The 60,948-nt window shown below is 40.0% G+C and overlaps 1 protein-coding gene across 1 annotated transcript; it reads right to left on the bottom strand.

The window, feature by feature from the left end:
- Positions 1 to 226: 226 nt before the first annotated feature.
- Positions 227 to 46,217, bottom strand: RIMKLB (ribosomal modification protein rimK like family member B). Its single transcript, XM_059935274.1, has 6 exons — positions 45,799 to 46,217; positions 33,698 to 33,931; positions 17,715 to 17,945; positions 15,610 to 15,696; positions 12,597 to 12,800; positions 227 to 4,209 (listed from the first exon to the last, which is right to left on the bottom strand). The coding sequence occupies exons 2-6, from the start codon at positions 33,870 to 33,872 to the stop codon at positions 3,746 to 3,748; spliced, it is 1,161 nt and encodes a 386-aa protein (XP_059791257.1). The 5' UTR covers positions 33,873 to 33,931; positions 45,799 to 46,217; the 3' UTR covers positions 227 to 3,745.
- Positions 46,218 to 60,948: the final 14,731 nt, after the last annotated feature.

Below are 60,948 nucleotides of genomic sequence, written 5' to 3'. Positions count from 1 at the left end.
CATGGCAAAAGGGCATTGGTATAAAGGAAACAAAATACCACACAAAAATCCAAAACAAAACTAAAAACATTTCAAATTAAACCTGGAAGACTAGAAGATTCCAACAGCAGATTTCTGTCCACTACTGAAACATTCCAAAATCCAAGCTTCAAAGGCGCCTAAATGTATCTTAAATGAAATTTTGTTTTGTTTTGTTTAAGAAAAAAAAAAGAAAGAAAGCAGTGAACCTGGTTATAAATCCTGCAATATATTACGTTTAAAAATATCCTAGTACAACAAAAACAAATTATAAAAGAAATTAAACAAACAAACAAACAAATAAAAACAGTAGCAGCAGAGGTTACCTGTCTGAGCACCTACATTTTCTTAGGAAGGGATCGTGTCTCACCAGCCATATAGCCCATAAACCTTCTCAAAAAGAGTGAGCCAGGAGAAAAATGTAACACAAGATTTGATTTCACAATGTCTCTAAGCACCCCAGACCCCAAACTGGGGACTCACTGAATGAAGAGAATTTCTTTTTCCTTTGTTTTCTTCTTGAGAAAAAGAAGAGATGATCTTGAAAGTCAATTACTTCTTTCAACGCCTTCGATACCTTTTCAAAAGTCTGATAAAGCACTTGATGAAAGCAAGTCTCTTGATGGATTTTTCTAATGTTCCAGGGTATTTTCTTATTTGATAGCATATACAGAAATATTTCAAAGTTCAGTGGAGTTAAAGCCAACAGAAATGACCAATCAAAAGAAAATAACTATTAAAAATTTTAAATGGAATAGTTCATATTTGTGTGTTTATGTATATACATAGTCCGCTTTTCATCATGGGTGACATAAAAACAGTATCAGAAAGAATTACTTTTAAATACAATTCAGAATTACAATTTTAACAATGTGCAATAGTTTTACAATAATTCAGATTTTTGCATGATAAAATAACAACTACACATATTTGATAAATACACATTTTTACCTCTCATAATAGCAATAAAGATTTTAAGAAAGTTACTCAACAATATGAAAATATATTTAACTTTCACTTAAATATCTGGGCTGTTTTATTTGGGTTCTTCCAGTATGGTTTGCTCATATTCTTTACCTTACTTTTTGAAGGAATTCAAGAGGATATTCATGTTTTTAAACTCTAAGATGTCCATTCCTGTCCATTCAGTGTACGATCCAGAAATAGATTGGTAAGGCTATGTTTTAACATAGTGTGAATGCACAAAAGATGGATAGTGAGTAAAACTACAGTGAAATAATCTCAAGATATTTCTTCTAATGTACTTGGTTAATTTGATAATTTTTTTAAAAGGCTACCTACATTTTTCCTGGTGCCTTATCCCACCCAACAGAAACCTTGAGTTTTTCATCAAATAGACAGGGTGTTCTATTCGTGTTTTAAAATTCACTAATCTATATACATGTGATATGTAACTATTCAAAGTATATGTATCATAATCTATGTGGCAACCAGATGGTCTCTACACACATATGAATGATGATTTAATTAAGCGATCCCTTTTCCCTTGTTTATTTCTCTGTCCCGAATAGTGTGCATCTTCCAAAGTATGGTCATTTAGTAAAAAAAGTACCAAGTGAGCCAGAGGTACTTATGTACTCCACAATATGTCGCACAATAACCCTGTACAAGTCAAATTCTTTTAGATGAGATGAGCATATCCTAAAATAAATTAGAAAGTCCTCTTATGTATCTTTTTCTAAGGTGAAATGAGACACTGCACAGATCAGAGGTACTATTCTATTTGTCAACAATCAACCTTTCACTCCATTTTAATATTATTTAATTCTATGGAAAAAACAAGTTTTATTACATTCCTTTTTTAAAATGGGGGAAAAACTGTACAAGTAAGCATGATCAAACCTCTGTTAGAGCTGGTTAATACTGATCTTATTGCCTCGAAGTCTCTCTAGTAGTGTCCAAGAAATTATGTTTAATGTCCATCTGAAGGAAAAAAGCACTGGAGAGGCAAGAAAGGACTCGGGTAAAAAGCTTCAGTGGATTGTAGGGAGATGGAACTTGCTGCTTAAAAAAATTACGTTGAGCTCTGGTGCATCTCCATTTCTTAACACACCTTCCAAACCATTCACTGGGATAGTTTTACCCATGTTTAAAGGCTCATATTATATGCAGTTTGGGGGCTTTTATAAATTCAGAAATAAAGTAATATAAAGAGTAGAATATTGAAGGCTTCAGAGTAGGGCTATAAGAGACTCAATACTGCTAAATAAGTCCCCAAACAAAAATGGTCAGTCCACCCCAACCCAAAACCTATGTGTAATAGGAGAAAATGCACAGCAAGAAGAAGCAGAGGAAAAGCATGTAGCCTGGAATAAATCATACACTGAACAGTCTAGAACCAAAGAAAAAAAGCAAACAACATACATATACACAAAAGCCTAAGAAGCAGCTATTCTCCTCATGTCTTTAGGTGAGTACCTCTACCAGTAGATTATAGTTATGAAAACGACTCAGTTGTTTGTTTTTTTTTAAAGTAAAAAACTGTTTCCCATCATGCTCCATTTTCTAGAATCTTTCCTTTTTGATTGGTTGGTGTAAACAAAAAGCAAAGCACATAAACATGCAAGCGTGCACACGCGTGCACACACGTGCACGTGCACACACACACCCTCCTAAAATGTGAAAAATGCAGATATATTAACGCTGGTATTAGAAATCACTTCAACTTTATACTTAGGAACTTACAGACCCTTGATTTGCCCCCCAAAAATGTTTTTCCTTGTCCTTATTCTTTAAATGCCCAACCACCAAAAGAAAAAAGGAAAAAAATAAAAGGCTTTAAATGCACATGTTTCAAGTCAGTGTCTTGTTAACAAAAAAGGTAGCATTTTCTTCACTTTGGCCATTGTTAAAGATGCAGGCATAGATCAGGGAATGTTAAGACTAGCATGTATTTAAAAAAAAAAAAATGCAACATTAACAGAGCATATATCTTTCAAAAAAGGCTAAAACACTAACAAATACAAGTCAATGCACATATTTTTAACTAGTGCAATTTTATCTACAATGGAGTAAATGTTATTTTGTGTGCCAGACATTGCAATACTGTTCATTTCCCTTTTATCATGCAAACATGCCAACTTTATCATTAAAAAAAATCTTTATTGGGTCACATTCAGGTTGCCCTCCCACCCAAATTAAGGGGGAAAAAGTCAATAAAAGAGCTCCTCAAGATTTCATAACTATGAACATAAAGCTCCTAGATAATAGTGTATAGGCTGAATTTTCAGATTTGTATAAAAAAAATTATAATTTAGGTAGATGTCTTCCTCACGGATTACAACACAATGTTAAGTTACACTATTCTGAAATTTGTACCAACTGTACAAAAACAAAAGCAAGAGACCATGAAAATATTATGTTCTTCACGGCCTGAGAGCCTACACATTTCTGAGTAATGTAAAATTATGAGAGCCTGACATTTTTCTGTATCTCACCTCTTCTGCCTCCCTATCGGTAGGATTTGTAAATCAAAGTCAGTAACATCTTAGTAGCAAAGGTCTCGTCTATCTCCCCCTTCTTCCCTCCTAACTAATCCTACCCAATTTTCTCTCATCTTTCTGAGCATTTTCCATGAACAGCATTGCAAGTTGGTTAAAAAAAAAAAAAAAAAAATGAAAAAGAAAAAGAAAAAAGAAAGAAAAAAAGGAAAGAAGAAAAAGAAAGTTTTACAAGGGTTTTGTTGGTTAATTATTTACTGGTGGAATCACTCCACCAGGAGTTTGATTTCATTGGCTAGCAGTTGGTTCATGTTGAATAGGCCCCCTGGGAGCTTGGTGAGCAGCTCTCGCTCCGTGGTTTCAGGGTCGCTGTCAACAGAGCTGGAACTTGCGCTCATGTTGTCGACAGCAGTGTTGGCTGGGGGACCCAGCTCCGGCTCACTAGTCTCACTGGCCGTGGACACCACGGAGAGCAGGGACATACGCCGGGTGAGCCGGCCAGAGGGCAGAAGGGAGGCGGCATAGTCCGCTATGATACCAGCTACATCTAGATTACAAGCCTTATCAAAGGCTATGAAACCTACATTTGCATTGGCCTCGCAGACACAGAAGGAGCCGTCGTCTTTCATCAACAGGTCAATGCCACACACATCCATTCCCAGGATATTAGACACCTGGATAGCTAGCTGTTTCCCTTGTTCACTCAATGAGCACATCATCCCGACACCACCTGGCAAAAGAGAAATAAGAAGTTACCAAAATGATAAAATTTTGGAGTACAACTAAAGCTGACCTTAAAGTTAGCCTCTAAGGCTAAACCTCTCTTCTAAATCAGTCGAACAGCAAAAGTGCTATTCTAGTGTAAAACTGGGACTCTGAAGTCTAAGATTCTTTCATTAGGGAATCCCCTTCCAACCCAGTCTCTCGACAAATTCATGACTTAGTACTTTTTCCATAAGCCATTTTTTTCTGAAGACATTAAACTTTCACTGAAGCCTATCTTACTTGCAATAACATGGAACTTTTGCATAAATACAGTTAAACCACTTAATGTTGTTATTGGTTTTTATCAGTTTCAGATTTTGATTTGTAAAAATAGAGATGCATCATTAGCGTATAGGAATGCAAGAGATTTCTGTGCATTAATTTTGTATCCTGCAACTTTACCATATTCATTAATTAGCTCTAGCAGTTTTCTGGTGGCAGTTTTACGATTCTCTATGTATAGTATCATGTCATCTGCAAACAGTGACAGTTTTACTTCTTCTTTTCCAATTTGTATTCCTTTTATTTCTTTTTCTTCTCTGATTGCCATGGCTAGGACTTCCAGAACTATGTTGAATAATAGTAGTGAGAGTGGACATCCTTGTCTCACTCCTGATCTTAGAGGAAACGCTTTCAGTTTTTCACCGTTGAGAATGATGTTTGCTGTGGGTTTGTCGAATATGGCCTTTATTATGTTGAGGTAGGTTCCCTCTATGCCCACTTTCTGGAGAGTTTTTATCATAAATGGGTGTTGAATTTTGTCAAAGGCTTTTTCTGCATCTATTGAGATGATCATATGGTTTTTATTCTTCAATTTGTTAATATGGTGTATCACATTGATTGATTTGCGTATATTGAAGAATCCTTGCATCCCTGGGATAAATCCCACTTGAATGTTATAAGTCATAATCCTAGTTATTACTTTAAAACTTACATCTCAGAAATAACTAATTTTCTTGTCAACTGCATTATTATGAACTTTCATCAAATCTTTAACCATGGACATTTTTAAGTCTTTTGTCATTTACAGACAGTTCTGGGCGTACTCTGATGCTTTTGCAAATATGTTCCTATAAAAGGGTTTCATCTTCAAGAAATTCATGGAAAAGACTCTGACAAGTACAGGTTTCTGGTAACTGACTGTACTGCTGAACTGAATGAATAAGCATTTTCAGAACTCTAATGAAAAACTGATGAACTCATAAAAGTGCTAACAAAAGACCAAGATGGAAAAAAAAATTAATTACATGGGACTGAGTGAACTGATGAGGATGAGTATAATTTTTGTGACTTTCTGTTTGAATTAAAAAAAAAAAAATCCCACAAGGACTCACTCAGAGGCAAAGAATATACAAATCAATTTTCACTGCAAAGTAAAGGAGCTGTTACAGTGGAGGATTACTGGACTGAATGTCAATATTATGACATAGTATGAGTGTGTTTCATGTTTGGTAATTGCAATCATTGTTGCTTTTGTTGTGGTCATCCATGTACAATGCTTGGTGTCAGGCTATTTATCTCTTGTAAAAATAAAATACAGTGTGTGTGTGTGAAAAAAAAAAAAACAGAGATGCATAACAGGGAGAGAGGACAGAATCTAGGAACATGCTTCTCTTCCTCCACAGTCCCAATTCTAACCTCTGCCATTCCTAAGCCAAAAGCATTCTGGGGTTTCAGGTAGCTGGAGGAGTGTACATGAAGTCTTTGCTGGTATCTGAGAGAAAAGAATTAGAACTAGTTGGAGACACGCTTCAAGACTAGAAAGGACTAGATAAGGACTAGAAAGCAAAAGAATTTTGACAAAACCTTGGATTAAGGAGCTCAACAGGAGGATAGCTGACATCAATACTATGTAAGTATGCCTGACCCAAAGAGACCAAAGGTAAATGCACATATGACCAGAGTCCCCCTTACCACTGTGGCTGGAAGAGTAGGGGAGGGGAGTGCAGGAAGGAGGGGACTGGCACACTAGCCAATGAATTAAATGACACTGCTTCTCAGCATCCATAGTACTGAGGCCATCTGGAATGCTCCAAATAACCAGAGCAGAGCTCTGATGTGATGTGACAATAACAAGAACAAATAACAAGCTCTCTATGACTTGAATGAAAGAAATAAGAGCACAAAACTCAAGTTTAGCACAAAAAGACTCTCTGAACTAAAACAAAAACATGATTACCCAACTTAAAAGTTACAACAGAGGAACTGAAGGAGACTTGCTTTTGTGAGTCTAACTTATAAGTTGGAAACTCTACTGTAAGAAATATTTTGAAGCACATACAAAAAACCTGAGGTGAAGTCACAAAAGAAGAATAAAAAATTTGGATAACTGAATCAGAAAAACCCTAACCCCCAGAAGGAGAGAAGAAATTTTCCTGAAGCTTAGAAAAACTGAATCTGATAGAAACAGCTTACTAAAATCCAGGTTGGACTGACTGAGAAGAGACACATATCTAAAAATATCCTGAAAAAACTGTTGAGCATTTCAAATAAAACAAAACAACCAAAAATAAGAGAACAAAACAAAACAAAAAACAAACTTACAAAGAATATAAATTACCTACCCCCCCTCCCAAAATCAGAGTAGATTTGGACATTCAATTGCAAAAGTGTAAACTGTAAAGCACTAGAACAGAAGCAAGACTCACACAATTTAAGAATCCTATCTCAAGAGCCTCCCATCAAGCCTCTTAGATAGCCTCAACCACCAGAGGGCAGACAGCAGAAGCAAGAAAAACTACAATCCTGCAGCCTGTGGACCAAAAACCACATTCACAGAAAGATAGACAAGATGAAAAGGCAGAGGGCTATGTACCAGATGAAGGAACAAGAAAAAACCCCAGAAAAACAACTAAATGAAGTGGAGATAGGCAACCTTCCAGAGAAAGAATTCAGAATAATGATAGTGAAGATGATCCAGGACCTCGGAATAAGAATGGAGACAAAGATTGAGAAGATGCAAGAAATGATTAACAAAGACCTAGAAGAATTAAAGAACAAACAAACAGAGATGAACAATACAATAACTGAAATGAAAACTACACTAGAAGGAATCAATAGCAGAATAACTGAGGCAGAAGAACGGATAAGTGACCTGGAAGACAGAATGGTGGAATTCACTGCTGCAGAACAGACTAAAGAAAAAAGAATGAAAAGAAATGAAGACAGCCTAAGAGACCTCTGGGACAACATTAAACGCAACAACATTCGCATTATAGGGGTCCAAGAAGGAGAAGAGAGAGAGAAAGGACCAGAGAAAATATTTGAAGAGATTATAGTCCAAAACTTCCCTAACATGGGAAAGGAAATAGCCACCCAAGTCCAGGAAGCGCAGAGAGTCCCATACAGGATAAACCCAAGGAGAAACACGCCGAGACACATAGTAATCAAAGTGGCAAAAATTAAAGACAAAGAAAAATTATTGAAAGCAGCAAGGGAAAAACGACAAATAACATACAAGGGAACTCCCATAAGGTTAACAGCTGATTTCTCAGCAGAAACTCTGCAAGCCAGAAGGGAGTGGCATGATATACTTAAAGTGATGAAAGGGAAGAACCTACAACCAAGATTACTCTACCTGGCAAGGATCTCATTTAGATTTGATGGAGAAATCAAAAGCTTTAGAGACAAGCAAAAGCTAAGAGAATTCAGCACCACCAAACCAGCTCTACAACAAATGCTAAAGGAACTTCTCTAAGTGGGAAACACAAGAGAAGAAAAGGACCTACAAAAACAAACCCAAAACAATTAAGAAAATGGTCATAGGAACATACATATCGATAATTACCTTAAACGTGAATGGATTAAATGCCCCAACCAAAAGACACAGGCTTGCTGAATGGATACAAAAACAAGACCCATATACATGCTGTCTACAAGAGACCCACTTTAGACCTCGGGACACATACAGACTGAAAGTGAGGGGATGGAAAAAGATATTCCATGCAAATGGAAATCAAAAGAAAGCTGGAGTAGCTATACTCATATCAGATAAAATAGACTTTAAAATAAAGAATGTTACAAGAGACAAGGAAGGACACTACATAATGATCAAGGGATCAATCCAAGAAGAAGATATAACAATTATAAATATATATGCACCCAACACAGGAGCACCTCAATACATAAGGCAACTGCTAACAGCTATAAAAGAGGAAATTGACAGTAACAAAATCATAGTGGGGGACTTTAACACCTCACTTACACCAATGGACAGATCATCCAAAATGAAAATAAATAAGGAAACAGAAGCTTTAAATGATACAATAGACCAGATAGATTTAATTGATATACATAGGACATTCCATCCAAAAACAGCAGATTACACGTTCTTCTCAAGTGCGCACGGAACATTCTCCAGGATAGATCACATCTTGGGTCACAAATCAAGCCTCAGTAAATTTAAGAAAATTGAAATCATATCAAGCATCTTTTCTGACCACAACGCTAGGAGATTAGAAATGAATTACAGGGGAAAAAACGTAAAAAAGACAAACACATGGAGGCTAAACAATACGTTACTAAATAACCAAGAGATCACTGAAGAAATCAAAGAGGAAATCAAAAAATACCTAGAGACAAATGACAATGAAAACACGACGACCCAAAACCTATGGGATGCAGTGAAAGCAGTTCTAAGAGGGAAGTTTATAGCTATACAAGCCTACCTAAAGAAACAAGAAAAATCTCAAGTAAACAATCTAACCTTACACCTAAAGAAACTAGAGAAAGAAGAACAAACAAAACCCAAAGTTAGCAGAAGGAAAGAAATCATAAAGATCAGAGCAGAAATAAATGAAATAGAAACAAAGAAAACAATAGCAAAGATCAATAAAACTAAAAGCTGGTTGTTTGAGAAGATAAACCTAATTGATAAGCCATTAGCCAGACTCATCAAGAAAAAGAGGGAGAGGACTCAAATCAATAAAATCAGAAATGAAAAAGGAGAAGTTACAACAGACACCGCAGAAATACAAAGCATCCTAAGAGACTACTACAAGCAACTTTATGCCAATAAAATGGACAACCTGGAAGAAATGGACAAATTCTTAGAAAGGTATAACCTTCCAAGACTGAACCAGGAAGAAACAGAAAATATGAACAGACCAATCACAAGTAATGAAATTGAAACTGTGATTAAAAATCTTCCAACAAACAAAAGTCCAGGACCAGATGGCTTCACAGGTGAATTCTATCAAACATTTAGAGAAGAGCTAACACCTATCCTCCTCAAACTCTTCCAAAAAATTGCAGAGGAAGGAACACTCCCAAACTCATTCTATGAGGCCACCATCACCCTGATACCAAAACCAGACAAAGACACTACAAAAAAAGAAAATGACAGACCAATATCACTGATGAATATAGATGCAAAAATCCTCAACAAAATACTAGCAAACAGAATCCAACAACACATTAAAAGGATCATACACCACGATCAAGTGGGATTTATCCCAGGGATGCAAGGATTCTTCAATATACACAAATCAATCAATGTGATACACCATATTAACAAATTAAAGAATAAAAACCATATGATCATCTCAATAGATGCAGAAAAAGCCTTTGACAAAATTCAACACCCATTTATGATAAAAACTCTCCAGAAAGTGGGCATAGAGGGAACCTACCTCAACATAATAAAGGCCATATATGACAAACCCACAGCAAACATCATTCTCAATGGTGAAAAACTGAAAGCATTTCCTCTAAGATCAGGAACGAGACAAGGATGTCCACTCTCACCACTATTATTCAACATAGTTCTGGAAGTCCTAGCCATGGCAATCAGAGAAGAAAAAGAAATAAAAGGAATACAAATTGGAAAAGAAGAAGTAAAACTGTCACTGTTTGCGGATGACATGATACTATACATAGAGAATCCTAAAAGTGCCACCAGAAAACTGCTAGAGCTAATTAATGAATATGGTAACGTTGCAGGATACAAAATGAATGCACAGATATCTCTTGCATTCCTATACACTAATGATGAAAAATCTGAAAGAGAAATTATGGAAACACTCCCATTTACCATTGCAACAAAAAGAATAAAATACCTAGGAATAAACCTACCTAGGGAGACAAAAGACCTGTATGCAGAAAACTATAAGACACTGATGAAAGAAATTAAAGATGATACCAACAGATGGAGAGATATACCATGTTCTTGGACTGGAAGAATCAACATTGTGAAAATGACTATACTACCCAAAGCAATCTACAGATTCAATGCAATCCCTATCAAATTACCAATGGCATTTTTTACGGAGCTAGAACAAATCATCTTAAAATTTGTATGGAGACACAAAAGACCCCGAATAGCCAAAGCAGTCTTGAGGGAAAAAAATGGAGCTGGAGGAATCAGACTCCCTGACTTCAGACTATACTACAAACCTACAGTAATCAAGACAATATGGTACTGGCACAAAAACAGAAACATAGATCAATGGAACAAGATAGAAAGCCCAGAGATTAACCCACGCACCTATGGTCAACTAATCTATGACAAAGGAGGCAAAGATATACAATGGAGAAAAGACAGTCTCTTCAATAAGTGGTGCTGGGAAAACTGGGCAGCTACATGTAAAAGAATGAAATTAGAATACTCTCTAACACCATACACAAAAATAAACTCAAAATGGATTAGAGACCTAAATATAAGAACGAAATTGAGTCATTTGTTGAGAAGTGGATGGATCTAGAGACTGTCATACAGAGTGAAGTAAGTCAGAAAGAGAAAAACAAATATCGTATATTAATGCATGTATGTGGAACCTAGAAAAATGGTACAGATGAGCCGGTTTGCAGGGCAGAAGTTGAGACACAGATGTAGAGAATGGACATATGGACACCAAGGGGGGAAAACTGCGGTGGTGTGGGGATGGTGGTGTGCTGAATTGGGGGATTGGGATTGACATGTATACACTGATGTGTATAAAAGTGATGCCTAATAAGAACCTGCAGTATCAAAAAACAAACAAACAAACAAACAAACAAAAAAAAGAATCCTATCTCAGCCAATATATCATTCTCCTTTGAGAAAGAAAGAAAGCTATGAGGTATCTATCACTCACATACACCATCCAGGGTAAATAATCAAGAAAAGATACTAACATAACAGCAAATGACTAAGAACAGAAAACACAAGATATGGGAAGATGCAGATGGAGAGTAAACAGTGATGAGTAGTGTGATTCTTGCAATACAGGAATAATTAACTCTAAACAGATAAAGACTGCCTGGGAATGGATAAAGTAAGTGCTACATAAGGATTCTTGAAACAGAAGAGACACACAATAAAAGAAATTCTGTTATAGACTTGAACTAAAACTATTAAATGGTTTCAGTAAAACACTAGAATACAAAGCCCAGGGAAGCAGAAATTTTTGTCTGTTTTGTTCACTGCTATATACAAAATACTGCTATAACAGTACTTGATACTTAGGAGGTACTCAAAAATATTTGTTCAGTGAATGAATGAATCAAGAGGGAGGAGTAGGAAGGGAAGTAAAACTGTTCTAATCCTCTCATGGGAAGAGAGAGGGAACAAGAGGTGATGCATTTTGAGAGTAGAGATTTCAAGGAGTTTGGATATGAGGTGTTAGACTAGAGAGGAGATCAAGAATGACTCCAAGGATTTTGGTCTAAACTAGAAAGATACAGTTGCCAAAAAACAATAAGGAGAAAACTGTGGATGGGACATATTGGGAGGAGGAGTTAGATGAGGAGTTCAGTTTTGGACATGTTAAGACTAAAATGTCTAACAGACATCTACATGGAGATATTGAGAGGCAGTGATTTACATGTGCCTGGAGTTCAGGAAGAAAGCCTAAACTGGAGAGATATATTTGAAAACAATAACATAGATAGCATCTAAAGCCATGAGCTAGATAACATTACTAAGAACATAAAATAAACAGAGAAGAAGAAAAAACCCAGACTATCCTCTGAGGCGCTTCAACAGTAAGAAATCTCAGAAGATACACACTTAAGCAAATCAAAATCAGCAACATTCTTTGGACCAATGGGTAAAATGGGTTAGGACACAGCTTAAATGAAATAATATGACCAAAGAGGGAATTTGTTAGACATCTCACACATGTGCAAATTGGGGTACAAACTGAGCCTTGGTGAAAGCAAATTTTTATGATTCAGAGAAATCCAACTTCATTACTAGAAAAACAATTCTATACATTTATTATATTCGTGGTAAATCTATTAACCATATTTACATGTGAAAGATATGGTTTTCAACATATTAAATAAAAAGATCTAAGTTATATGCAAATACTCACTGAACAAGCTTTAATAATATTACTTTATATCCTAGAAAGACACTTGCATTGCTTTTACCTAGTGAGCAGTTGCTTTGCATCCTCCCATCCGTTGAACAGCGTAACATGGTGCCAACCACACGGCCTCCCACGACAATGACACGTACATCCCTTCCATGAGACTCTTTAACATACTTCTGAAACAGGTATGGAGCTTCATGGCGAATAAGATGGCTTAGATCAGCCAAATGGTGCTTATCGCGAGCCAAGAAAACTGCTTTGCCTGTGATCGAAAAGAATAAAATGGTCGAAAAGAATAAAAAATGTAAGTCAACAAATTATGAGCAGTTGATATCATTACCTGCAATTTCTTGTGTCCCAATCTACTTTTTCGGAACCAACTGCTTTTTAACCAAAGTAACAGCGTTATGGTAAAATGTATATAAAGACAAAGTAAATATTTGGGTTCTTAAGATTTGTATTCCTCCAGGTTAGCCAATAATATTAGCCCCACTTATCAACAAAACATTTTTCTGAGTTAAAACATATGTTTTATATATTACACAATATTAAGATGCCATGTTTGCATATAGTAAAAGAGCAGTATGTTACTACTTCTATGCCAACAGAAGTGTCTGCTTTTAAAACATGGTTATAAATCCTTTGACATTCTTCCCATCAAGAGGAGACGGAATCTATATCTTATCCCTTGAATCCAGGAGGGAACGTAATTGCTTCAGAAAAATACAGAATAGGCAATTCTATCTGGCTTCTGAGGCTAGATTGTAAAAGGTCACACAGATTCTTTGTTCACTGGAGCATTCACTGCAGGAGCCTTGAGACTTCTTGGCTGCCATACTGGAGAAGCCAAGTAGAAACAGTGCAGTCAGAAGTCCCAGCTGAACCCTGACCTAGCTATCTCTGTCAAAGCACTAAACCTTGTGAAGTACTTGCATTTATGAATCATTTTATGCCTTAAGAAACAGTTACTTAATCTGAACTTATTAAGATATTTTATACACTGTCTTCAAGCTATATAAATTGGGATGGGGATGATGGAGTTGGTGATCTAGAATCCTTGCATTGTTGAAAAGGACGATAAAGATATTGAGACTCAGCCTACATTAAAGCATGCATCTTAAAATCTCTAGGATAGCTTTTCTGGGCGGCAGGGAGGGAGGCCTACTGGGTCCCCGCCCGTCCCAGCGCCTGCCACCGGCCGAGCCCCGCCCCCCGCGTCTCCATCATGGGTCACGGTGGTCAGATGTGCGCCCAGGTCCGCGGGACAGGCGGGCGCAGAGGTCCCTTGTGTTGGCGGGGGTGGATGCGGCAAGGTTCCGGCGCCTCCGCGGAGCATCGTGGGGCTGGGGCTGGGGGCGCCGAGGATTGCTATGCTCTCCGCACTTTCCCGGCTCTGAAGCCTCGAGAACACGGCTAGGCAGCAGTAGTTTAATGGGGAGCTTGCCTGCTGGGAACTAGGGGCCTGCTGGGGTCTCAGTTCTTGGCTGGCCCTGGAACACGAGGTTGCCAGGTGTGTGACGGTAGCAGGTAGGAGTGACCCGCTGGTGCAGTGATGAGCAGGAAAGGAAGGACAGCGGCTGTTGGCCTGTGAAGTTAGGCAAGAATGACCAGCCGACACAGTCCAGACCAAGGTCCGTGGGCCCAGCTCGGTCCTGTGCGTCTGGTCAGTGGAATAGACCTGCAGGTGTGGCTCTTGTCACTCTAGGACTGGCTTCAGGACAGATCCTGCTGATGAGTCCAGGGCACCGTCCTCAGTTCTCCAGGAGAGTGTGCCGGGGTGGAGCCAGGGGGGTGTGCCCGACTCAGCACGGTGGCCACGCACATCCAGTCTGCTGGCAAGGGCAGTGGGGAGCCGGGGGAAGTCATGGCCTTGGGAGTGTCCTGTGATGAAAAAGAACCTGCAGCCTTATCAAATAACTTTTGTGTGGAACGTTGGTGTGCTGAGAAGCAGTTCTGTGTGCTTTTCCCCCCTGGTGGGGATCAGCAGTGCTGAGGCAGCAGGCGGGATACAGAAGTGTGAGCAGAGACCGTCTGGAATCCCCAAACTCCAGGGGAACTAGAGGTGACAGCCAGCCTAGTGACGAGGACAGGAGTTAGGGGCGGGGGCGGCAGCCCAGCAGGTGCCCCTCGTCTCAGGGCCCTAATCCTGGCTCCAGCCGGCTGGTCAGGGGAGCTGCAAGGTCTTCTGGGCGAGCAGAGCCCACAGTCCTGAGCTGTTCTTCTCTGTGTTTGGGTCATCTCCCCCCATCCAAGGGGAGAAATCTAGATGAGATTTAAGAATTAGTGCTTTGGGCTTCCCTGGTGGCGCAGTGGTTGAGAATCTGCCTGCCAATGCAGGGGACACGGGTTCGAGCCCTGGTCTGGGAAGATCCCACATGCCGCGGAGCAACTAGGCCCGTGAGCCACAAATACTGAGCCTGCGCGTCTGGAGCCTGTGCTCCGCAACAAGAGAGGCCGCGACAGTGAGAGGTCCGCGCACCGCGATGAAGAGTGGCCCCCACTCGCCACAACTAGAGAAAGCCCTCGCACAGAAACAGACCCAACACACCCAAAAATAAATAAATTAATTAATTTAAAAAAAAAAAAAAAAAGAATTAGTGCTTTAAGAATGTGGATCTCATAGTTGAAACCTCGGAAGACGTGTTTTCAGCACAGGGTGTTAAAGTGAACAGAAGGATTCAACCCCTTTTCAAGGAGGGTGTCTCCATGTGGGCAGAACTAGAGAATAAATGGGTCTTGAATTAAAAAAAAAAAAAAAAAAAAAAAGTCTCTAGGATAACCACTAAACAAACAGAAATGTGAGTTGTTGTTCCAGCCTAGCGGAACAACTCACAAAAGCCTTCTGTAAGTCTGAGGTACCATGCACCTAGCAATTTCCCTACAGTAATTCTTCAGAAGCTCTGTTTCAAAACCTATAAACTTCAATTGACAAGACTACTGTCTAGTCAATAACCATGAGCAAATACAAGGTAGATCTAATTTAAGCTTTAAAAAATCTGTTTTGTACAACCACTTATTAATTTTCAAGAGTAATTTCAATATTATGTGTGGTAGCAACAACTCATACACACCTCTATGACCCCGTGTGTTCTTCACTACCATTGGGAACTCCAGTACTTCTGCTTCATCAATCATTTTAGCAAAATTTTCATGACCACCTGGTTTGAGAAAAAAAGAAATTTAAGAACAGCAACAGAGGTGTTTTGTGATAAATTTTATGTATACTAAAGTCAGCAAGACAAGGGAGGTATAAGGTAAGAACCTGATGGCTAAATTTTGTCTTCAGTTAAACAACCACTCCTTTTAAAATGGATAAAAACGATCTTAAACTATAAATATTCTAATATACAACTCAAAGAAATTAAAACAAAGTTTCCTGATTCTATAACATTTTTCATATTTTTAGCCCTTATTTCTCTACCATGCAAACAATAGAAGCCAAGATCTACTTTAGTATATAGAATTCTATTTGGATTAAGAAACAGAAGAGTGAGGCAGTTGGGTAGACTTATCCAAAGTTGAAAAGATGCTGCATGCGCAGGCATGGTTCTCTCTCTCGTCAAATACACAAAGTAGTATTTCTTATCTCTATTATAAATCAGAGTTCTTTCTACACTGAGCTATTCAGTACCCATGGGTTATGTCTTGTTCTTTCTGTTTATCTTCCTAGGAACAAATGATACAGAAGCAAAGCTACAGCAAAAATGGATTGTAGTTGTAAAAAATAAGCATGATGACAGAATAATCAGACCAAAAAAAGGTTCATTAAACAACTGTGATATCATAAATTTGCAGCTTAGAGAAATTAAGATGACCTAGTCTCCAAATTTTAAACCTTAAACATGAGAGCACAGGTAATATTCATTAATTTGGTTAATATACTTTTCTCCTTTCCATTCTCTTAAAATCAGAATTGTAGAATGATGAAATAATCTATATAATATCTCAAAAGCATCAGGAAGAGAGAACTCTCAAACTGTAACAGGACAGGAATTTCTTTTTAAAGCCTCGTTAACTCTCCAAGCATTCTGCTGGACATTTTAAGAAATATTTTTATGAAAAAGTATACTGATTTATAGCAAGTCTGATTCTTTCCAAACTAGAAAAACTGGAAAGGCAGGAAATATATTAACATAATACTGTTTATAGCAGCGCTACTCCAAGTGTGGTCCAGTAACCCCTGCCTGTTTGTGACTTCTTTGCTATTGATATGTGTCCAAATAAATACAAAAAGAGTAATAAGCACAAGAAAGCAATTTGGCATTGCTCTGCTATTTTTATGGTACTTTATGTGTACTTATCCACAGCAAATGGGTCTTAAAAAAAAAAAAAAATAGTCCTCTACCACAGATAATTTTAGAAGCACTGGTTTAAAGCACACCTAATGGGCTTCCCTGGTGGTGCAGTGGTTGAGAATCTGCCTGACAATGCAGGAGACACGGGTTTGAGCCCTGGTCTGGGAAGATCCCACATGCCGCGGAGCAAATGGGCCCGTGAGCCACAATTACTGAGCCTGTGCGTCTGGAGCCTGTGCTCTGCAACGTGAGAGGCCCCGATAGTGAGAGGCCCGCGCACCGCGATGAAGAGTGGCCCCCGCTTGCCACAACTAGAGAAAGCCCTTACACAGAAACGAAGATCCAACACAGCCATAAATAAATAAATAAAGCACACCTAGTATAGTGTAATTTTCTTTAAAAATATGAAAATATTTATGAACCATTATCATGAAAATGGTAATGAAGATAATCATAAATTATAGAGATGACAGATTCTTTTACCTCAGGGGTTGCCAAACTAAGGACTGATTTGGCATACAGCCCTTTTTTGTAATTAAGTTTTACTAGAAAACAGCCAGACTCATTGTTTAAGCTTTGTCTACAGCACGTTTCACAGTACAACAGCTTTACTGAGGGTCACAAAAGAGAACTTATAGACTGGAAAGCCCAAAATATTTACTATTTGGCCCATTACAGAAAGTTTGGTCAGTCCATTCTACCCATAACATACACAGATTCATAATTCTCCTGCCCAGTTTGTTAAAACCGAAAATCGCTTCTAAGAGTTCTTCCTTGTTCACAAATTTCCTTATATCACATAACCCTATTAGTTTAGTAGGGCTTTCAAAACTTATTGGTGCTCTGAAATTTAGGCTATAAATTCTTATTAGTTAACTCACCATAAGAGAAAGTATCTGGCAGAGGAACACCATGACCTGCCAACTCTTGAAACGTCCAGAACTTATTAACACAGTTCAGGATGGCTTGAGGTCGGTTCATCAACCTGCATCCCATCTTCTCTAGATGACGCAAAACAGTGATGTCACTATCACTTTGCACCCAAGGGGTTGGTACTCTCACTACCACCACCTGAGGGTAGGCAGTAATTAGTTCTCCATTGATACGAAGACCTGAAATATACAGGAATGAAACCATAACCATTAAAGGGGAACATACAATACAATAGAGAAATAGATATATACCAAAGCTTAGGTCTCAAAACTAAATGTACTATTTTGCTAACATTTCACTGGGACAGAGAGACATTCCTCCTTAAATCATTTTCTTTTGTAAGAACAAAGAAGATGTAATGAGAAGAATGTATGCCTGGGTAAATAAATTACAGTACATGTCAATGCAATGAAGTATTACATATCCATTAAAAAGAATGTCATAAATCTCTATGTTCAAAGATGGAAAGAATGTCCAGATGCATAAGGTTAAGTTTTTTAAAGAGTAAATAACTTTTGTGTTTACATATGTACAGAAAATATATAAAAATGGCTTTCTCTGAGTATGTGTGGGTGGCAAGGCAGGAAGAGAAAGGCAGAATGAGGAACTTTAAAACATTTTGCTCCATGCAATTCTCTATCTTTTTTAAGTGAGGATATATGCTTTTAGTACAAAAAGAGAATTTTTTTAAAATAAATTTATCTATTTATTTATTTATGGCTGCGTTGGGTCTTCGTTGCTGGGCGCGGGCTTTCTCTCGTTGTGGCGAGCGGGGGCCACTCTTCGTTGCGGTTCACGGGCCTCTCACTGCGGTGGCTTCTCTTGTTGCGGAGCACGGGCCCTCGGCTCGCGGGCTTCAGTAGCTGTGGCTCGAAGGCTCTAGAGCACAGGCTCAGTAGCTGTGGCGCATGGGCTTAGTTGCTCCGCGGCATGTGGGATCTTCCCAGACCAGGGCTTGAACCCGTGTCTCCTGCATTGGCAGGCGGATTCTTAACCACTGGGCCACCAGGGAAGCCCCAAAAAGAGAATTTTTAAAAGAGCAGTTTCTTGAGTTTTATCCAATACCATTCTATTTTTAAAGAGGTCCCAAATAATAAAGGAACAAGGTACTTGTTGCTCCTTACAACCTACTTCCATTAAAAAACCACATATAGGGGCTTCCCTGGTGGCGCAGTGGTTGAGAATCTGCCTGCCAATGCAGGGGACACAGGTTCGAGCCCTGGTCTGGGAAGATCCCACATGCCGCGGAGCGGCTGGGCCCGTGAGCCACAATTACTGAGCCCGCGCGTCTGCAGCCTGTGCTCCGCAACAGGAGAGCCTGCGATAGTGAGAGGCCCGCGCACCGTGATGAAGAGTGGCCCCCACTTGCCACAACTACAGAAAGCCCTCGCACAGAAACAAAGACCCAACACAGCCATAAATAAATAAATAAATAAATAAACAAACAAAAAAAAAACTACATATACTTATTTAAAACATTCAAATACAAAAATATAACCCATTTACCTCCCATCCAACATCCTACATACTTAGTGTTAACAGTATGTATTAACTAATAGTTAATAGTTAACTAATAGTATGTTAATAGTATTTTCCCATTATCTAATTATAGAAAAATATATAGATAATTTTTAGACAAATGCGATACTTTGTTTACATCATTTTGTCACTTTCTCTCATCACTTAAAATTATACCAGACATCTAAGTCAGTGCACATATAACTGTATTGGGCTCAACAGAATTATACTTAAAGATATACCATATGATCAATCGCTTACTCATGGACATTCATTCATTGAATAAACATTAAGTAATTACTATGTGTCAGATTCTTTTCTAAAAGTTGGGAATAGATTGGTAAATAAGGCAGATAAGGTCCTTGACTAGTCACTGTACTATATATACATTTACATACCCAGGACTTTTATAGTGAGTGAGTGAGTGTGTGTGTGTGTGTACACCGTATTCTTTATACATTCATCTGTCAATGGACACTTAGTTTGCTTCCACGTTGTAACTATTATAAATAAAGCTGCTATGAACATGGGGGTGCAGATAAATCCTCAAGATAGTGATTTCATTTCCTTGAGGTAATATACAGAAGCAGAATTGCTGGATCCACAATTCTGAGCCAAAAGAGATTTTATCTGTTCTGATTAAGGGAACTGAGGTTACGTGCTTGATATTACCTGTGAATACTTCACACCATCCCCATCTTTTACTCCCTCCCTGTATGGCAGGGCCTAGAAGCACTTCCTACTCTCCCTTGCCAGCAGGATTCCATTTTGAGAATCCACCAATGAGAGACAATTACACAAAATTTTAAAAGTCAAAGAGAAGTAGAAGTCATTATTCTTCAGGGGCAGCTACAGGTAGCACTGTGGTCATCAGCGGATGTGAGGTTTTTTGCCAAAGGCTTCAGGCATTCTCCTTGCAGTCATTCACTGACCATGCTGTTACAGGCATCTTGAGATCAGCAGCAGCAGATTTCTGCAATCCTACATTTTCCCATTTCCTGGGCTTTTGTGCTGACTTGCCTCAACAGGAAGATCTAAACAGCATTTCACTTGAAATCAGAAAAAAGCCTAGTGACCAAATTGGGAGTTAAAAGGGGACATGGAGAATGGGAAAGGTGAAAAGGGAACCCAGTTTACGGCAAAAGATGCTGCCTCTGGATGTAGATATGAAAGATTCTGGTGATAACATCAAAGTAGAACTATTCTGTTATAGTTGAAGTATGGATGGGAACTATACAGATGTGTATATACAATACACATGTGTATTACAGGTGTGTAAAATAATTCATATCTGGTAGTGTGGAGTGTGTGTGTGCTTACAGAAGGAATCAGCCCAAGACTTAATACCTAAAGAAATGGGGATGTATAGGCTGAAAAAAGAAAAAGAAAAAATGGAAATTCCTATGACTGGATTTGATGAATCTCAGTTAAGGGACACGAGAAGGAAGCAAAAACCTGAGGAAAAATGAGTCAAAAAAACAGGAAAATCTAGTTTTAAGTAGTAATATGAAAAATAAGAAAGTCAGTGTTACCTGGAGAGAACAATCAAATTCATTAAATGAAACAGAGGTAAAACAAAGATTGAGTTTGGGAAAACTTGAGTGATCAGGAAAAGAGACACTGTCAACTGTCAAGAGAAAATTCATCCATTATGACATTATCTTCTCATTTCCCTAAAATGGAGACACTTTTTGCTCCTTTTAAGAAAGGGGATAGAGAAGGCAATGTGTTCCACTCTCGGTCTGCTACCAACGGATATTGGGAATATGGGAGTACTTTATCCAAAGCACAGTCAGATCTGCATAGTATACTATATGGGCATTATTGAGGATGGAAAGAAATTCAATGCCTCCTGTAACAGAAACAGACACTTTATTATCCTAGACAAGCAGAAGGTGATCCGAGGCTGCCCAGAAAGAAGGGCAGGTACTGATGAATGTGAGCCAAAAAAAAGGCAAAGTATTACTGATCTCTTGAGTACTCTCAGTAAATACCACTCATCTTTGATGCAGAGCTTATAAAACTGAAATATAGGGAGAATGACTCTTTTCCTTAGATCCCTGTTATTCATTATACACAGGCACAATTCCACTCTACTCATTGTGAAAACAGCTATTCCAATTGAATGTGCTACCAGTCAGCTTTGTTTTCAATTCCACTTCCTCAAGCGTATACTGTCTTTTTTGCTCATCATCTTAAACAGCAACGTATGAAACTATTCATCTAGTTTCGTTTCATACTGGGATAGAAATTTCAATATAAATATTTTGGGTAAGTTTTGAATTAAGTATATGATTAAACATTAAAAGCCAATAAATAATGAGTTAACCTTAGAATAGCAATGGGGTTGGGAACAATTTTTGTTCCTACGTTTTTTAGATAAAAATGTATTACGTATTAAAAGGCTGCTACTGTTGTCAAGGCAGAGTGAGAAGGTGCTGAGGGCTGATTATTCTCCCAAGTTGAAAGATTCCTTTGGGATATTAATAATCTCCTTGCCAGTAATTAAGTGGGAAATCTCTCATGTAGCCTGCTCTACACCTGTGCTTTTTGAAACTAGTTTGGCTACACGATAAGTACTAGGTGTTTTTATCCTCAGGAAGTAAGGCTGACTGGCATTTCTTTTTCTTCCATCCTTTAGTATTCCAGAGGATTTACCAGAGCCTCTGGAATCATTTTAAAGCTAACAAATTTTAAGAATTTAAACTGGAAGTTTCCAGTGAAGGAGCTATTTGTACACAATTAAAAAGCTACACAGTCTCTGTGCCAAAAATCAAGGACGCACTCAAAGATTAAGACAGATGAGTTACTAGAACACGGGAGACAGCCTGAAAGAGCTTTCATTTAGCCAAATTTCAAAGAAGAAAAAAAAAACTACTAACAATGCAAAAAAAGCTCATTAATCTATAATGATAATGGAGAAGGGAGGCTCATTTGCTATCACTTGAGGAGCTATTACATAAATCTGTATTCTAAAAGCTGGTAGGGACTTCCCTGGTGGTGCAATGGTTAAGAATCCACCTGCCAATGCAGGGGACGCGGGTTCGAACCCTGGTCAGGAAACTAAGATCCACATGCCACAGGGCAACTAAGCCTGCGTGCCACAACTACTGAGCCCATGTGCCACAACTACTGAAGCCTGCGCACCTAGAGCCCGTGCTCTGCAACAAGAAAAGCTACCACAATAAGAAGCCCACGCTCTCCGCAACTAGAGAAAGCCCACACGCAGCAACAAAGACCCAACGCAGCCAAAAATAAATAAATTTATTAAAAAATAAATAAATAAAAACTGGTAAATAATGAGGAAAAATTACATTTATGCCCCCATTTCAGAAGGAGCTATTTATCACCAGTAGGAAAAGGTCTTCTTTAGAGAAGAATGCCAATTAATATAGAAGGAATAGCAAAATTAGAAAAATCACCATTTTGCAAATCCCAATGAAATATCAAAATATCATTATAAGGAAAGGTGGATGGGATATCTGTATAGTGCCAAAATATCAAAGAATTGCTAGGCAAAAGATAAAAACAGATTTTTCTAACAGACCATGCAGACACTACCTGTCCCAGTGATCAAACTTATCCTCGACAGTGGCACAGACTATCATTTTGGGCTTTCTGGAAGGACGCACTATTAAGTATCCATGGTCAACTAAGAGGTAACTGTGTGCACAAAACACATGAACTCTATCTAATCATGCCAACTCACAGGAAGCTTCAGGAGGCAGACATCACAAGAAAACTATCACACAAATCCAGGATATGAGACATTGTTCTGATCACTTCAAAAAGTTGATGTCACTTTAGAAATAAAGATGGGAAGAATGTCTAGAGTTAGAAAGACTAAGTAGACATTACATCCAAATACAATGCATGAACCTTATAGAGCCTGATTTGAAAATAATAACTGAAAAAGGTGTTTTGGAATCAACTGCGACAATCTGATTCTAGAGTATATATGAGATGATATTAAAGAGTTTACTTTTCTTAGGCGTGCTAATTGTGTTGGCTGACAGGGAACAATATCCTTATTTTTTGGCCTCAGATACTGAAATATTTAGGGGTGAACATTAAGATAGCTACTTGTATTCAAAAGATAATGACTCTCTCAAAAAGCTGTGTGTAATGTACATAATGTTTATACATACTAGGAGAAAGAGATATTAAAGAACTATGACGGGGTTACTACTGAACACTCAATCTAGGTAGCAAGAATATACCTGTTCATAATTCTAGTCTTTCAACTTTTCTCTTCATTTAAAATTCTTAATGAAAACCCGATTTGGAGGGGAGAACCCAAGACGTATCAAATTCTTAAGTATTCTCTAAAGAGAAGTGATGCTTGTCATTCCAGTTTCAAAATCTCTGGGTTTTGCTGCTCAGCTTTTCACTTTTTTTAAAAAAAATGCTTTCTCATCCTTTCTCTCACCAAAAGCCCATTTACTATTCTGCCAGTGACCCATCTCCCTTGCCATTTATGTTTCAAGTGCTACTACTGCAGTAAAAACTTTATATTAGTTCATCTTGGAAGGGGGAGGAGGGAAGACTAACTGAAAGCTAAAGTAACTTGCTAAAGGCAGTCAAAACCAAATTTAGGACAAGAAATCTAACCTGTTCTTTCTCAGGCTGTGAGTTCTACTTAGAAATAGCAAGGAGTCAGGGTAAGAGATTTATAACTTCTGAGCTCCCTACTTCCAGCTAAATTCACATAACAAACTTTAGTTGTTTAGGTCAATAATCCAGAATGCTAATCCATTACTTAACTGACAAAGCTATTAAATTCACCACCACATGTAAAATAAAAAGAGCTATATTAACAAAAAAGACGAGATAATTCTGAACGTTCTAAAATACTCAACTCACTATAAATCTATTTATCAATTAATCTACTTTAGGACATTAAAAAAAGATTGCCGCAAGAGAGCTTAGGTCACACAGAACTGGTGCCTACTATAAATGCAAAACTGTCTTCACATGAGAATTGTCCTCCTAAACATTTTTTTTAAAAAATCACTGGCTTGGGGCTTCCCTGGTGGCGCAGTGGTTGAGAATCTGCCTGCCAATGCAGGGGACACGGGTTCGAGCCCTGGTCTGGGAAGATCCCACATGCCACGGAGCAACTGGGCCCGTGAGCCACAATTACTGAGCCTGCGTGTCTGGAGCCTGTGCTCCGCAACAAGAGAGGCCACGATGGTGAGAGGCCCGCGCACCACGATGAAGAGTGGTCCCCACTTGCCGCAACTAGAGAAAGCCCTCGCACACAAACGAAGACTCAACACAGTCATAAATAAATAAATAAATAAAAGAACGTGAATTTCTTTAAAAAAAAAAAAAAAAAAATCACTGGCTTGGGACTTCCCTGGTGGTCCAGTGGTAAAGAATCCGCCTTCCAATGCACGGGACGCAGGTTCGATCCGTGGTCGGGAAACTAAGATCCTACATGCCGCGCGGCAACTACGCCTGCACGCCCCAACTATTGAGCTCTCGCATCTCAACAAGAAAGCCCAAGTGCCGCAAACTACAGAGCCCATGCGCTCCGGAGTCCACACGTCACAACTAGAGAGAAGCCCGCGCACTGAGAACAAGAGCCTGCGTGCCATAAGGCAAGATCCCGCATGCCTCAACGAAGATCCCATGTGCTGCAACTAAGACCCGACGCAGGCGGGGTGGGGATAAATAAATGAATATTTAAAAAATTATCACCTTAAAAAAATCACTGGCTAGTTTCCCCCACCAGGTCCCAAAAATGTAGGATGAAAAGTAATTACCCAAATTTTGAGAATAGGACAACTGATAATGGAAATTTACAGTACCAAGGGTCAGATAATTCTCAAAAGAGTTATATAAAACACTAAAAAGTCTTTATTAAGGCTGGGTTAGAACTCATACATCTAAATTATGAAATATCAAAAACAAGAATAAAAGAATCCATTCTTTTGAGAATATATATGCCTTCTCTATCTGCTTACCTGCTTCCTACAAAGATATATTTTATGTTTCCTATCAAACTACCCCTGTTTAACATCCTCAGCAATCCTTTTCCTGTCCAATTTGCTTCCAAGCCTTATCTCACTATTAATCCCAGGTAGCAAGAAAATTCTTCCCTTCAATGGTATGCTCTTTGGGGAATGATAAGGAACCAATAAAATTCCTTTCCCAGGTCCATCAGTGGTACTGAAAGAAACAAAAGGAAGTCTACTATAACAGTGTGTCTCATTATCACTGAGCACTGCCGCTTTGCAGCTGACCATCATGTGTTTGAAAAAAAGAGAGAGAAAAGGAGAAAGAGATGAGGAAAATCAGATTATGACTGTCGGTTTTAAAAACATCTTTTATTGAAGGTAATGACTGGCTAGCTTCTGCTCTAAGTACCTTTAAAAAATGCAGAACCTGGGGGTCAAGACAACTGACCCTACCCCAAAAAGCAGGTAGGACATATCAAATGTAGAAAAATGTGATGCCACTAGCTAAATAATTCTAATTAATCTTACTTTTATAAATGCTGGCATTCAAGCTCTGCATGTTTGAGTACATTCTCTTTACCTTTTCTATAGATAGAAAAAAATGGCTCAGGAGAAAATATTTCATGAAAGTGATAAAAAGATAAAATACCCTTAAAGGACTCATCCACTTATCCACTCATTCTTTTATTCATTCAAAAACATTGAGCATCTATTTTAAGATACTCTGAGCCTTGGGATAAAGTCCTAGCCCCACTTAAACAGTTTTGAGGAGGATGATGGCGGAAAGTGCATGTTAAGTATTTGATAAAGATTGGCACATAGTAAGTAGTTAATAATTGTTAGTGGCTATCAATTACTCTTAGTTTACAATGGTGGGTTGGGGTAGGCTGACGGCACATATGGTAGCTGTTGATTCTTCATCTCCTTTTTTTTCTCAACTCCCAAGCAAACTTGATTTATTTGATATCTGATGCATAAGGTCTCAGTATTAGAAGCAAGAAGATATATTTCTATTTTGCTAACTTAACATGAAAACTATGAATTTTTTTCTTACTATTATCCAAATATGAAATGTTATATCTAACCAAAATTACATTTTCTTCCCCCATAAGATAGCAATCTATACTGAAATAGTTTAATAGAAAACTATATAGAAGAAAAGTGGGGAAATGTATCATTTAGGTCGCTATTAATGAAACCAGCCATAAAAATTTACTGCAGTCTCCCAGCAACAGACTAATGTAAAAAAGGGGAGAGTGTAAGCAAAGTATCTTTGTGATATCCTTTAAATGTCAAGTCCCTGTCCACTTTGAATAAGAGTAAACTTTTTAACAGTGGCTCCAGGTTAAAGACAAATATTTATATCAGTCTGCTCTAACCTCCTTTTGGCAATCGAGAGCAGGTGACCTAACTACATGATATCTAGAAATTTCTCTACTTATCAAGGAGAGAATTTACCAGCAGACTTAATTTAGCAGTATCAAGACAACCAGTCTGACCAACTGCAAAACAGTTTAGTTTAAAAACTAAATCAGCCAAGATAGCTAGATCTAACTAGTTCTAAGGCAGAAGCTCTTTTCATTGTATCACATGAATTCCCTCCAAAGCCCTAGCAGCATGACAGCTGGAAGACTCCTTTCAACAAGAATATACTCTAATGGTTAGGTTAGACCTATAATCCTAAATACTGGAAAGCCCCTGAATTTTGTTATTTGCCTTGAAGGAAGAATTTAGAGATTTGAGCTTCTCATCATTCCTTTGCTTTAAGTTCCCCAATGCCTTCAGAAGGCCATTCAGTCTGTTTCCAAATCCCTCATACTCTAAAAAGTTTCCTGTGGCAGTACCTAACAGATTCCAAGGCTTTATCTTCAAAAAGACCATGATTCCAAGTGAATAAAAGTAATTACTTAATAACCAGTTTCACCACTGTGTACCATGGGTTATGAGATCCCCACTCTGAAATAAGAAAGGTAGTATTAATTGATTTCTGCCCTATCTATGCCAAGTAACCAAGTCTCTGAGCGTCTATTTCTGGCAATATGTTCTCTGGAATTAATTTCTGTAATGGGGAAGGTTATTTGATTTGTAAGCAATTAAAATATCTCTAGTTAACCTGAGCAAGAAACAACCTATAATCTCATCAAAGTGCCATACCAAAAATGATTAAATTCCGAACTTTCTCCTTCTATCCTTGAGTCAAAAATATTCATCACTTCCAACGTTCTCTCCATTTATTTTAATTTTATTAAGAAAACTCCTAAACAGAAAATTAAAATACTATAATGAATCCAATGTACCATCACCTACTTTCAATTATCAATACATGGCCAACCTTGTTAGAGTCAGAGTAGTCTAGCTCATCCCTGTCCTCTTGAACCTTTTCTTTTCCCTAAAGGTAACCATACTTGGAAAATTATGATTTATCCTTCTATTAACTATTTTTTAAACCAGCAAAAGTTACAGTCACATACCCATCCTCCCCTTAGAAAATAGTATATGCCCTTTTTCCTAACAATAATTTCACTTAACATTGTTGTATTTTATGAAGTAGGTTTTCAGCATGTATCTCAAAATAAGGACTCTTGGGCACATACATTTTCTTAACTGGGACACAAGAAGCACTAATCAAAAAATAAGAAAAAATAAACCATACTTAATTAAATTTAAAAACTTTCACTGACCAGAAGATGCCATTAACAGAGTGAAAAAGGCAAGCCACAGAGTGAGAGAAGATATTCACAGTACATGTATCCAGTAAGAGACTTTTCCCCAGAATATAATACAAGACTACAAAACAAAAAGAAAATGAGACACACACCAATTAAAAATGAGTACAGAGAGGATTCCGGGAAGATGGAGGAGTAGGGAGCATCAGGACTCTGTCTCGCCACCTAAACAACAAATGCATTGTCAGTCTGCTGAAGGATAATGAAGGAAAATACTGGCATGGTAAGTGCAGTTAATTTTCATCAATTTCAGCTCTAGAAAAGTAGCAACTACCCATCCCCCATTCTTTAGCAATACTGCACTTGGTTCTGGAGCAGCTGACATGTCTTGCAGGAGTCAGGGTGGTCTACAAGGACACTGCCCTCCAAATATCCGGCATCTCTGCTCTGATGGCTGGATGCAGCTTCTGATCAGAGGTGCAGACAAAGAGGCCAGTAGCCATTTTTGTTGCATCACTCCTCCCACTTTTACAAGCCCCTCCCCTTCCAGCTGAAGTCACTTCCAGGGGACTTTATTTCTTCAAATATCCTCTTTGCCCCTTTCTCCCTTGTCATTTTTCCCCTCTCAGAAGCCATACACTAAACACTAGGACATTTAACTGCACATATGGGGAAAATTTAAAAAGTGACTGCAAGTGCCTAGGGAAAGGTTCAGAAAAGACCTTAAAAGACATTAAGATTGCACCTTAGGCTGATCTGAAGTACAGAGACAGCCTATGACAATCAAAACAACAAAAACAGTAAACAAAAAACAGCAAACCCTGGGGAAGGGGAAGACTGATTTCCATAGTTTCCACATTAGATTCAAATGTGCAGAATTCAACAAAAACCCACAAGGCATACAGAAAACCAAGAAAGTATGGCCACTAAAAGGAATGAAATAAATCAACAGATACCATTCCTGCAGTCCTAATTAATGGCAGAGAGATTAGACAAAGACATTAAAAGAAACTACCTTAAAGATGCTCAAAGAACTAAAGAAAGATGTGAAGAAAGTCAAAGAAACAATGTGTGAACAAAATGTTAATACCAGTAGACAGAAAACATAAAAAAGAAACCAATAAGTAATTCTGGAGATGAAAGGTACAATAACAGAAATGAGAATTCACTTAGAGGGATTCAAAGCAGATTTGAGCAGACAGAAGAATCAGTGAACTTACACATTGTGGGAGTCCCAAGAAGACCGGGCGGGGAGGCGGGGTGGGGGTGGGGGGGGAGTTGTGCAGAGATAATATTTGATGAAATCGTGGCTGAAAACTTCCCAAATTTGATGAAAGACATGAATATAAACATTTAAGAAGCTCAACAGTCTCCACCTTATGAACTCAAACAGACACATGTTGATACACTATACTTAAACTTTCAAAACCCAGGACAAAGAGAGAATTTTGAAAAAAGCAAGACAGAAGCAAATCATCACATTCTATGGATCTCAATAAAATTATCAGCAGATTTCTCATCAGAAACTTTGGAGGCCAGAAGACAGGGGGCTACTACATTCAAAGTGCTAAAAGAAAAACTGCCAACCAAAACTCCTACATCCAGCAAAACTCTAATTCAAAAAAGAGGGAGAAACTACCACTGGCATTTTTCACAGAACTAGAACAAAAAAATTCACAATTTGTATAGAAACACAAAAGACCCCGAATAACCAAAGCAATCTTTTTTTTTTTTATTTTTTTTATTTTTGGCTGTGTTGGGTCTTCGTTTCTGTGCAAGGGCTTTCTCTAGTTGCGGCGAGCGGGGGCCACTCTTCATTGCGGTGCGGGGGCCTCTCACTGTCGCGGCCTCTCTTGTTGCGGAGCACAGGCTCCAGACGCGCAGGCTCAGTAGTTGTGGCACACGGGCCTAGCTGCTCCGTGGCACGTGGGATCCTCCCAGACCAGAGCCCGAACCCGCGTCCGCTGCATTGGCAGGCGGACGCCCAACCACTGCGCCACCAGGGAAGCCCCCAAAGCAATCCTGAGAAAGAAAAACGGAGCTGGAGGAATCAGGCTCCCGGACTTCAGACTATATTACAAAGCTACAGTAATCAAGACAGTATGGTACTGGCACAAAAACAGAAACATAGATCAATGGAACAGGATAGAAAACCCAGAGATAAACCCACGCACATATGGTCACCTTATCTTTGAGAAAGGAGGCAAGAATATACAGTGGAGAAAAGACAGCCTCTTCAATAAGTGGTGCTGGGAAAACTGGACAGCTACATGTAAAAGAATGAAATTAGAACACTCCCTGACACCATACACAAAAATAAACTCAAAATGGATTAAAGACCTAAATGTAAGGCCGGACACTACCAAACTCTTAGAGGAAAACATAGGCAGAACACTCTATGACATACATCACAGCAAGATCCTTTTTGACCCAACTCCTAGAGAAATGGAAATAAAAACAAAAATAAACAAATGGGACCTAATGAAACTTAAAAGCTTTTGCACAGCAAAGGAAACCATAAACAAGACCAAAAGACAACACTCAGAACGGGAGAAAATATTTGCAAATGAAGCAAATGACAAAGGATTAATCTCCAAAATTTACAAGCAGCTCATGCAGCTCAATATCAGAAAACCAAACAACCCAATCCAAAAATGGGCAGAAGACCTAAACAGACATTTCTCCAAAGAAGATATACAGATTGCCAACAAGCACATGAAAGAATGTTCAACATCATTAATCATTAGAGAAATGCAAATCAAAACTACAATGAGGTATCATCAGACACCGGTCAGAATGGCCATCATCAAAAAATCTACAAACAATAAATGCTGGAGAGGGTGTGGAGAAAAGGGAACCATCTTACACTGTTGGTGGGACTGTAAATTGATACAGCCACTATGGAGAACAGTATGGAGGTTCCTTAAAAAACTAAAAATAGAACTACCATACAACCCAGCAATCCCACTACTGGCCATACCCTGAGAAAACCAGGCCATATCCTGAGAAAACCATAATTCAAAAAGAGACATGTACCAAAATGTTCACTGCAGCTCTATTTACAATAGCCAGGACATGGAAGCAACCTAAGTGTCCATCAACAGATGAATGGATAAAGAAGATGTGGCACATATATACAATGGAATATTACTCAGCCATAAAAGAAACGAAACTGAGTTATTTGTAGTGAGGTGGATGGACCTAGAGTCTGTCATACAGAGTGAAGTAAGTCAGAAAGAGAAAAACAAATACTGTATGCTAACACATATATATGGAATCTAAGAAAAAAAAAAAGGTCATGAAGAACCTAGGGGCAAGACGGGAATAAAGACACAGACCTACTAGAGAATGGACTTGAGGATATGGGGAGGGGGAAGGGTAAGATGTGACAAAGTGAGAGAGTGGCATGGACATATATACACTACCAAACATAAAATAGATAGCTAGTGGGAAGCACCCGCATAGCACAGGGAGATCAGCTCGGTGCTTTGTGACCACCTAGAGGGGTGGGATAGGGAAGGTGGGAGGGAGGGAGACGCAAGAGGGAAAAGATATGGGAACATATGTATATGTATAACTGATTCACTTTGTTATAAAGCAGAAACTAACACACCATTGTAAAGCAATTATACTCCAATAAAGAGGTTAAAAAAAAGAAAAAAGAGGGAGAATTTAAGACATTCACAGAAAAGCAAAAGTTGAGGGAGTTCGTGAACCTGTAAGGTGAAATGAAAGGACATCTGCCAGTAACTCAAAGTTGTATGCAAAAAATAAATATCTCAATAAAGGTAAATAAATGGGCAATTAGAAAAGCTAACATTACTGTAACAATAGTTTGTAACTGTACTTCAGAATTTAGAGACTAATATAATTCAAGAAAAAATAAACAATCATTAGTATAAAAGCTAGTATTGCTATAACTTTCGTTTGTAACTCCAACTCTTGTTTTCTATATAACTTAAGAGACTGGTGCATTTAAAAGGATTATCAGTTTATGTTTTGGGCCACAAAATGAATAAAGGTGTAATTTTGTGACATCAACAAATGAAAGGGGTGGAGACAGAGTGGTAAAGGAGCAGAGTGTTTACATGGTACTGAAGTCCAGCTGGTGTAAATTCAAATTAGAGTAGTATAACATAAGGATGTTAAATGTAATCCCCATGGTAAACGCAAAAAGTAAATGAAATATACACAAAAGGAAGTAAAAGGAATGTAAAGATTTCTACAAAAATGTCAACTAAACACAAAAGAAGACACTAATACAGGAGACATCAATAAAATCGGCAAAACTTTATCTAGATGGACTAAGAAAAAGAGGGAAGACTCAAGTTACTAAACTCAGAAATGAAAGGGGGAACATTACTACCGATTCTACAGAAATAAAAAATATTATAGGAGAATGCAGCAGTCCTCTCATCCACAGTTACCGCAGTTAACTGTGGTCCAGAAATATTAAGGTGTACTGAAATATATGAGCAAAGACAAAGAAACAGCAATGAGCATAAATGACATTGAGCTTTCATAGTGAACATACTGATCCAAGGCAAACAATACAGACTAATAAGAGACAAGGTTGGACAAATGGTCTATCTGCAACATTTACAGCAGAGTTAACAATATGTGAGAAGAGGGATTTTATTCTAATTTCTCCACTTAATTCTTCAAGAGTCTGTTTCCTCACCTGTAAAATGATATTACCTTCCTTACAAGATGGTATGAGATTTAAATAATTCAAAATATGCGAAATGTAAAAAAAAAACCTAGAAATTCCTGGATTTATGGGACATGCATCAATGAAAAGTCTTTAAAATAAGATTAGATTTAATGTTATAGGGAAGTAGAGAGTTTCTGAAGGTTTTATCATGTTAAGATGATAAAAGTAGTGTTTAATGAATGAGAAAGGGCTAGAAAGGAAAGACTTTTGAAAAAGACATAAAGGGCTGTTGTGGCATTAAAATTTGGGGCCCTAAGATCCTGACCCAGGACAGTAAGAAGAAGAAGTCAGAATAGCTGTGGCTTGGGGGAAAAAAAGCAACAAAATATTGTGGCATAAATGGCTCTTAAGGATGAATTAGGTCAAAAGAGACAGAGACAGAAAAACTGAAATAAGCCCATGAGTGAAATTACCTTAAAAGCAGATCTGTACTCTGCATTATTAATTCTCACAATAACCACCTCTCCCTAATAGAAAGGACCAATTTAGCTGTAACAAATCTTTTTACAAAGCTTAAAGATTCCTGCAAGTCAGTCCTAAAGAATTTCTATACATTTTCAAAATATCTTCCCCTAGTAATCTGAAAATAATATGAACTACTGAAAATATTAAAAATACTTATCACCAATTAAGTCAAATCATTTGGACACTTTCATCCAGAGAGAAAAGCTGTATTTAACACCATACATGTAAAGTATCTCATAAAGAAAAAAGAAAATGAGAATTACACATGGATTTTGATCAATTTACTAGAAGGACCCTGATGGGGTACAAATTCCCTTAGAGGCACCTTATAAACAAGGCATTTTAAAAATAGAAAACAATAATGGAAGAAAACTAGTAGGTAATCTTCAATTTCCCTCCCAACTATTTCCTAAATAATACAATAAAGGGTTTAACAAATACCGGTGTTGCCATTTCTTCCATAAAATATACTAGATTTTTAGACTAGATGATACTTAGTAATAATAAGGCTATTAACAAATCCTTTGCCCTAATTATTCCTAAAACATGCAGAGTCACCAAATTCTAAGTAAAAATCCAAAGAAGTTACTTAATTGTAGACTTACCCAGGTTTCCTTGCTCGACTGTTAGCACCACCTCATCCATCACCACAGCCCTAAAGTCCAGTTCCTCCTCACAACATTTGGCCTTTAATGCTCGCAAGATCTCTTTTTGGGGATAGTCTTCCCTGATTCGACGATCTGTCAAAAACCACAACTTGGCAGCCACAGAGCTACACATCTTGCTCTGCCTGTTCTTCCTTTTCTGGGATTACTTCCTCCTGAATAGACTCTTTCTAGCTGGAAAAGAAGATATACATACAAAGTAAATCGAGAAACCTACTCAATTTTTTGCTTTCACACAAATCACGCCATGATTATATACTAGCTATGAAAAACAGGAACTATACCCCGTCTTTTCCGTCACTACAAACTCGAACAAATTATGTATATTCATGTATCTGTAGTTATTGTTCAATTATCTTCCTTTATTTCATATATGTATAGTTTCTTATAAACATTTATAGGTATGTTTAAAAATCAGATGGTAGCACATATTACTAGATGAGCATCAACAATGACGTCATTCACACAGCAACTTTAGTCAAAATAAGTAATTTGAGAATGTGGGGAAAAAATTTTAAACAACTGCCAAAGTTATTTAAATAAATGCCAAAGTTCATTCACTAAAATTTGTTTTTCAGTCAGGAGACAGCATGCTCTTACTCACTGTTTTTATTCTATTTTTAAACAGAATTTTTCTTAAACAAATATAGCTTGTTTACTAGAATGTCACCAACAAAAACAGAGAGTGCTGCTTCTCAGAGTTTATATCATGAGCAAGACAACTGAAAATCATTTTCATGAAAAGAAGAAAAAAGTTACAAGTTTTACTAACAAGCATAATAAGTGATTTCTAGTATTATCCCAGATGACATGGCAAACCTAACACAGAAGGACAGGACAAGGGCAAGGAATAGAAGAAGCAACGGCCATACAGATGGACGGCTGCCAGCATCACAGCAGCCGGAACTGGTCCCTTATACACCGTTCACGTGCTTTCCACAGTCTCAGCCAGAAGGGCCTGCTCCACAGATGCACACAGTAAGAGCAGAACATCATGGGACAGAGGCGCTACCACACACATACACATACACACGCACACACACCACCCCTTCCCTCAAGACCTTGACCTGTCCCGCCTACCACACCCACCTACCTGCCTGGGGACCCACAGTCTCAATGGCATCAGGGGATTGGAGCTCAATTTACACACGAGGAACATGGGATGTGGCCTTCCAGGCGAATGGAAAGGGTCTCACTCAGAAGGAAAGCTCCACAAGTCACACCAGAGCATCTAATGTAGAGATGTCCAGTTTCCCTTGAGAGGGGAACTATAAAAATGCCCTTAAAATGTTTACAATGGGTAGGTTTTGAAACAACCTGTCACTGACCTCCAATACTCCGAAGCCACGTCTGTGCCTCCCCTGACACTTAGTTCTTGACCATTGTCTGTTCTATGATTGACTTCATTGCATGAAATTGTACTGCATTACCAGGGCAGTTGTGGACCCAGTAGAAATCACGATGGGATGTTATAGCCACTGGCAACTGGGAAGCAGTTATGGCATGTCAGCTTTCAGGAAAATGCCCAGGCCACACCGTAACACAACATGGTGTTTTCAGTGATTCTATAACCAGACAATAAAAACACTCCAGGGCTGCAATCTCACAGTCATGCAGCAACTCCTAAGAGATGATGCCAATGGGCATTTCCATCTTGTCTGGCTTCATGGCCACAGCCCTGATAGCCTCATGTAAAGTTTGGGTGTTTCTACACTGGTGTGCAACCAGCAACTAACTACAGGCTCATATTAGGCTCCCCATCGCCTTTCGTTTTCTTTTTAATGAAAGGGCTCGAAATCCTCATGAACCTAGGGTTCTAAGAAATAAAATGATTCCCCTCTCTGTCTGGAAGACATGAACCAAAGGTAGAGAGCGCATCATTGGCCGCAACTGGACCACATTCTTTCAGGGGGGATGCCCACACCCCCTAATCTGGAACTGGAGGCATGCTCTCGCCCTGCAGAAGAAGTGGTACCATGGGGGCTGTCACCTTGTCCTGAACTGAGGTATCTTCAGTTCGATCACGTAGAATACATTTTCTTTATCACCTTCAAAAGATTTTTGTGTTATGCCCTGGTTTTCCTGTAAAGATTTGTAGAGGTATGCGACACTGTATTCCAACTCAGTCTTCCTGTACAAGTAAATGACATCACCCGTTTCTAAAAGGCAAAGTGTGCTTAACAACCCTCAGCTGACTGGTGTTGGTATCTTCAAGTGACACCTGTCTAGATTTTTTATCTACTATAATTTTAGTCATCTCCAGAGACCAGTTTATTATTGCCAGGGAGTGAAAGGGCACAACCTCTTCTCTGCCCAGTGGTCCACCCCAGTTTCCACGGGAGGATAAGCGGCTGACCATCCTTGGTGCCCAGAGATGCTGCTGTAGTGGCTGTTTGCCTTTTTCAGACAGTTCCATTGGGATTCACATTTAACAATACCCAGGAAACAGGTAAAGACGCCAGCCGCAAAGCAGAGGCTCTGCATCTCCAACAGCCCTCCTGGCCTGAAAGGCCACCAATGCATTCCTATAGGCCAGGCAGAGACCAACAGGTTGGTATCTCCTGACTATGATTTTAAAACATCTACTTTTCTCTTTTTTTTCCCCCATCTGTTAACATCAAGGAAAAAGACAAAACAAAAAAGCTGATAAAAACTCAAAAGCGTAACAGTAAACCTACACAGCCTAGGAGACCAAAGTATGCCAATAAAAGGTCAGTACTGAAGTTCATATCATATCCACTGTTTTAAAAGACAGGAGGGACTTCCCTGGTGGTCCAGTGGTTGGGACTCTGTGCTTCCACTGCAGGAGGCATGAGTTTGATCCCTGGTCGGGGAACTAAGATCCCACAAGCCACACAGCAATCAATCAATGACAGGAAAGAGTCCCCTGTAAAGTAAAATGGTTCCCCTTTTTTCCCCTGACACTTAAAGTAGTAGGTTTGGCTACCCAATAACATATCTGTAGGAAAAGAGTTTATTCTCCAACAGTGTAAGATCAATAGGGCATTTGCAAACGTCCACATATACACAGGAGTTGATTTTTCCTCTTAGAATAAAAAAAAAAATCAGATCTATTAATTCTCTATTTTTTTATTTCTCCAAAAGTACCAAAGAAAATAATATATAAAATCAGATAATAAATAAATGCTAAACTAGCCTTTTTGAAATAAAGAGAAATCTATAACATTTAATTTTATATTATAGTTTTCCCGTGAAAACTTCTGGATAAGCACACCAATTTTTATGACTGTCATCTTCAAATACTCCAGGCAAGGCTAATTAAATGAGAATCATAAACAAGGTGATTTCTTGTGAGGCCCCCTTCCCAGTGGTAATTATTCTGGTAAAGAAAAAGCAAAATCACAATCTACCATCTGACGATATTAAGGGCATCTCTTACTACTAGAAAAATTCTTTATTCCAGATAAGATATACCAAATGAACTTAGAATCAAAAGACTGTAAAAGAAAATATGTTGGAGGAGAGAATATATACATACTTAAATATAAAAACTAGAATTTACTCAATTTGGCAATAACTACAGCTGTACTTTCAATGACATCGTTCTGTCCTGGACGTGGATTAGGTTTGTACAGAAAAATAACAAATGTGTGAATAGGCACTCTTTCACTATTATTTCCTGTAACTCTTTTCTCCTGACAGCTTTCCCGCTGTACATAATCCCCAGGGCTTCATTCTTAACCCCTTCTTTCCTTTCTCTAGAAAAGTCATTCTCAGTCCAGTTTCAACTACTATCATTGACCTACTAAATGTATTTTTCCAACCAGGAGTTCAACTGAATTTCAGATCTTGTTTCAATATGCCTAAACGGGCATCCTTAACTAAATGCCACCCACTATTGCCTCAGTTAAGCAAGTAAAGTACTGCAGTACATATTTATTGAAAAAGATTCCACAAATCAGTGGCCTTGCACAGTTCCAACCCACATTGTTCAAGGGTCAACTCTGTGTGTGTGTGTGATAATATACATACATATGATAAATATATATATATATACACACACACATATAATAAATAGATGCCATAACAGAAGCATAATGTTTAAAGATGTTGAATGACATGCCTTATCAAACTCCAAATACTGGGCTATTCTAAAACTAAAAGTTGAATGAACACTATTTCAAATTAAACCTCGGGTATTATAGTAACCATTTTACAGATTAAGAAATGAAGATTAAGAGAGTTAAGAAATGCACCTAAAAAAAATTTTTTTTTAAGTAAGTAATACTAGTAAGTAGCATAGCTTATATTTCCAGAGATTTTCTAAGTCCCAACAGTCTCCCTCCAAATCATACTACGTGTCTATATTGACTTTAATTGTACGTTTTAACACCTACTTTGTTATGCTTAAGGTTTTAAACCAAGGATCTGTTAATCAAGGCTTTTCTCTCAATCTCAATAAGTTCTAATGCTTCCCAGCCTCCCCAAAAAATCCAAAACACAACAAAACACAATCTGGGATACAAATGAAATTTTACCCTCTTTCCTTTCCTTGCCTTATCCAGTGTCTCTTTAGGAGGTGGATCTGAGTTACTGTTAGAAATGAGAATGAATGGGAATAAGGGGCAGAGAGACAAAAGCATTAAGAAGAAAGATGGGAGAAAGGTAGGAACATCCCACTGTGTGTGTGGGGGGGGTGCACTTATTAAAGGGGTACAGAAAATGAATGATAAAATGAAAATCTCAGAAGTCTCAGAGACAACCGATTAATAGTGTTAAACCTGTTACCCATCATCCACTAAAAGTATGTCCCTTTGGGGCTTCCCTGGTGGCGCAGTGGTTGAGAATCTGCCTGCCAATGCAGGGGACAAGGGTTCGAGCCCTGGTTTGGGAAGATCCCACATGCCACGGAGCAACTAGGCCCGTGAGCCACAGCTACTGAGCCTGCGCATCTGGAGCCTGTGCTCCGCAACAAGAGAGGCCGCGATAATGAGAGGCCCGCACACCGCGATGAAGAGTGGCCCCCACTTGCCGCAACTAGAGAAAGCCCTCGCACAGAAATGAAGACCCAACACAGCCATAAATTTAAATAAACAAATAATAATAAATTATAAATAAATAAATAAATAAATAAATAAGAATGTCCTTTTGAAACTTCGGTAGTTCCTCCACAATCTCATCCTTTAGCTAAGATGCCACTTTAAAAATATCACTGTCTGGGTGCCATTTTCCTTAGCACATTAACTTGAACTTAGACTGTAAGGCTGTGAAAGCAGGAGCAGGTTAGGTATTAATCAAAGTTGACTTTACAGTGACAGAAATGGATGACAGTCCCCTACTTATTCTTGAAAGAGTATACCTCAAAAACAGAGCAAATATCTAATTTTCCAAACTTTACATGACACATTCACTAATACTCTCTCCTTACAGCTCTTTCTATCATAATACTTTTTCTTAAAAATACTATATACAAGATTTTGCATGAAAAATGAGAGGATAACCATTTTCCTGTACATACTCAATATGGTCCCCTGTACTCTTTTCTACTATATCTAAAGATATCAAAGGGAATCTGGATAAAGTAAATTCACTTTTGAGTAATTATATGTACCAAATACTGTGTTAGACAGTTTATTTGTATCTTCTCACTTAATCCTCACAATCATCCCTGTGACACATTATTGTCCTCATTGGGCAAGTGAGGCTGCACTAGCAGAGAGGTCACTTGTCTAAATTAGAAAGTGGGGGCTTCCCTGGTGGCGCAGTGGTTGAGAGTCTGCCTGCTAATGCAGGGGACACGGGTTCGAGCCCTGGTCTGGGAGGATCCCACGTGCCGCGGAGCGACTGGGCCCGTGAGCCACAACTACTGAGCCTGCGCGTCTGGAGCCTGTGCCCCGCAACGGGGGGGGCCGCGATAGTGAGAGGCCCGCGCACCGCGATGAAGAGCGGTACCCGCACCGCGATGAAGAGTGGCCCCCGCTTGCCGCAACTAGAGAAAGCCCTCGCACGAACCGAAGACCCAACACAGCCAAAAATAAATAAATAAATAAAGTAGCTATAAATTAGAAAGTGGTAGAAGAGCCCAGAGTCACTTCAAATTCCACACACTGTATGGCAGAGACTGCCACCTGCCTACCAATATCCACTTTCCGGGGCTTCCCTGGTGGCGCAGTGGTTGAGAATCTGCCTGCCAATGCAGGGGACAAGGGTTCGAGCCCTGGTCTGGGAAGATCCCACATGCCGCGGAGCAACTGGGCCCGTGAGCCACAGCTACTGAGCCTGCGCGTCTGGAGCCTGTGCTCCGCAACAAGAGAGGCCGCGATAGTGAGAGGCCCACGCACCGCGATGAAGAGTGGCCCCCGCTCGCTGCAACTAGAGAAAGCCCTCGCACAGAAACGAAGACCCAACACAGCCATAAATAAATAAATAAATAAATAAAATTAAAAAAAAAAAAATCCACTTTCCACTTACTCCTCTGTAGTAACAGATCTGATATTTACCTGAGCACACTGCCATATGACTAAGAGACTGCATTTGTATTCCGTAGGCTTTCTTGCAACTAGATATGGTCGAAGAGTGCTGAGCCAAAGTACTGCACTCCAACTTCCAGGAAGCATGCTAAAGAGATGTACTCTTCCTTGGCCCTTCCTCCATTCTGCTACCTGGAATGTGGGTGCCATGGCTACACCTCCAACAACCATCTGGACAGAGGACAAGAGTCGACCCTAGGAAAAGCGCAGCTACGTGTTAGAACTTGAATCCCTGACAACTGCGCAGTGCTGTGGCCTTAAACTGCTTACTATCTCTTTTTCATGAGGAAGAAATAAACTTCCAACTCAATGATATTTTGGGATTCTTTATTATAGCCAAAAAAGATAAACTACTAAGTACACAAAACTAAGCATTCAACTGCATAATACATTCAATTAATATTTGAGTGCCTACTACGCACTCTCCCTAAAGATACCATGGTAAACAAAAGAGACAAACCCCCAGCCCCTAAAGAACTAAAAATGATCTGATGTTAAAATGTCATGAATAAGAAAAAATGCTCAACATCACTAAGCACTAAGAAATGCAAATAAAAACACAAAACTACCTCACAGGATGGTTACAATAAAAAAAAAAAAAAAAAAAAAACCCAGAAAATAACAAGCGTTGGGGAGGACGTGGAGAAACTGGAAGCGCTGCCAACTGCCGGTGGGAATGTTAAATGGTGCAGCTGCTGCCGAAAACAGTATGGCGGTTCCTCAAAAAATTAAAAATGGAATCACCATACAATCCGGCAATTCCACTTTTAGGTATATACCCAAAAGAACTGAAAGCTGAGTCACAAAGAGGTATCTGTACACATATGTTCAGAGCAGCATTATTCACAATAACTAAAAGGTGGATGCAACCCACGTGTACATTTGACAGATGAATAATAAGCAAAATGCATGTATCAGAATCTAATGCCTTAAAAAGGCATTAGATTCTGATACATGCTTACAACATGAATGAACCTTGACGACATTATGCCCCACAATCTAAAGTACTCTAATTCACAGAAAGTAGAATGATGGTCGTTAATGGCTGGGGCATTTAAAGATTAGGGAGTTACTGTTTAATGGGTATAGGGTTTCGGTTATGCAGGACGAAAGAGTCTGGAGATGGATATGGTGATGGCTGCACAATATGAATGTACTTAATACCACTAATCTGTTAAGACGGAAGTTTTGTGTGTATTTTACAATAAAAAGAAAACTGTAAAAGGAAAAAAATTGTCATGAGCAAATTAACATGCAAATGTTTACACATTCCCAACTAAAGGGTCAAAAAAATGTTACCTTTACTTAAATAACCTGTAGCTTTGTTACTAAAATTCCCAAAATAGTCTGTGGTATAAACAAAACCTAAGTTTTCTCTGGAATCCAAATAACATTTCTAATGATTTCACTTAACAGAGAAATGTTACATCAGAGTATCTCTGGAATGTGGCACAAAATTTTAAAAATGTTCCTGAGATGCAATGCACAGTACAGCTCAAAGTTCATCACATTTAACATGTTAAATGACAGGCCTTCCTTCAACATTTTCTTTCTGGACACTATGCTGTAAAAAGGGTTGGGAAGCTGTTAACATATTCAAGAAGGCTTTGCAGATATGGCTAACTACATCACATGTCAAAGGAATAAGCTAACAACTGAGAACTCCAAAGCATCAGGGAAGAATTCCAAGCTTGCTGTATTTGGGCAAACCTGCATGAATTTTCAAGATGTAGTTTTCTGATAAAGCATCAAAGTCTGAAATACTGCCAAATACGGGACAGCAGAGCAGTAACACAGAACCGGTCTGATCTTATATAGCAAATCCATGCTCTATCTTGGAGACCTTATTTCTATATTTCTAAGAACATGAAGCTAAGAGCTAGTATCAGAAGTGGTGAAAAGAGAGAGAGATGGAGAGAGGGAAACAAAAAGGGGACTGTTAAGGAGCTGAATAGAGCAAAAACATTTAAGAAGTAGGTTTGGATTATTTTTTTTGATCACAACTTGGTGGTGTGCTGTCACTTTTGAAAGAAAGGTAGTAAAAACAAAAACAAAAACAAAAACAAAAACAAAACTTGGCATATCAACATTTACACAAATTTGTTCTGCTAATTCATCAATTCACAATCCAGTAGACTCCTCCAGACATTGCTGGGAGAAGTGACTGACAGGGGAAAGGACCAAACAGTAAAGTTTCCAAGTAATGAAAGACAATTTACCCAACATCTGTACCTAATCCGCCCCCCCTCCCCCGCCCTCCATTCAACCTCTCTTGAAACAAGAGGACCAATGAAATTAGACAGTAAACTCTATGAGGACAGAATCCCCATCTGTTGTATTCCCTACTATTATACCCAATGGGCAGCATAGAACCTCAAAAGGACATGGTTACGGGTTAGGAGTTACTTTAAAGGACTTTGTTATGCTGAATTACAAAGGAGTATCAAAAAACCAGAGCTATTTTCAAAATTAAACACCAGGCAAATTGTACAACATAGTATCTAAACGTAGCTGTTTAAAATTTAAAATTTCATTTTTTCAGTTTCGCATAAAAAACAAACAACCCAAAGCTATTGCTACTTTCTATCATCATTATACAACCTTTGTTAACAATTAAAGTGGGGCCTGGGGTTAGGAGCAGTAAGGAGAGGAAAAAAGATATAAGCAGATGGGTTCCGTGCAGACCAGGCTCTAAGGGAGTAGATCTGGCTAGCTCTGTGACTTTTGTCCTCCAAGCCAATTTTGAAAGGGAAAAAACATTGGAAAAGAAAACACTGAAAATGACACCATGGCATCAGTTACCATGAAGCCAGAAAATCAGTCCTCTTCTGCAAACCAAACATTTACACAGATACATATGGCACATAAATCTAAAATATATTATGTACAGATATTTTTGGAGGTACTATATTATTTCTTCACAACACTTAATATGACAAGCAGGAAAATTCCCAAGTAATGCAGGACAATTTACCCAACACCTGTATCTAATCTCCCCGATTGAACCTCTCTTGAAACAACTGCACATGCCAGTACAGCTAACATCTAAAAATACTGCTTTCTTCATTGTTCTTATCACTATCTACCTACCACTCAATAGCATAACTATAACAATTCTAAAGGCTCTTTTCTCAAATGCTTATGACTTAATCCCACTTTCAGAGAATATTCTTTGTAAACTAATCAGCCATAAAATCTCTCTACAAATCCACCCCCAAAAAAACAGTTGTCAGCAAGCAACATACAATAACTCACCCTCCTTACTTTATGTTTGGTTTTCTCACTCTTCATGGGCTGTTTGTGGGTACAGAAGTTCTTCCTCCACCCATTTTCTGTGTTTAGGTCTCTATACCTACTCCCCAGAAGAAGATGATAAAAGCTATGTCCCAAAGTGTGGAACAACTCACTCTACTCTGTCCCATTCCCCTAATCTGTTCCAGTGTTCACGGTGTTCAGTCTTTTAGCTCATTGGGAGGGGAGAGGAATTGAGAGATCGATCAGTCTAGTGACTTACCCCAGTAGCAAACCCCATGTGAATACAAATTGGGGAAAGAAAGAATTGGGAGATAATTTAAAAGGTATGTTTCATCCTGTGCCCCAACAAAGTAATGCATGAAGTTTGGCTGGTGCTCAGAGAAAAAAAGAATGTTCATTTTCGAACCTTCTTTACAGTATGGCTAAGAAGTGGTAGAAGATTTACAAGATATTGCTGGTATTTCCCTCTGGTGAGGAAGAGGGGACCGAATGAGAAGGGAAAAGAAAAAAAGGATAATTTCTTCTTGTCACTCTCCCCTGCACCCCCAGATGCTATCATATTCAATAGGAAACATGAAAAAAAAATTTAAAGCTATCCAACTAGAAACTAAGATAAGCGGAATTTTAGCTCATAGCCAAAAGTCTGAAGGTTAGATATACAGCTCCTTACCCCCTACAGGGGGAAAGGCAGGAAGAGAAAAGTGGCTCTTCACTGAGTAGAGGGCTGCATGTGACTCAATTTGCTGCTCCCCTTCTTGGCTCTGTTTTCAGAATCACACAGACTGCCTCCCTGCCTGACAAGCAGACTCCAGCACCTGGCGGGGGTAAGAGAAGACAAGGGAGAAAACAAGGGAGACAGAGAAAGAGAAAAACATCAACAGCCATGTTGCCAAACTAACAACTAAGTCTATGACATGAACGAAGGAAACTAATACCTAACCAAGATAGACTGGAATAAACAAAAGATCACGTCAAAACAAAATAGGCCTCCTCCCCTTTGACACACTAACTAAATCCAATAACCATTATAAAAGAAATCTAACTATATTATGACTATATTAGAGCTTTTCATCCCAGAAGTTATGGTGACTCTCCATGACTAAAATTTCAGAGAGTGCTTTATTTCAAGTGACTATCTTAAAAGTATTTGGACAGTCAATTGTTTAAGAAATCGTTTTTTTCTTTTTAAAAAGACCTTAGAACTATCCGATGCTATGAAATAAAATAAGATCTAAAGAAAATAACATTAACATTTTAATGGTTACAGTTAAAAATTATATCATCCATAAATATAATCAAGCCCACAAAAGGAAAACCTTCCATATTAGGCTGCCCATACAGTTTCCATACAGATTTCAAATTTAACCCAACTCCACAAAGATGTGGGAACAATTCCTGTAATTAATGAGAAAACGGCACAAGCAAAGAATTTACATCGAGGTTACATTCAACACGGTTACTATAATAATCCCACTCACAGAAGAGAATTAACGCCCCATCTCTATCCGTAAACACAAATGGGAGAAAATACAGGGGATGACATCTGCTATTAGCGATAAGGAAAAATTAGTAAGGCAAATCTGAAGTTATTATCCCCTAACTACTTTGGATTTATTGCGGGGGGAGGGGGGGGGTAAAGATCTGCATCATGGTCAAATGCTGTTAAAAAAAACCAAACGAGACAAGCAATTACTGTCACCCATCTTATTCAGAGGGCTTTCAAAAGCAAAAGAGGAATGGCTGTCACTCTTCTAAAAATGTACACGTAAGGAGAAAAGCGTGGAATTAAAACAGAATAACTGCGGGACCAATACCAGCCCCTCCCGCCTCGGTCACACACCACAGGAATCTGTCTGATGGCAGCAGTGGAGGCAGAGATCACCACGCTGCCGAGGACAGGTTAGCGCCACGCGTGTGTGGCTCCGACACGCATCCCCAGGGTCACCACACCCCCTCGCCGAGGGGAGACCACACTGCTCCCCGCCCGAGGCCGCCGCCTCCCTCCAGCCTCCCGCACCCACCGGCCTCCTCAGCCCCTCCCGGCGCAGACGCCCACCCAGCCCGGGGTCCGCCGAGCGCCCCGCCGCCCCCGGCTCTGAGGCGACCACCGGCCTCCCCAAGCCCCGGGCCCCAGCCGCGCACTGCCCCGTCCTCTCTCGGGCCCGGCCCCGCTCGTCTGGAGCCCGTTCTGCCCAACTCGGCCGCGGCGGGCGGCGGGCAGCGGGCGGCGGGGGTCGGGCGCGCCGCCGCCTCTCACCACGACCCCCGGGGAGGGAACGCGAGGGTCCCGCTCACCTGGCTGGGGCGACTCCTCCCTGGCTCTCGGCCGGCGGCGCCCGGCTGGGGCCTCCGAGGGCGGCGCGGGCGGGCGGCCGGGCGGGCAGTAAGTCCGAGGAGAGGAGGGGGAGGGGGTCGGGATGCCGGGAGCCGCCTCCTTTCTCCGCCGCCGCCGCCGCCGCCACGGCTCCCACAGCCTGGCCCGGCGCCCTCGCCCACTCGCCTCCTTTCTCACAGCCGCGCGGTCGGTCTGGCTCTCCCTCACCTCACACACCCACACATACACACACACACTCACCCCCCCACACCCACACACACGCACACCCGACTGCTCCTCACTCCCTCACACTCCCTCACTCGCCTGGCGTGCGCGCGCGCGCGACCCCGCTCTCACAGCGCGCGCGACGCCGGCGGAGGCCGCCCCGCGCTCCCCCAGACCTAGGCGAAGCGCGCCGTCCGCCCGCGTGCCGAGGACCCGTGCGCGCCCCGGCCCCGGCCCCGCCCTCCAGGCGCGGCGGCGCGGCGGCGCGGCGAGCTGCCGGCCGAGCGAGGGGCCGGGCCAGCCAGCCGGCCAAACCTGGCCGAGCGGATCTGACACCTGCGTCGGGACCCGACCCCGAGGCGTCCCGTCTCCACTGGCAACCCTCTCGGCCTCTGGGGTCGAGGAGAGGCGATGGGGCGCGCGCGCGCCGGGAGGAAAAGGGGAGCGCGAGAGCGCTTCGAGGACGCGCTTTCCCCACCCGCCCCCAAACCGTCCTCACTGAAAAAGGGAAACGGATGGAGGGGCGACGTTTGTTCGCAACTCGAAACCGCGTGGTGAATCCCTTCCGTTGTACGCCCTCGCCGCCCTCACCGTCCCTCCTCCAGCCCCATTCACCCACACTCTGAACCCTGAGGCGAGCCCACCGAGTCTCCCAGGCGCAGTGTGCGGAGTGCGTGTCCGCGCCGCTGCGCCTCCCGCCCGTCCCCGCCCACCTCCCGCGCCGCTCTGAGGACCGCCTCCCCCTCGAGCCCCCTCAAACCGTGGTCTCCCCTCCGGAGGCAAAGGTTTGGGGGGCAAAGACCGTAAACACCCATAAGGTCCTTGTCCCTGTACAGAGTAAGGACAATGCCTCTGTAGATAGTGAGGCCAATTTTTAAACATCATGTATTCGCCAGGCTTTAGGCAGGTTTTAAGATACAGGCGGGGCACCGTGGTACAGCCAGCTCTGCCGCTTAGAAAGCAGTGTAAACCTCGTTACTTAACTTGTTAATTAACCTAGTTACTTAACTTCCTGTGATCCCTTGTTATGAAAAGAGTATATTCCAAGGTTGCTGTGTGAATGAAATGTGATAATAGACTTACAAGCATTTTGTAAATTTCCAAACTGTGTAAAATGAATGTTTTACACTTATTTTCATTTACACTTTAGTGTGTTTCTTCGCAGTATGGCTGAGAAGGGGTAGAAGATTTTTTAAGATGTTGCTGGTAATTTCCCTCTAGTGAGGAAGGTCAAAAAACTCCTCCACAAAGGAGGGTACGAATATGAATAGGTCGGAAGCAACCTAAATATCCATCCACAAATGAATGGTTAAAGATGTGGTATGTATATACAATGGAATATTACTCAGCCATAAAAAAGAATGAAATAATGCTGTTTGTAGCAACATGGATGGCCCTAGAGATTATCCATACTAAGTAAAGTTAAGCCAGGCAGAGAAAGACAAATACCAAGTGATGTCGTATGTGGAATCTAAAATACGACACAAATGAACTAACTTATTTACAGAACAGAAACACAGAGAACAGACTTCAGGGAGGGGGGTTGGGGGAGGAATGGAGTGGGAGTTTGGGATTAGCAGGTGCATTCTATATAATAGAATATCCAAACAACAAGGTCCTACTGTATTGCACAAGGAACTGTATTCAATATCCTGTGATAAACCATACTCTATATGGAAGATTCATTTCCAAATAACCTTAGTCATTTATTACACCAGATATCCCAGATGTGAGAGAGTACATCCTAACACGTTTGCCTTCTTGCAGATCACAACCCCTTCTCAGTCCCCTCAGCCAACAAATTCTTTTCAGCATTCCTTTCCCAATCTTTAGGGTCTGCTTTTTTTTTTTTTGCTGATTTACTTCAGGGGGACTTGAGAGTCCCCTGACTGAGAAATGTAGTTAGGGTGTTAACTAAGTGTTTACTGCACGTTTTGACACAGAGTAACCTAGGATGGTGAACTATTTTCAGGAAAGATAACGTTTAGAGGTACAAAAGTGTTATACGATATATACTACCTTCAGAAGAAAGGGGGGAAAAGTCTACAGAACTAAAATGTTGCTATTTACTCCACTCTGATATTATCTCCTGGAACATGAAGTACTTCCCTTCAATCTAAAGAGGAAAAGAAGAGAATCATTTTGTGATCAAAGAAAGCTTGACCACAGAGATACGAGCACAATGAGAATCTGACACAAAATACATAGGGAAGTTGGCACAGAGGAAAGGTCGGGGGCATGCCCAGCAGAGGATCCCAATTCACAGTAACCACGCACTGCCCAAGAAAACCAGGTTGTATAGGTGAAACTGTGGATAGGGAGTATGAGGCTATTAATTAACAGGCCACTTGTCTCTTTAAAAAATGCTGTCATTCAATATACTGTCACTATGCGCCAGACACATCCTAAGAAATTCATAACACACACAACAACTTTGCTTTTCACTTAATCTAGTCAGGGAAATAAACCCAGAAGTATATTTTTAAAAACAAAGCCAATGATATGTCACTCTATAAGATAATCTTTACATGAATAATGATCAAATTCATACCTCCTATTTTTGTATGAAGTAATGAGGGAGCAGAAATTGTTTTTAGCATTTCCAGAAAGGCTCAGTTTCTTAGATTCCACCAGAATCTTTGTGTTTTCACGGTAGTTATGTCTGGTCAGGTGTGGACTCACATCTCCTTTTGGTGGCAATGTAACTTATCTTGGTTTAATCATGCGCCACTCATTTTTAACCCATAAATTGATACTCTTCAGGAGGGGGTGGGTTGAATCCCTTGAGAAGACATATTATAAGTAACCTCACGTCTCTGGAGTCAGATGAATCTGATTTATCTAATTTGAAATCCCAGCTTTATTTGCTGGTGTCATGGGATTGTTGCCTCTATGAGCCTCAGTTTTCTCATCTACAAAATGAAAATTAACTATTTCACTGAACTATAAGGATTAATGAGGTAACTTACATATAATGCACTACATATGAAGCGTGCAATAAATATTAGCTATTATTACACAAGACTGATGTTCACCCAAGCTGAAGGGACCAAGGATTAGACAAGAGGTGCTGGAATTATCCATGTATCACCTTATTGAAATGTTCTTGGTGGACAATATGAAGATAGTTAGTGGGAGAGGCACATAAAACAGAGGATTTGATGAAAACAAAATCTCCCCCAACAAAGTTGCCCAGGTTCTCTGATTCAACTTGAACTGCATTGGTGTATATCTACATCAGCCAGAAAGCATAACTCACCTATTATCTAGACTGCGGGTCAAGCAAAAACTTTAAGGACCCCATAGACACCATCTGTGCAAATCTTTCTCTCCTGGGGTTAAAGACAAACAAGCTGGGGTTTGATCAAAACTAAGGCCTAAAGTAGTGAAGAGAAAAACTGTAAACAGGAATGAATCCAGAGTTATTCTCAGTACCTAAAATAGTGTACATCACTGGGTATCTAATGTGATTCGTGTGGGTGGAGAAAAGGTAGTGGGTGTCTTATATCAGAACGTACACTAGCAAATAAGAAACAGTAGCGGCAGCTGCAGTAGATGCAGCTCTCCCTGTGCTTCCTCTCCCAGAGCCAGCCGGCTAGAACCAGCCTGGCAACAACAGTCTTCAGTTAGAATAGCTAAACCCCGATCTAGCCTTTCTCCACCCACATCCCTCCTCCTTTCCCTCCACTCCATTTGTGCACAGTAAGCTGAGCGCCTCTCTAACTATGCTAAGAAAATACAGATGCCAGACACAAAGGAGGATGGGGTGGGGAAAGGGAGGAAAGACCGTACAGATTGGCTGCATCAGAGAAAGAAAAAGTGTAAAGGAAAACAATGACTTAGAAAGAGAGGTGATGTAGGTTTTTCCCCTTCCTTTAATTGTATCTGGCTACTATTTCTTTTTCTCTGTTACACAGGAATAAACCAGGATGTTTAAAATGCAGATTCCTTGGCCTTCACCCCGACCTGCTGAATGAGCCCGGGTATCTGCATTTTTTTGAGCCAAACACAAAACTTACGGAATCAGCCAATAGTCTGCAAATTTAACAAGCTTACCAAGTTGGATCTTAGCTACATGACAGCTTGAGAATAGTGTCTTCAAGAGATAACCATTTGTAAAATGTTCTTAATTTAAAGCACTCAGCATTTATAAACTCGATGTAAGCCTCAAGCAACCTTGAAATGTTGAGTAAATATCGTTAGTCTCTTCTGACAGAAGGGAAAATCAAGGCAATGAGATAAAATCATTGGTGGCAATTCCGAGTCTCCTGATTCCCTATCCACTGGAGTATCATAAAAGTATCTCAGTCTGGGAAGAATAGAAGAAGAGAGAATGGACTAAGCAAATGTGCAAAGGCAGCAGCGTGTTCTCCTTTAAAGAATAGAGGGAGCCTCAAATAATAGGGGAAAAAAAGAAAACAAGAACCCTCCACTAGGTGCAGGGAGACACCGGATTGAATTTGTTGACATTTCAACCATAAAAATGATGATATCAAACCATGCAGGGGCTGTAGGATCCGCCACACACCTATGTCACCAGCAGCACCTTGAATGATTAACAAACATTTACAGATTGAACGGATGAATGAATGAATGCGTTCTGGGATCACCCTAATGATCTGCCACCATCATGATTGTCCTGGTCCAGTTTGCTATCTTTTGCACATCGAAATAGTTAGACTAGGGAGTTCTGTTCATTAGTCTAAGTTCATGTAGTTATCCTTGATGCAAAGAAACAGAACGATTTATATCTGTTGTGTCCAAATCCTTATCTACCCTATTTCTACACTTTGTTTTTAAATCATTTTTGCTCTCTTGGGTTACAAACCCATTTTGATCATCAAGCTAGATTTGTTTAATCTTCCTTGCTTTTCTATTTAACCCTTCTTCCGTCGACTCTACCTGACTCCCCCAAACTAACTGTTTCCTTGATTTTTTTGTCTCTCTCTCTCAGTGCCTTTCAGTTTGGGATTCATCCTAGGAGCATGAGGAGACAGTGAAGAGAAAGAAAAAAATGAGTGACACAGTGGAATTACTAGGCAAATCTCTCTAAATATACAAGTTCCAAACCTTTCCCAAAACTTTTCTGGACAACTAGGGCAGACAACGGAGACCAAGATAGAGGATCTATAACACTGGCTTGCTTAGTAAATAAATGGTGAATGAGGAAATTGCCACAGAAATATTTGAAACATATAGTTCTACATGTGAAACATATAGTTCTACATGTTTGAAACATATAGTTCTATATCTGTCCCCAGTCTCATAATAAACCTAATATGTCTTAGAACATGTTTAATCCTCCTAATAACCCTACTGCGTTTGAGTTATCTCCTTTTTACAAATGAGCAAACTAAGGAACAGAGACGTTGAGTAACTTTTTCAAACTCACACAGTTAGCAAGTGGCAAAACCGTGATTTGAATCCAAGCATCAAAGTACATACTCTTAACCAACTCCTTATAATCCCTCAAAGGCTACACAATTGATTTTGTCAGCAGTTTCTTCCCACTACTTAGTATGTAAAGTTTTATTTGGATATTGATGCCTGCTATTTTGGCTTATGTCTCTAATATCATATACAAACATTTGATAAATAATGGTTATTTATATATATATATATATTTGGAATTTGTCGCAAAGGATCTCGTTGTCCATTCCTCAACCATACATATAAAGATTTAACCAAAAAATCATTACTAAAAAAAAAAAAAATCATTACTAGTGTTATTCTCCAAATACATATAGATTCCATTGTAATCAACAAAGTACAAATCCACTTAAGTCATAGATGAATTTGCTAAAGTCGTAGAAGCTTTTTATCATTAAGGTTTTTCTCCAACTTCCGTTACTAAAAATAAAAACTACTATTTTTGTGGGAAACTGAAATGTTTGGCGGTTCAGAAAGGGACCCACTGATATGTTGGGGCAAAAAGGGTTTAGCAGAAAGTCAGGGTTTAAAAGACAAACCAGGGTTTAATGCCTGACCGAGAGGGCAAAAGTAGGTCAGTGTCCCTGGCAGTCACAGCTGGTAGAGAGTGATGTCACCCAAGTAATGGGGTGGGGGGTAGGGGAGGTGGGATTTAAGGTGGGGAAGTGGAGAGACCCTTTGAAGGGGGGACCGTGGGGATGGGAGGGGAGGAATTTACAGAGGCGGACTTAAGGCAGCCTTTTATACGCTAATGGCAGAAACAGCTGAAGCACCACTTCCTCCGCTCTCTTCCCTCTTCCCAGGCTGCTTTCTCCCAGGCCTCATTCCCTACCTCGTATCAACATCAGACCCCTCTGCTGGAGACAAAGACACCAGAGAAGGGAATGAGGAAAAAGACAAGCCTGAAAAGGAATAATTTCCATAAAGGAGAGAGTGGTGAGGAGAGAAGTGAAGTGAATTTTAATCAAAACCAGGGAAACATGATGGGAAAGAAGAAAAAAAACGGAGAGGGGCAGATGAAAAAATAGTGGAAAGGGAGGAAACAATGGCTGAATGAACCAAAAAACATATTAGTGAATGGAGCAAAATTAGTATACTGGAAATACAATTATAATAACTTCTAACGTTTTAAAAATGAAGCAAGCAAAGAGCTGAGGAAGACACCATAATGGTTGCAATTTGAAACCATCCAAAATATGTAGTGTGTTTGCAACAAAGCGAAACTGGGATGGTCCCAACTAGGACTTCCCTCCCCAGTCCACATCCAAGTTCAAAGTTATGCTGCCTCTGTGTTTATCGGTCAGTCGAGATCTAGAAGTTCTCGTGACTAATTTAAATACCTCATTGCAGGTGTAGGAGTGCCTGTTAAATTGTTAGTAATCAAGGTAGTAACAATAACCACCTTTGGAATGTGGAGACTGTATTTCAACACCCCTGCTTTTGAAATGTCATGCACTTCACGTACTATTTTAATCACTTAAACATTTTAAAGAATTAAAATTCAATTAATCTCTGATCAAAACTGAATGTCTTTCCATTATGTCCAATAGCGCTCCTGTCTAACAAAAGCAACCAAAAATCCTTTCTCATTTAAGAGTTACTAATGTTCCTTTCTGGATAACTGTTAAGTTTTAAAATATCCCCTGGTGTAACCAAAATATACGTGTAATAAATATGCCACGATGAACTGTGTCTAGAAAGAAATAAGGGAGAAAAGCTAGGAAATATCTCACCAAGGCATCTGAAGGACTAGGGATATATATATAGTGCCTGCATCTGGAAGAATGTTGCTTTTCTTTCTCTTCCTTTCAAATTTCTTCCTTCTCTAAGGAAGGAATTTTTATTGCTTATTTTCTGTTTTCTCGTTCATTTCCCCTTTCTCCAAGTCTTTTTTTTTTTTTCTCTTGTTGCAACAGCTTCTCTATTTCCATCTCAGGTTGCCCCCATTATTTCCTTCTGACTTTGTTGTGTCTTAGCTTAGTCGGCCAGACTTCCACTAAACTCGCAGAGCTGGAATCAGAACAGCGCATTTGGCAAAAAGTCAGTCACACATACCACACAACCACAAACAAGCACTCTGACTGCAAAATCCTTTCAACAATACATTCCTGTTTCTTGCAGTCAGCGGTTCACATAGACCCACGATCTGAAATAAGCAACGCATACATTCACATACAGTCTGCATGCACATGGCCTCTGCAGTCAGCTCACAAAGACACAACATCTGCAGAAAGGTCTTGCAGGCAGCATATACAGGCAGCACATTCTCCGCCCCTTTCCTAGCTCTTCCTGACTGGCTCTTTCTCCCAGCCACCTCCTCCCCTCACGCTGCCTGGCAATGTCTCCCCTCCTTTTCCGGCATTTCTCAGTGCAGTGCCATCCATCACTCTCCCAACAGATCCTCGGGCAAAGCAATTGTTTCTTGAAGCTCTCTTTTCCGCTGACTGGGAATTTGCTCTTGCAAAAGGACTGTCAAGACAGAATCTCCTTCTGGAACACGATACTGTGGCCTGGTCCCTAGTGCGCTAACTTGTTTCTACAGATTTTTAATTTTGCCATGGAAGGCTTCAGGAGAAGGAAAAAGAGGAGAAAGAAAACAGAAAGAAAGAAAAGGAAAGGAAAGAGAAAGCCCCGGGAGACATTTCAACGAAGACAGCTTGAACAAAAGCAGAGAAACAGATTTAGGAGGGGAAAGCAGTGGAGAGACAAAACGGAGGTGTGAAAGTAAATGGAGAAACTATGAAAAAAGATAAAAGTATGAAAGATTTGGTATAACAGTTTATTGAGCTTTTTGTTACCCACTACATTACCAAGGTGACCGTAGAAGTAGGACAGAAGATTCTTATAAAAAGGTCAATAGGTGAATCAGAGATAAAGAGAATAATCTCCTGATAAGACTGCATCATTTGAAATTTCTGAAAAAGACAAAACAGACAACAATCACAAATATCTGCCACAAGGAAAATTTAAACTGCTATTTTGAAGTATTTAGTGACACTTGGAAAGAAAGCACATTTGAATTTTAGTTAAAACAACAGATGATGTCCCAATTTTTGAGATATACTAAAAATGTGAAATTCAAATTTATTTGACCATCCCACATTTTATCTGGCAATCATATTCTCAGAGGATTCTGACTTACGCTCAAGTTTGAGAAATACTGGTATGAAGTAAGAAGGCCTACCTTTAGTAAGAACACCTGGAGGTGTTTGCAGATTCTTATCCCTACCCCACAATCATACCAAACTGAAATCCCTAAGAAGAAGGTGAAGAATCTTCATTGTGATGACATACATTGGTTTATTTTGATGCACTAAAGTTTGATAATCGCTGATTTCCTCACAATTCTTTCATGGAGCCCTCCCTAAATCTTAATAAATGTTGTTCGGTTAATTAAACCAGGGGGCCATTAGACTGAATGGCCACTAAATAGGCTTTAAGCTACATCCCATCAATAATTTCCTTGTTTCTCCCTTTTCCCTATGAAAGTCTCTCCCCAGCTCCCATCGGTGGAAAGCTGCCCAATTAGAACAGATTTTAGTTCACAAAAACTCTTAAAGTTTTAATATGCCTCTTTTCAACTGTTCTGTTGTCAGAAGAAGGAACAAAAGGAGCCCCCCAGGGACCCCTCCCAGGAGAAATGAGGAACCAGGTGGAGGTATCCATGTAGCCCCTTTAACTCACTGCTTCTCTGTGTCTGCTTCTCTGTGTCCAAGTCCCTCTTGGATCCTCGTGTTATGAGCTGTCAGACTTTATCTGAGTTTTTCCAGACTGGGTCCGGAAACCAGCCAGAGTCCAACTTAAAAACCGGACTGGGTCGGGGATTGGACTGGGTCTGACCTAAACTGGACTAGGTCCAGTGTGAGGCTTCAGGTGAGTAAAATTTTAAGACTGAACAAGTATATTAATCTCACCACAGATAATCTTGAATTACAGTGGACACAGTGGGCAAGTTTTAACCTAGATCCAGTCAAGAGGTGCCCTAGAGAACAAGGGCACTTCTCTCACTATAAAGAGTCGAAAGAAAATTATTTTTCCTCCTCTACAGTTTCTAGTTACCAGAATAAGAGCTGCTGGGGGGTACTTCCCTGGTGGCGCAGTGGTTAAGAATCTGCCTGCCAATGCAGGGGACACGGGTTCGAGCCCTGGTCTGGGAAGATCCCACATGCCATGGAGCAACTAAGCCTGTGCGCCACAACTACTGAGCCTGTGTGCCACAACTACTGAAGCCCGTGCACCTAGAGCCCGTGCTCCACAACAAGAGAAGCCACCGCAGTGAGAATACTGTGCACTGCAACAAAGAGTAGCCCCCGCTCATTGCAACTAGAGAAAGCCCACACGCAGCAACGAAGACCCAATGTAGCCAAAAATAAATAAATAAATTTATTAAAAAAAAAAAAAAAGACCTGCTGGGACACCCTGCTCTCTCCTGCAGACAGGATCTCAGGGAAACTGGCAGAAGTGAGCCAAGGGTAAGAGTTCTTAAGAAGTCAACGCTCCCAGATCTCTGTCTGTGGCGCCTGGTCAAGAGAGGAAGGTAAAGTTTTAGTTGTCCCTTCCTTACCAAGTTCAGGGTTTGAATTTGATTTTGGGGTACCCACTTGTTATCCTTCGCTTCTCTCCTAGAGGCAGCGATTGCTTTCTTGTCTCAACTTGTGTCCTGAGGACATGGCTTGGCTCTCTGCCTGCCTGGGGCACTCAGGTTGTTGGTTCTTTTTTTTTTTTTTCCTTTAAATTTATTTATTTATTATTATTTATGGCTGTGTTGGGTCTTCGTTTCTGTGCGAGGGCTTTCTCTAGTTGTGGCAAGTGGGGGCCACTCTTCATCACGGTGCGCGGGCCTCTCATTATCGCGGCCTCTCTTGTTGCAGAGCACAGGCTCCAGACGCGCAGGCTCAGTAATTGTGGCTCACGGGCCTAGCTGCTTCGCGGCATATGGGATCTTCCCAGACCAGGGCTCGAACTCGTGTCCCCTGCATTGGCAGGCAGATTCTCAACCACTGCGCCACCAGGGAGGCCCAGGTTGTTGGTTCTTATGTGCATATGCGGGAACCTCAGCCCTCAGGTTGGGGGCACAAAAATACAGCCGGACAGAAACGCGGGCTGTATTCTATTTGTGGCTAGAGTTCTACTGATTGTTGCTAGCTCTCTCGTTGGGCTATTTTTGGAAGTGGCTCTGGATTTTGGGAAGGTAGTATCTTTTGCACCCTCTTTGGAGACACCTCTTACATCCATGGGATTGGTCAAAACTACCAGGCATTTACTGCTTGTCCCAGCTGAAACCTGACAAGATATTGGCGGCCCGGGGAGGTGAGGGGGGAGCTGGGTGGGGCGGGGGGCGGGGGCGAGGGAGGATATATATTTTTAAAAATAGGCTTGTGGTCAGAAGTTGGCCTAATTGGAAGCTGATTTCAAAACCTTTTTTTAGGCGTTCTCTCCTAAGCTAAAATGAAACTATGTACCCAGAGGGAAAGAAAAACATTCTGAGGTCATTGTGGAAGCATTTACGAAAATATTCCAAAGACACACGGCTCTAAATCTAGAACATGGGAATCTTTCCCTCTTAGTTGGAAATCTCCCTAATATGAAGAAACTCATTGAAGATAATGTATTTGGGTGGGTGGGTCAGCCTCTTGATCTCGTTCAGGTTGCAACACTATTCCTTGTGGAATTAAAAACAACTGTACTTGCCTTATAAACTGAGTCCCTACAAGAACAGAAGTGCAGGTCTAGAAGCAATTTAAAGCCCAGAGTAAAACTGAGGTTGACTTTGTGGAGTCAATAAAGCCCCTTGGGAAAAACTGGCCTGCTACCCTGTTTGCAGGATTCCCAGCAGCCTTTCCAGGTGAATAAGGAAGGTCACTTCCTGGAAGGCCTTTAACTCTGGCAATCATCTCTGAATCCATAACTAAGGCCATAGTTGCACAACAAGAGTCCCTAGACTTTCTTGCTAGGATGGTTTTAGATGATAGAATTGCTTGACATTACTCATCAGCTGAACAAGGAGAAATGTGTGCCATAACAGAATGTCTCCTGTTGCAGCTGGATCAACGCAACTGGTATTGTACCAAATACAAGAGATTAATAAATAGCCACTTGGCTATTTATTAATAGCCAGGGGTTGATGACCCTTCAGGTACATTCTCTGATTTACTTGAGAACAACTGGTTTGATTCATGGGAGGTCCTGATTAAGGAATATACTTCACTCTTGGTATTACCCTCCTAAATAGTCATCATGGTTGTTTTCTTGGTGCACTGTGTTGTCCCAAAGGTCTTAAATGCATATTCACAGCCATCAGCAGTACATCAGATGGTCTTGCTGTGCTTGCAGAACAGAAACAAGATGAATAACAAAAACAAAAAACATTTTTTTTGGCTGTGCTGTGTGGCTTGTGGGATCTTAGTTCCCCAACCAGGGATTGAACCCAGGCCCTCGGCAGTGAGAGCTTGGAGTCCTAACCACTACGCTGCCAGGGAATTCCCCAAAAACAAATTCTTCTATGAACCTGACATCATAATCGGTTTCACAATGAGACAAGAGCAACTTAACTCTGATGGTGACTGAGAGTGCCGCTAATACCAAATTTTTGGTGAATGACGTACAAGATGATGGTCAAAAGAGAGAAATCATTAAATTCATTAAGCAGGGGGCCGTTAGACTGAGGTGGCTCTAATTCCAAGGTGGCCTATATAAGCAAACCAAAATCTAAGCCTGAAAATACCTCAGGGTTACAATATTGAAACCTAAGGGTAGCTGATCACAAACAGCCCAAGAGGAATTAAGCTATAGCCAAGCAATAATTCTCTTGCTTTGCTTCTGCCTTTTCTCTACAAGTCTCACTCCAAGATCCTGTTGGTGGAGTACCCCTAACCACTTCCAGTTTGGCACTACCAGGTTCACATCAATTTTTGCTCAAACAGAATATTTAACATGCCTCAATTTATCTTTAACGTGTTGAACACTGTTATTTTATGTATTTATATATGCATGTCACACTACATCACATTAACTTTTTAAAAGTCAGCGGGAAATGAAAGTACAATTTATCAAAATTTGTGGGAAGCAGCAAAAGCAGTGTGTAGAGGCAAATTTGTCACTGCATGCATATACTAAACAAGAAACATGCAAGAAACTGGACATCCACATGCAAAAATAAAGAACCTAGACACAGACCTTATGCCCTTCTCAAAAAAATTAGCTCAAAATGTGTCATAGACCTAATGTAAAACGAAAAGATATAAAATTTCTGAAAGATAACATAGATGACCTTGGGTATGGTGACAACTTTTTAAATACAAAGTCACTACATCATTAATAAGCTGAACTGCATTAAAATTCCAAACTTCTGCTCAGCAAAACGCCGTGTCAAGAGAATGAGAACGCAAGCCACAGACTGGAAGAAAACATTTGCAAAATACACATCTGATAAAGACCGGTTATCCAAAATATACAAACAACTCTTAAAACTCAACAATAAGAAAATAAACAACCTGACTTTAAAATGGGCAAAAGACCTGAAACATACACCTCACCAACAAAAATATAAGGTGCCAAATAAACATATGAAAAAACGCTCCACATCTTACATCATTAGAGAAATAAGCATTAAAAACAATGAGATATCACTACATGCCTATTAGAATGGCTAAAATCCAGAATCCTGATAACATGAAACAACAGCGAGGAACTCTCATTCATTGCTGAGAGTCCAAAATGGTATGACCGCTTTGGAAGACAGTTTAGGGTTTCCTATAAAACTAAACCTACCCTTACCATATGATCTACCAATCGTGCTCCTTGGTATTTACCCAAAGGAAATACCAAAAACTGCACACGAAGGCTTATCACAGCTTTGTAATAGCCCCAACAGAAACAATCAAGATGTTCTTCGGTAGGTGAATACATAACTTAACAGTTGTTCAGCCCTAAAAAGAAATGAACTAACTACCAAGCCATGAAAAGGCATGGAGGAAACTTAAATGCATTATTGCTAAGCGAAAGAAGCCAATCTGAAAAAAATCACATACTGTATGATTCCGACCATATGTATTTTGGAAAAAGATAAAAACTACGGGGCAGTAAAAAGGTCAGTTGTTGTCAGGGATTAGAGGGGAAGGAGGAATGAATAGGCAGAGCACAGAGTACTTTTGAGGGCAGTGTAACTGTTCTGTATGATACTATAATGGTGGATACAAGTTATTACACAGTTGTCAAAACCCATAGACTGTACAACAGCAAGAGTGAACCCTGACTGACTCATAACAATGGACCTCTCTGGTACAGGATGTTGAGAGTGGGGAAGGATGTAGGTATGTGGGGCAAGGAGTATAAGGGAATTCTCTGTACTTTCCACTCAATTTTGCTGTGAACATAAAAACTGCTCCAAAAAGAAAAGTCTATTTAAAATTGGTAAGGGGGTGGGGTGGCCGCAGAGGTGGGCTTAGGATGGGGCATGCTTCTCCAGCCATCCTAGAATTACCTGGGGTTGAATTAGCTGGATTGGTGGTGCATGTTTTTCAAAATTGTCACTTAGGAGAGTCTAAGTTTCTGTCTTATTTACACCCAGTAGTTAACCCTTCTACCATCTTAAGAAGCCAATGATACTGAAAAAATGGGTTGTTTCTTCATATGTCACTTGTTTCTTCATATGTCAGGGAATAAAGGAAATTCAGTTCACTTCTCTTTCCCACTAGATTCTCAATTCCTTGAATGGAGGACCTGGGACTGATTCATCTTTTTTAATTACCGGTAGGTAGTGAAGTGCCTGGCACTGAAAAGACAGCCAGAATATCAATGAAGTACAGTTCTGAGTCATTAAGAATCTTTCATCCTGTCGGGCACAGCTCAAGAGTTGTTCTCCATGAACTATGTCGTCAGTTGGAATAGTAAATGAGGTGTAGGAAAGGGCAGCCAAACTTCAAAACAGGTCTGGAGAAGTGATTCATTGCCCTCTTGTGTTCAGTTTTAGGAAATACAGTCTCTCCTGTACACGGGCAATACATCTCTCCGATGTACGAATATGAGTTCCTGGGCTTGGTCTTGGGCATGCAACAGTGAACAAAGCATCTGCCCACAATAAGCCCACATTGTAGTGGAGACACTCAGGAAAACAACTCAAAGCTGAGTTGGAAAGGATGAGTAGAAATTAGCCAGATGAACGTAAAGGTTATGTTGAATTGGTAAATTAAAGATTCTGGTGGAGGTGTTGTAAATGGAATGTAGCATGTACGGCAGCTTAGAGAGCTTGGAGCTTTTGCAGAACTGTAAATGATTCAGTGTGTCGGAAAGAAAGATGCAGAATGTGTCGGGGTGGGTGGGTTAGAGCACTGGTGATGAGAGAAGGAACTGAGAAGTTCCGACCGTATCCTAAGGATAATGAGGCGCCTCTAAGGTTTTTAAGCCAGGGTAACCTAAGTTGAGTCATGCTAGAAATATTACTCATAGTGCTTTGTATTATAAATAAAGGTGGGGAA

The sequence above is a fragment of the Balaenoptera ricei genome, chromosome 10 (genome assembly GCF_028023285.1).
Source record: "Balaenoptera ricei isolate mBalRic1 chromosome 10, mBalRic1.hap2, whole genome shotgun sequence".
In the NCBI taxonomy this organism is placed as follows: Eukaryota; Metazoa; Chordata; class Mammalia; order Artiodactyla; family Balaenopteridae; genus Balaenoptera; species Balaenoptera ricei.
Note: the sequence above shows the minus strand (reverse complement) of the source record. Positions and strands in the feature narration are given on the sequence as shown.

Coding starts and splice junctions, on each gene's coding strand:
- RIMKLB (XM_059935274.1), bottom strand. CDS start 33,872: ATGTGTAGCTCTGTGGCTGCCAAGTTGTGGTTTTTGACAGATCGTCGA. Junction 12,801..15,609: donor GAACACACGGGGTCATAGAG/GTGTGTATGAGT, acceptor TTTCGATCACAG/GCAAAGCAGTTTTCTTGGCT. Junction 4,210..12,596: donor GCAAAGCAACTGCTCACTAG/GTAAAAGCAATG, acceptor CTCTTTTGCCAG/GTGGTGTCGGGATGATGTGC.